Here is a 60,948-nt window from a genome sequence, read left to right as displayed (position 1 = left end):
AATTAAACTCCAGTGTTACATAACGTTTTCTTATCAGTCTCATTGATATCAGACCAATATCAGTAATGAAATCATTTATTGCCAGTCTATTTATGATATTATTTTATACATAACAGCTGTTAGTAGTTGTTATTGGTAATTAACTTTAATCAATTAAGTGATTCATGCAATTGTAGGGGTGTTTGTTTTAATATAATCTGCTTTTAAGCTTGTTCACATTTTTACGAGTTTGAGAGTGCGAGCTGCTGTTTGTCTTCATTTCTGACCTCCAGTGTTGTCAAGTTTCTCCCGAAAAAACAAGTTTGACAACTCCAACCAGAATGTAATGAATGGATTTGTCCAGGTGTCCCACAATACGAAGTAGTCAAATCATTATGACACAAACCCGTACCATCGCAAAAACAGTGCCAATATTTTTTGAGAAACAAGTTACAACAGCTTTTAATACTAACCGATGCTGTCTTTAATCCTATTCAGCCCCTTAAGCATACAATACTTCCCCGGTCTTTTGTAAATGTGCGCAGCCTCTCTCTCTCTCTTTCGCGCTCTCTGTCTCTGGGAATGTAAAGCTGTCTCTTCCTCTCTCTCACTGGATGGTCAGTGGGTCTCTGTCTTTGGCCATTGTGGTCTCCTCTGAAGGTCCAAGTGGGTCCAGAGAGTGGGCTGCAGGTGAATAGTGTTTTTATACCGTTTTTATGGTTTTATGGAACTTTCTGGTCAGTGAGGGAAATTCACTCAGCGTCAGTCATTTGGATGGCATGCTACTGTTTGTTTTTTTGCGTAGCCAGAAAGGGTGCCTTTCTGTTTGTACCCTCCTTTGTTTGATGAGTAGGTTGTTGGGGGTATGTCTACCCAGGAAAACTGTCGCTTTTTACATTATGCTAATATCATTAGCACCTGACTGCTGTGTTTTTATTGTAACTAGTGTGTGAGTTTTTGTGACTTCAGGGTTTTACTTGTCAATGTACCCAGATCCTACTATTTGGCCAAGTTGGCAATCTATCGTGTTCTGAACAAGATTCTGTTGTAATCTGAGGTAACAATCTTCGCTGTCCACTACACCTCCAATTTTGGTGTCATCTGAAAACTTACTAACGATACCTCCTATATTCACATCCAAATCATTTATATAAATGACGAAAACTAGTAGACCCATCACCGATCCTTGTGGCACTCCACTGGTCACAACCCTCCACCACCAGCCTCTGTCTTCTACCTTAGAGCCAGTTCTGCATCCAGGAGACTGCCAAACCAACTATGACCAACCTACCTCACACAGAGTTTATGGGAGAGACACAGGTTGCTTCTGACCAAAGAGCATTAACTTGAAATGTTAACTCAGTTTCTCTTTCCACAGATGGTGCCAGAGTTGTTTAGTGTTGTCAATATAATCTGTTTTTGTTCAGACTAACTGTTCTATGCTTGTGTCTATACTTAGTACAAGCTTCATCTCAGTTGGTAGCATGCATGCCTCTGATCCCACTCCAGAGTCAGAGAGTCACAGAATCATAGAGATATACACCACGGAAATAGACCCTTTGGTCCAACTCATCTGTGCCGACCAGATATCCCAACCCAATCTCATCCCACCTGCCAGCACCTAGCCCACCTCTGTCCAAACCCTTCCTATTCATATACCCATCCAAATGCCTTTTAAATGTTGCAATTGTATTAGCCTCCACCACTTCCTCTGACAGCTCATCCCATACACATACCACCCTCTGCAGGAACACGTTGTCCTTAAGGTCTCTTTTATATCTTTCCCCTCTCGCCCTAAACTATGCCCTCTAAATCTGGACTCCCTTACCCCATGGAAAAGACTTTGTATATTTACCATGCCCCTCATAATTTTGTAAACCTCTATAAGGTTACTTCTCAGCCTCCGACGCTCCAGGGAAAACAGCCCCAGCCTATTTAACCTCTTCCTATAGCACAAATCCTCCAACCCTGGCAACATCCTTGTAAAGCTTTTCTGAACCCTTTCAAGTTTCACCACATCTTTCCGATAGGAAGGAGACCAGAATTGCACGCAGTATTCCAACAGTGGCCTAACCAATGTCCTGTACAGTCGCACTAGAGGTCCCAACTCCTGTACTCAATACTCTGACCAATAAAGGAAAGCATACCAAACGCCTTCTTCATTATCCTATCTACCTGCAACTTCATTTTCAAGGAGGTATGAACCTGCACTCCAAGGTCTCTTTGTTTAGCAATACTCCCTATACCTCTTATGCTCACATCCAGATCATTTATATAAATGATGAAAAGTAGTGGACCCAGCACCAATCCTTGTGGCACTCCACTGGTCACAGGCCTCCAGTCTGAAAAACAACCCTCCACCACCCACCCTCTGTCTTCTACCTTTGAGCCAGTTCTCTAGCCAAATGACTAGTTCTCCCTGTATTCCATGAGATCTAACCTTGCTCACCAGTCTCCCATGGGGAACCTTGTCAAGTGCCTTACTGAAGTCCATATAGATCACATCTACCGCTCTGCCCTCATCAATCTTCTTTGTTACTTCTTCAAAAAACTCAATCAAGTTTGTGAGATATGATCTCCCACACACAAAGCCATGTTGACTATCCCTAATCAATCCTTGCCTTTCCAAATACATGTACATCCTGTCCCTCAGGATTCCCTCCAACAACTTGCCCATCACTGACATCAGCTCACTGGTCTTTAGTTCGCTGGCTTGTCCTTACCATATTTCTTAAACAGTGGCACCACGATAGCCAACCTCCAGTCTTCGGGCACCTCACCTGTGACTATCAATTTTACAAATATCTCAGTAAGAGGCCCAGCAAATCACTTCCCTAGCTTCTCACAGAGTTCAAGGATAGACCTGATCAGGTCCTGGGGATTTATCCACTTTTATGCAGTTCAAGACATCCAACACTTCCTCCTCTGTAACATGGACATTTTTCAAGATGTCACCATCCACTTCCCTACAGTCTATATCTTCCATATCCTTTTCCACAGTAAATACTGATGCAAAATACTCATTTAGTATTTCCCCCATCTCTAGCAGCTCCACACAAAGGTTGCCTTGCTGATCTGTGAGGGGCCCTATTCTCTCTCTCTAGTTACCCTTTTGTCCTTAATGTATTTGTAAAAATCATTTGGATTATCCTAAACTCTACTTGCCAAAGCTATCTCATATCCCCTTTTTGCCCTCCTTATTTCTCTCTTAAGTACATTCCTACTGCCTTTATATTCTTCAAAGGATTTACTCGATCTATCCTGTGTATACCTGACATACGCTTCCTTCTTTTCCTTAACCAAACTCTCAATTTCTTTAGTCATCCAGCATTCCCTATACCTACCAGCCTCTCCTTTCACCCTCACAGGAATATATTTTCTCTGGATTCTCGTTATCTCATTTCTGAAGGCTTCCCATTTTCCAGCCGTCCCTTTACCTGTGAACATCTTCACCCCAATCAGCTTTTGAAAGGTTTTGCCTAATACCGTCAAAATTGTCCTTTCTCCAATTTAGAACTTCAACTTTTAGATCTGGTCTATCCTGTTCCATCACTACTTTAAAATTAATAGGATTATGGTCGCTGGCCCCAAAGTGCTCCCCCACTGACACCTCAGTCACCTGCCCTGCCTTATTTCCCAAGAGTAGGTCAAGTTTTGCACCTTCTTAAGTAGTTACATCCACACACTGAATCAGAAAACTTTCTTGAACACACTTAACAAATTCCTCTCCAACTAAACCCTTAACACTATGGCAGTCCCAGTCTATGTTTGGAAAGTTAAAATCCCCTACCATAACCACCCTATTATTCTTACAGATAACTGGGATCTCCTTACAAATTTGTTCTCAATTTCACTCTGACTATTAGGGAGTCTATAATACAATTATAATACAATATTTCTCACTTCCACCAAAATAACTTCCCTGGATGGATTTCCAGGAATGTCCTCCCCCAGTATAGCTGTAATGTTATCCCTTATCAAAAACGTCACCCCCCCTCCTCTCTTGCCTCCCTTTCTGTCCTTCCTGTAGCATTTGTATCCTGGAACATTAAGCTGTCAGTCCTGTCCATCCCTGAGTCATGTTTGTGTAATTGCTATGATATCCCAGTCCCATGTTCCTAAACATGCCCTGAGTTCATCTGCCTTCCCTGTTAGGCCTCTTGCATTGGAGTAAATGCAGTTTAATTTATCAGTCCTACATTGTTCACTGCTTTGTCCCTACCTGTCCTGACTGTTTGACTCGCCTTTGTTCTCAACTGTACCAGTCTCAGATTGATCTCTTTCCTCACTATCTCCTCACTGTACCTGCCCTTCCTATAACTGCCATCCATCACATTCCCTTACTCTTGTAAATTCCTCATTGCCTCTGTCTCTCCAACTGATCCATTCGATCTGATGGGATTTGCAACCAAAGGCATTTATTGCAGATATAATCCACAGTAACCCATGAACTCTCCCTAAACTCCCACATCCGACAAAAAGAGCATATCACTCTACTAAAGGCCACTTTTGCTTCTTTCAATCTACAGACACAGAAAATAGCAGTCTTATTCCTCTATAAAACACTGCTCCAGGTTAAATTGATACACATGACTTATATTTTAAGTTTAATCAAGAGACAGATCTCAATAAAACTTTTAATCAAGAAAGAACCCACTCTACTCACTACTGCAGACTTACTGTAAGGTCACGCTTGAAACATCCATTTATCTGTTTCTGTGCTGTGACCTCTCCCAAACAGGTTCCTCCAAGATTAGTTGTGAATTTAACTGTTTGTTAATTTTCCCAGACGCACTCCGATGTCCAGTGATGTGAATTCAAACAGCAAAGGCAGTAACTGTGCAAGTTCACTTCATAGAGATGTACAACACAGAAACAGATCCTTAGGTCCACTCTTCCATGCTGACCAGATATCCTAACTTAGTCTAGTCCCATTTGCCAGCACTTGGCCTATTTCCCTCCAAACCCTTCTTATTCATATACCCATCCAGATATCCTACCAGCCTCACTCACTCACTCGCTCTCTCTCACACACACAGGTTGAATTTCACCTTTTGGCAACTGGCTGTGTGGAGTTTACATGTTTTCCCCATATCCACGTGGGTTTCCTCTGGGTGTTCTGGTTTCCTCGCACAGTCCAAAAGATGTGCAGCTTAGGTAGATTGGCGATGTTAAATTGCCCCATAGTGCCCAGGGATGTGTAGTTTAGATGATTTAGTCATGGGAAATGTAGGATTATAGGGAAGAAGGTTGGAGAAGGTGTGTGTGGGGGGCGGGGGGGGGGCGGGAGGGGGGGTAGGGGGAGGGTGGAGTAGTCCTGGGTGAGATGTTCTTTGGAGTGTTGGTGCAGACCTGATGCTTTGCCAGCATAGTTTTTAGAACTTGTACTTATTAGAGTCCTTTATGACAATGAAGGAGGGCATTTGGCTTTTTGAATGCATGTCAGCTGTCCAAAGAGTCATTCATTATCTCCCATCCTATCATTAAATTGCCAGATTTATAAAGTATTATCATGTATTTCCAGCAGATGGATATATATATATATATATATATATATATATATATAAAAAATATGGGAACATAAGTGGGAAGGTGGGGATGGGATGTAGGATCTTGTGGAATACAGACATTGGCATGGACAGTTTCATCAGGATAGATGTTACTTTCCTTTAGTGGTCAGAGCATTGAGTATAGCAGATGGGAGGTCATGTTACGGCTGTACAGGACATTGGTTAGGCCAGCTTTGAAGTATTGTGTGCAATCTGGGTCTCCCTCCTATCGGATGGATGTTGTGAAACTTGAAAGGGTTCAGAAAAGATTTACAATGATGGTGCCAGGTTGGAGGATTTGACCTAATGGGGGAGGCTGAATAGGCTGAGGTTGTTTTCCCTGGAGTGTCGAAGGCTGAGGGGTGACATTATAGAGGTGTATAAAATCAAGAGGGGCATGGATAAGGTAAATAGACAAGGCCTTTTTCCTGGGGTGGGGAAGTCCAGAACTAGAGGGCATAGGTTTAGGATGAAGTGGGAAACATTTAAAAAGGACCTAAGAGGCACTCAGAGGGTGTGCGTGTATGGAATGAGCTGCCAGAGGAAGTGGTGGCGGGCTGGTACGACATTTAAAAAGGACCTGGATGATTATATGAAGGAAGGGTTTAGAGAGATACAGACCAAGTACTGGCAGATGGGATTAGATTAGGTTAGGATATCTGGTCAGCATGGAAAGGTTGGACCAAAAGGTCTGTTCTGTGCTGAACATATCGATGACTCTATTTCTGATTATTTGGCCTTTGTAATTAAATGTGGTGGCATGAACTGAAGGCAAGAGACAGATTAGATTACTTACAGTGTGGAAACAGGTCCTTCAGCCCAACAAGTCCACACCGATCCACTGAAGCACAACCCACCCCCCCCTACATTTACCCTTTCACCTAACACTACGGGCAATTTAGCATGGCCAATTCACCTAACCTGCACATCTTTGGACTGTGGGAAGAAACCGGAACATCCGGTGCAAACCCACGCAGACACGGGGAGAATGTGCAAACTCCACACAGAGAGTCGCCTGAGGCAGGAATTGAACCCAGGTCTCCAGCGCTGTGAGGCAGCAGTGCTAACCACTGTGCCACCCACTGGGGGAATCAAAGACCTTTCATCAGAGCACAAGTGGCAGTCTGAGTTTGTACCCATCCTTCAGAGTCAGTGGTCAGTCTTTCTGCTGATATTTAACTCAAGAGTGAGATTTGAGGGAGCATCATAGAAATTAGCCAGACTGTTATGTGAGAGGACAGGTCATTTTTTCATAGGGAACTGCAAATTCCTACAAATGGGGTGGGAAAAATAATCGCAAGTACTTCATTAACGGCTTTGAAATAACTCTAGTGATTGTGCGATAAACAGATTGAGAAATCTCAGTCAACACAATTTTAAATCCAGTGTAAAGCTGCAATATGCAAAGCAATAGAATGTTCTGCTTCTTATCTAAATTGTATGAAGTCCATGAAACATAGGAACAAACTGTACAATGCACTGGTTTGACCACACCTTGAATACAGTGCATAATCTGAGAGGCCAAATGTTCGGAGAACGATTAAAGTTCTCCTGACAATACACAAAAGAGCTGCAGGCATTATCCTCAGTGTCAAGGGTCTGAACTATGAGATAAGGCTGGAAAATGCTTGGGTTTCTCACTCTGTAGAGGAAACATCCAATTGAAGTAGCTAAGATAATAACTGGTGTACAAAAGTAAATCCAAGATGTTGCGTTGATTTTGAGAGTAGGTCAAAAGGGTCCAGATTCAGTCTAGTAAGTGACAACTTTAGAACTTATATCAGAAAAGGAAAACTTAAAATGGCACAGAATCCTTACTGTACAGAAAGCGGCCATTCAGCCCACTGAGTCTTTACCGAGCCTCCAAGAACATAACACTTATCCCCATGTCCCTGCATTTACCACGCAGCTACGCATTCCTGGATACTGTGGGGCAATTTACCATGGCTAATTGAGTTAACCTGCACATCTTTGAACTGTGCGGAGTGGGGGTGGGTGGAATCAGAGCATCCAGGACAAACCCACACAGACACGGGGAGAACATGAAAATTCCACACAGTCACCCAAGGCTGGAATCAAACCCAGTCCCTGGTGCTGTGAGGCTGTAGTGCTAACCACTGTGCCACCCCTAAGAAACAATCATGTACTATTCATAAGGTGCTGCACATCAGAAATGTTTAAGATACTGTAATGGGGAATGTGCAAATGACTGTAATAGGGAATGTCTAGGAAGCTGTAATGTGGAATGTTTGGGTTGTTTTATGCAATATTTAGGATGCTGTAATGGAGAATGTGTAAGCTGCTCAATAGGAAGGTGTAAGGCTCTGCAATATAGAACGGTTTGGATGCTGTGATGGAAAATGTAGAGATGTCTGTAATTGAGAATGTAAATGAGGCTACAGTTGGAAATGTATGAGTGGGGATTCTATAGAATGATATAGTGGGGTCTGTAAGGGGGTGCTAGGAAATTTGTAGATTGCTACAGTGAGGATTGTGTAGGGTACAGTATACAGGGCAACATGTTGGTACCATAATGGGAATTGTATAGCATGCTATAATGTGGAACATGTAACATAATGGGGAATGTGTGGCAATCTGTAATAGGGAATGTGTACCGTGCTGTAATGGGGAATGTGTGATGGAGAATGAGGTACTGTAAGGAGGTACCCCTTTCTTTCCTACATTTTCTCATCTCGGTCATAACGTCCTTACCACTCCCACCCACCAGTTAACCCATGCCAGCTGCACTATAGTTTAATTATTTGTATACATATGGCAGAGGAGTTGCTGATTTTGGCATTAAGGGGATCAGCTAGAGTAGAGGGAAGATGCTGAACTTGTCGTATATTTTATGTGCCCTCTGTTGAAAGCACACCAGCAGGAGCATGCAATATCCCACCCATTGAAGAAAGTGAGGAAGGTGTGTGGCTTACAGGGGAACTAGCAGCCAGTGGCATTCCCATGCATCTGCTGTCCTTGCTCTTCTAGTTAGTAGAGGTCACAGGTTTTGAAGATGCTGCTGCAGGAGTCTTGTTAAATTACTGTAGATGATAGACAGATTGTAGATGGTACACATGACTGACACGGTGTATCATTTGTGGTTGGGATGTCAAACAAATGAGCTACTTTGTCCCGGATGGAAATCGACCTTCTGTGTTGTTAGAGATGCCCTCATCCAGGCAACTTGAGAGTATTCCGTTACACCCCTGACTTGTGCCTTGTCAATGGTGGACAGGCTTTGGGGAGTCAGGACATGAGCTATTTATATGATGAAATCCATTCTCAGTAAACCGTAAAAACATGTCCTTGAAGATGCATTCAGTTCCAAAGATACGACATTTGAAGATTTCAAAATGTTACTAACATTCAATTGCCTAACAACAGGGAAAGGTCTTATTGCTATGTTTTTAATAGGTCACCCAGGATAGTTCAGAGGTCATTGAAGAAATGTTCAAAGTTTACAGACAGGGAGTGAAAATGACCAGTCTGTGATTGGATTCTGCAGTTAGTTGTATTGCCATGAAAGCAGCAGAACTACACAGATTCTATGTTGGAACTCAGTGAGAAGTCAAGAGCAGGTAGATCACTCTCTACTGCTGGAACTCAGTCAGATATTCTAAGAATTAGTAGGCAGCTAAAGTATTGGAGTGAGGACATAAAAGACATTCTGGGGAGCTGAGAAAGCTGAGTATGTTGGTGGAAACTGTGAAGGGCTTAGAAGAAGCCTGATGGTATTCATATTTCAGTGTAGCTCAGAGGCTGGTAGTGGAAAAGCTCACAGGCAACATCTCCTTAATGCAATAAACAAGGTTGGAGCTTGGGGTGGGGACCAGGGGTAGCCTAGCTTGCTGAGACTAGATGTTGGTGAAAAGCCAGAGCCTTGCTTATTTCGAACACTGGAGTTGAGTTTCAGAACCAAGGTGAGCTGAGAGCCTGGAGAGAGACCGACTGGAACAGGAGCAGTCACTGGGACAGTCCCTGATGGAATGAGTCTTAAGTTGGAGTTCCAAAACCAGACTGGCAAAAGTGTAGAATTCTGATCCCTTGTGAAGGTTAAAAGTTTGGATGACCTAGTGTGTAACTAATGTCTGGGGTGGGGAATTGTTGACAAATCTATGGGATTTAAAGATTGTATGGCTGTTCTAATGTTGTGAAGTCTTTTATTTAAAAAAAACATGCAAACCTTTTTTCCTAATTCACAATGTGGGGAAGTATTTATTTCCCATCCCTAATTGTCCACAGGGCAATTAAGTCATCCACATTGCTGTAGATCTGGATGTACCACAGGTAGGTCAGACCAAGGATAGCAGATTTTCTTCCCTTAAGAACATTAGTGAACCAAATTGTTTTTTTCCTTGACCACAGACATCACTTGACTCTTAATTCCAGATTTTTATTGAATTCAAATTACACTTCTGCAAACTCAGGCCAACAGAAGCTGGATCTCTGGATTAATAGTCTAGCGATAATACCACTGAATCATTGCCTTCTCGTGGTGATTTATTAAGTCCCCTGGATCTCGCTTACTCGTCTTTTCGAAATAGTTTTTCTACTAGTTCCGGGCCAGGTCATTACAAATGGTCTGATCACGCCTGGCTTTCTAGCGTCAAATACTGGATAGTACTCCCGTAAAGCGCCTTAAAAACGCTCATTTTTGTTTACAATTCCTCCGTATTTGTTTTCAGAATTGTTTTTAGGCCGCGCATCTCGGTCACAGACACACAAACAACCTGTTTCCCTTTTCCTCCAGGGGGTTGCATGACCAGAATTTTCCAGGGATAACACAGTCCCGTGAACACTGCAGAAAGGGTGAGGTTGGGGGTTTATCTCATGAAGTAGCGACTATCCTTAAACCCTAGGGGTTTGTTTAAAAACCATTGAGTACATGAACCGTGGGGGAAGAGAATCAGAGGGCCAGAAATGAGACGTGACACTTGTCAAGTTGCGTCTCCCTCCTTCTCTATGCACTTAGCTCATGTTGCAGGAAGTCCCGCCTCGATGATCTTGTGACGGAGGAATGCAGGGGGTTACTATCGGACAAACTGGAACTGGGCCGCCAGCCAAGTACCTTGTAGGACTCAGGCAGCACAATATGGCTTTTGATTACAAAGATCAAAGTGAACGGGAGGACATTTCGCTCCCCGCCTCCCTTCCAGCGTGAGTTGAGCACATTAGAACCAGATGCTGCATATCGGTTGCAATGTAGTGAACGGTTTGGGGATTAAGATTTATTTCTTTAAGTTGATGATGTGCGTTTAGCCACATTAATTCACGTTTGAGGCATCGAACAGCAGTGCTTAGAAATTTATCTCGTTATTAAACGTTAATTTAAATTGTTTCCCCCGATAGTTTACTTGTTATAATCTACCAAATCGCAGATAACTCTTTCCGTTTGTCGTTAGTTGATAATGAATTTGAGGGCTAAGGTGTTTTCTCAAAATAAAATCTCTGAAAATGCGGAATTTTTTAAAAGCATGCTTGACCCGGATGCAACGTGTAGCAAATTAAAAGTAACGTAAGATGTTTTTTAAAATCTTTCAAAAATCATAAATCTTGTTTTCATTTTAGCCCGGGTGTTTGCATAACCTGAATTCGGGGGAGGAGTGGAATGACTTTTAAAAATAATATGGGAGTAGGGTGATTAAAAACGAAAATGCAGCTTAAATTTTAGCACTCTGAAGAGTGAGCACTAGGACCTGCGGGAGATCCTGGCACAATGACCTACATTTTCCTTGGGTTACTACAGGCCATTGACTCCGATAGTTGAGGTACTGTAACGAGATATTACATACCTGAAAGTTCACTTGCCTTACATCAAATGTAAGTGACAGAAAGGGGGCAGCATACATGTATATTGTCCCTCAAAATATCAAACCCCCGTGTTTCTTTACTGGATATAAGCCACTAATGTTTAAAAAAAAGAAATGAGAAGGGACGAACCTTTCCACAGACCCCCCCCTCGTAGGCTGTAGAAATTTCATTGCATTGCGTTGCGCATATATTACAAGTGTAATTGCATGTGTGAGCGTGTTGCAAGCATAACATGCCACCAATGTCGAACCAATCAGAGCTGGAGTATGGTGGCACCAAAGCTAGCCGGACCAATGAATGCAATGCAGATCTGTCTTCCGAAAAGTAGGAGCCAGCTGCTTTATTGATCATCTGCTTTCTTTTTTCCCCCTTCCCTCCCCCTCACCAACACTGACACTTTTCACAGTCAGAGAGCATTGCAGCAACACAACGTGGACGACAACGGCGGCGAGGAGGAGTAGGAGGTGGTGGTGGGCAAACAAATCTCGGGATCTGTAGCTTCCTTCCATCTGCAACATGAGCAGCGCCAGCGTTGAGCCTGCGACTTCGCCGGAGTTCGTGGACGACCGGCCGGTGGATGATTCCTTCGACACCACCTACAGGGAGAAGCAAGGAGCCAAGCCGGCGATGAAGCTGGTGTGGCGGAACATTACCCTGATGGGGGCTCTGCACTTCGCTGCTATCTACTCCTTCGTTCTGGTGCCTTTCGCGAAACCGCTAACCTGGCTATGGGGTAAGATCACTTACATCTCCAATTAACTTGCATTTTGAAAAGAAAACTGCAAGTGCAATTTATCCATTTTTAATCTATTGCAGAATGCAATTTCATTTTTTTTAAAAACAAATGCCATTGCATTTTCAACCACTCGGATCAATGTTAACTGTTTTGAAAGAAATGCGTTAGAATGCGGAAATAACTCTTATTGACTGCAGTAGCATGGAAATTCTCTTTAAAATGAACATGTTTAAAACAGCTGGATTTAATTGGACCCGTCTTGATCAATGGCGCACGTTTTCAGTATTTTTGCTGCGTATTTTCGAGTCTCAACGTGCCTTTTGTTCTCTCTCTCTCTCTCTCTCCTATTTAAAGGGGTGGGAATGGGCTGCAGGCTGTTTATACAAAATGGCTGTTTGCAACCAGATCTTAAATGGCTTTTTTTGTTAAAAAAATGACTTGTGTGTTTTATTCCGGTGTAGCCGCCTTTTGCTTCTTGCTCAGTGCCCTTGGGGTGACAGCGGGTGCTCACCGACTATGGAGTCACCGGTCTTACACAGCCACCACGCCGCTCAGGGTGTTCCTGGCCATTGCAAACTCCATGGCTTTCCAGGTAAAGACAAAACTAAGGTGTGGGGGAGGAAGAGTCCTGTGGTAGTGCGAAAGCAAGGGATGGATCAATCTGCGAGTTATAAGGATCCGGGGAGTGGGTAGAATACGCAAATACCCATTTTTTTTTAAAATTAGAAGGACCAAAACGGGCTGAGCTGGGTCTGCCTCAGTTTGTTTCCCCTGTCCCTCTTATCTGCAGTACTTTGTGAAATAACCGTTCAGACTAATGAAGATGTGTACTTATAGATATAATATAGATATTTATGACAAAATTTTATCTCCAAATTCGTGTCTGCTGTTGTAATAGTCTTAACCCCCCCCCCCCCCCCCGAAGAAAGTATTAAGTGATAGCTAACTGCCATCTAGTGCATGCATTGCAAGGTACGTTGCTAGATAATACATGCAGATTTTCATTCATTGCATTCCATAAATCTCTGAATATTCTGCACAAATACAAGCACTAATTTACTATTGCATAGTAGCTGTTTGATTTCCAAGGGATGTTCCCCATTGTTTCCAAATCCCTCCATGCTCCTAACCTCTACAAATTCCTACAACCTTCTTGGCCCTTAGTGACACTCTAATTCTAACCTTTTTACACTCTGTTATACGTGGTCATGCTATGCAGGCCCCAATGCTCTGCAATTACCTCCCCTTGGTTGGAGTTGTTTCTTTTAAAACTCTTCTTTCCTGAAGTTTTTGGTCAATAAAATATGTTGCTGGACTTGTCATCCAATGATATGGAGTTTTACAATATGCAGTGAGGCCCTTCAGCCCCTCATGTCTGCAGTGGTCATCCAGGACCTGTCCAACACTTGGAACTAAGCATTGTATGCTATGGTATTTCAAGTTGTCTAACAATATTTTAAATGTAGTGATGGTTTCCACCTCTCTCTTTTCAGGCAGTAGTTTTAGATATCCATCACTTTTGGTGAAAATATTGTGCCACCTGCTCTTGACTTTAAAATTCCCCCCCCCCCCCCCCCCAGTTGATGACTCTTCCATTAAGGGGAAACGTTCCTTCTTGTCTATGCCCCACTTCACTTTGTACACCATGTCTTGGGACATTTCCCTGCCTTTAAAAGGTGCTATATGACTGCACGCTGTCCTCCATGAACATAGTGTTAAGTTGCTTGTCTGCCTTAACAGCAGTATTGCCATGTGGACATTCCAACCAGCACACTGTTCTCTTAACTGGGTCCAGTATTCTTTGAGTGCAGGTTTTTGTCCGATTGGCCCATAGCTAGGTTTCTAAAAATGGATGCTAACCGTTTTTCTAAAACGGTTAAAGGCAATACTGATTTGACATCCTGTTTGGTTATCAGCAGGATATGTATGGACCATCCCATCCACCAGTTCTCTCAAAACGAATCCCTCTGAGACCACTATTTTACATACGGTTGTACGTACTCCGTATATCTCAAGTCGGTAATGTATGCATAAAGGAATCTACAAATATTTTCAATCTGGAACAGAACTGTCCTATGTTGGAAACATTAACTTGACCAACTTGAAATTTGTGCTTCAGGTTCTCAGTAGTGGTACAGCTACTAGTAGTACAAACAGTACTAGACCGGTTTCCCTGAAAATATACAAAAGATTGTGTATTGCCTGTACAATATGTACATGTACCATAATAGGACACTTTACAGATGTCTGGGGTCATTTATACAATTTACAGGATACCCCTCTCTTGTACAGTACCCTATATTGTGTGTATAACAGATTACTAGTTACTATAACCTTGTAATAAAAGGTATTGTGTATGCAATATTCTGCATATTTATGCAAACATTTTTGTAATATTTATCATGTTTATATTTTTATCTTTGTTTTATAAAGTAACAATGTCTATGGGGTACTGTTGCATTTACTAGATGGAACCTGCAGGAAGAGTAGTGGATAGGAATACTGGATAAATCTATGCCCTGCTCAGTGTTAACTCCTGCTTAAAACAGGTTTTGATAAACTAGTGCACTTAGAAAACTAAAGCTGGTATAAAGTGACAGCTCACACAAGTAGTGGCGATGAGAAATGGAATGATTCAGAATTCTCTTGGTTAACATGCAGGTTCAGTTGGCAGTTAGGAAGGCAAAGGCAATGTTAGCATTCATTTCAAGAGGGCTACAATACAACAGATGTACTGCTGAGGCTTTGGTCAGACTGTATTTGGAATATTGAGAATAGTTTTGGCCCTGGTTTTTAAAGTAGGGTGTGCTGGCCTTGGAGGGGTTCAGAAGAGGTTCACAAGAATAATCCTGGGGATAAAGGGCAGGTGGGAATTCTGAGACCCTTTGATGGAGTTTAGAAGGATGGGCAGGTGTTGCATCTCATTAAAAACTACAGAATACGGAGGGGCTTCGCGAGAATGGAATGGAGGTGTTTCCACTACTCGGAGTGACTAGGACGCAAGAGGACAGCCTCCGTGAAGGCACAACTGTAAGGAACTGAGATGAGGAATTTCTTCAGCTAGCGAGTGAGGAATCTGGAACTCGTTGCTGTAGAAAGTTGTGGCAGCCAAGTCAAATTGTATTTAAGACAGAGAGGTTCTTGTTTTAAAGGGATCAAAGAGTACAGGGTCAAGGCAGGAGAATGGATTTGAGAAACAGCATGTTTTAAATGGCAGAGTAGTCTCTATGGTCCAACTGACCTAGTTCTGCTTCTATATCTTGTGGCTTATCCAAGGTTAAAGTTGAAGCAGCTTATTGGAGCAGACTGTAGTCCACCCCATGGTGTAAATACCCTGCTGGTATTGATCTCTGGAGCAGTATAGAGCCTGATTCCAATCCATAATGGACCTTACAACTGTGCCCTGTCAAGTTGTGAGCCATGTATGTCCATTAATCTGTGTAAATCTTGAATCGCTAACAGTAACAAATGTGCTGCTTCAAGAAGTAGTTTCTAGTGAGATGAAGATTTTATTTAAAACTAAATCCCTATTCATATCCATTGGCCAAAAATTTAAACAGGGTATTCCAAATTTAAATAAGACAAAAGAACTGCCGACACTGAAAGTTTGAAACAAAAACAGAAATTTGTTAATTTTCAGCAGGTTTGGCAGCATCTTAAGCTAGTTCAGAAGGAGGGTCACTGGACTCTCAACATTAACTCTACTCTTCTCTCTTTACAGGTGCTTCTTGACCAGCTGAGTTTCTCAAGCAATTTCTGTTTTTAATACCAGAAAAATAAATATGAATGGAGCTGGTCTGTGTGCAGAGAGGTAGTTTGACCCCCTCATCTATACCTTTCCCTGAGGTTGCTGAAGCACATCGATGTCCCCTACCCCACCAGAATGTCAGTTGAATTAGCCTGCAGGTTTCTAAAAGTCTTAGAGATCAAGTTAAATCAGAGTGGACTTTGAGCAGTCTCCAACTATGCTCAAAGTCTGAGTTAGATCTGTCCTGCTGGCTGCCTTGGTTTATGTTCAGTTTCTGGCTTTGAAAGACTGCATTTAGAGACAATCTGCACTTTTATCCCACAAATTAATGTACTGTATTTATAACAAGGCTGAGATCAACAAGGTTTTAACCAGAATGGTTATGGGGAAAAGGCTGGGAAGTGGAGTTAAGGATTATCATGTCAGCCATGATCTCATTGAATGGTGCAGCAGACTCGATAGGCTGAATGGCCTACTTCACTTGCATCTTATGGTCTTTTATACCATGTTATCCCCTTCAGCTTCTAAGGGTCAGGAAGAAAGATGTACAGGATGTAGGAATGGTGGGTGGTGTAGTGGGAATAGGGAGGGGTGGGGGTAGGAGACTGAACAACTCGGAGGTTGCAATTACTGACCCTTTGTAACATTGCCTCTTCCTTCTAGAATCATATTTATGAATGGGCTCGGGACCATCGAGTACATCACAAATTCTCAGAAACAGACGCTGACCCTCACAATGCCACGCGTGGCTTTTTCTTCTCGCATGTCGGCTGGCTGATGGTCCGGAAGCATCCAGATGTGATTGAAAAGGGAAGCAAGCTGGACCTCAGTGACTTGAAGGCAGACCCCGTTGTCATGTTTCAGAAAAAGTTAGTACTTTTGACTGTAGGCACTTTGGGATACATTGGGTTCAAGCCCAGCTCAGGATGAGGGTGCAAATCACTTGTTCAGTCCGCTGGATGACTCCAGGCAAAAGATTTGGTCAGATTCAGCCAGGTCCCAAATGAGCGCCCAGCCTACATTGCTATTTACCTCACTAGGCGCATTCAAAGTATGGTGATCATGGAACCAGCAATTAAATCCTTGACTCAAAAGAAGCATAGTGTGGTTAAACGCTAGTTGGAGACCCATGTTTCTCAAGATTGAGTTGAAGGGCTGAATATCCATCAACTTTGACAAAGACCAGATAACTGACTTGTGTTGAGTCAGCATAAGGGTATTGTGGGTTAACCCACAGCAGGTGGATTGCAGCAGTTCAAGAAGACAGCTCACCACCTCCAGGGCAACTAGGGATAAATGCTGTGCTGGCCAGAGACACTCACAAATGAATTTAAAGTAGTTGACCGTAGCCAAGGAATTGCTCCACCTCCACATCCCAACAGGAGAGAGGATGTTCCTAATAGAGATTACTGTCCAGTTGATTGCTATTGGAAGGAAATGTATTTAATAAATACTTGCCATAGAACCATACAAATGATATAGCAAAGGAGGAGGGCATTCTGCCCATCTTGTCCATGCTGACTCAAAGACACTCAGATGCCCTTTCTAATCCCATCTCCTTGCATACAGCCCATGGCCTCGCAGCTTACAGCACATAAAGTGCATGTCCAAATACTCTCTTTAAGATCTAGGGTCTCTGCTTCCACCACCAACTCGAGCAGTGACCTCCAGACAATCACCATTCTGCATCTTTTAAGTGTTTTCTCATATCCTTCTGCCACTTAGGTTAGATCTATGACCTGTGTTTTTGAACTCCCTGCTAAAGGTAACCTGTGTACTCTATTTCTACCCCATAATTTTGAATATCTCCACTATATAAATTAGTCATCAGTTAACCGTTTGCCTGTAGCATATCAATTTGCATATGAATTGGTAAGGTGGGTGCTGGATTTACTTGGCTGGCTGGAGTGTGCTCCTTCCAGAGACAGAATTTGCATTCATATAGCGCCTTGCTTGTAATGTATTACAGCCCTTTGTGACCAATGCATTGCTTCTGAAGAATGGTCACCTATTATAATGCAAGAAGGGAGATTAATTGTGAACAGTAAGTACCCATGAACCATCTCTCAATTTTTTGTGATCGTTTGCTGAGGGACAAATATGTGAAAAGCAATCAGAGGGGTTTTGGTGGTGGGGGGGCATTGGTGTAGTAGAGTGTTGGGAGAGGAGAGAGTATAGGAGAAGGAAACATTTATGAATAAATGCCCAGCCTTTGCTCTCTCAGCTTTGACTATTCTGGGGTGTTTTGAGACAATTTTTTGCGTTCTTCACCATTGAGAATTGGAACGATTAAATACTTAAACCCAGTTTTGGGAGCACTTTGTATTAAAAAGTGGCCTCCCATTTTAAGTGGGAGATGAGGTGAAATTTCTTAAGTTCCATTACTTTGGGGAAGATTTTGCCCAGAAATATGTGAAGGCTTGTGGAATATTTTGGAGACCGAAGTAGATTTGTGATAGCTCAGTGAGTCACATGTCATAAAGTTGAGACAGGAAAGTGGGATTGAGGCCACTGTCAGATCCACCATGATCAGAAATGGTGCAGACTGAGAAAGCTGACTCTGTTTGTATATCAATTTTGAGGTGTGGGAGAATGGGGCGAAGGTGGTATATCATTGGACTTCCAATTCAGTGCCCCCCCCCATTATTGTCATGGTGGTATGGGGCCATATTCCATAATGGCAGCTAGTGGAGTTTGGAATCATTTAACAAAATCTGGAATGTCAAGCTGGTGACTATGACGACAGTAATTGTCATTTACAATTCATCTGGTTCACTAATGCCCTTTTAAGGACGGAAATCTGCTGTCCTTGCCAGACCCACCTTGATGTGGTTGACTTAACTGCCCTCTGATTTGAGCAAGTGAATCACTTGGTTCAAGGACAATTAGAGATGAGCAACAAATGTAGGTCTTTCCAGTGATGTCCATGTTCCATGAAAATGAATTCTAGCTGATAGTCACATTCCAGGCTGCTGTGCCTAATCAAATGTCCTTGGGTTAAGTGTGATCTGAACAGAAACAAAAAAAGCTGCTTGGTGTGAGGGCCAGTCAAACGTTGCTAAGTTAGGTATGGAATTTAAATAAAACAGCATTATTCTCAATAACTGTTTATAGCACGTATTCACTAACTGGGAGGGTTCCTGTACCTATTCCTAATCTCTGTCAGATGAGAATGGAGTTGGATACAATACTTAAAATGTGCTTTCGGAGTCTGCAAGTGTACATCCTCTGATTTGATCCCAGCTTCAGTCTGGTATGCCTCATGATTCTCTCCTTTCTAGGGAGTGAGGAATCTTCTAACGAAAATGGCTTTGTGTGATTTGTAGTATTACAGTCCAGGTTGTAGTCTCTGGGTGAAATGTCTACCCGTTGTTAGTTTATGGGATTGTGCCAGTAATAATGCCTCCTGTCTTAGTCATGTCAGAGGGGACAACTTCATTGCATTAGAGTTGGATTTAAACTCCAGCCATCAACATGGAAGCAAATTCTTGTATCAATATCTCGGGCATAATCCCTTGTCCTGAAGATGGGCACTGCACCTCTCTGTGGCTTATAGAGTGGTCCCTCCTTCAAATTTGGCACCGTTCAGTGCATAGTATCTACACCTGTCAAAAGGTACATTAAGCTGATTGAGAAGGGGTTCAAAGTAGCATATTCAGTGCTGCAGAGTTGCCCCCGATTATTCCTGGTGTTGTGCCTGGCTGCTTTACTGGTTTTTAAGTGGAAGAGAAGAAACACTTTAACCATCTGCTGAAACTGGGGTGCACTGGAGTTAAAATTGAGGTGTTGGAATGACTGCCATTTTCTTTGCTCAGTTGACCTATTTCCCAGCAGTCTTTCTCCCAGGGTGGTCCAGGTGTCTAACTTGAGCCACAGATTATTTTCACCTCTTGGAGTTGATAAATCATGCTCCTCATTTTAGAAATTAGCACAGGCTGTGCTTCACGCCTGTGACTGTGTGCCTCCATTAAACCCAGTGGGGGTGAGGAGACGAAGAGCAAAGTGTTTTTTTTAAAAAAATGCTTCCGTTGAGAGTGTCTGGGTTTCGTGATACTAACTCAGCCAGCTGCTCCCCTGCATGTATGTCAACCAGTCTAGGTCACATGTAGGCTGTTGCCCCAGGGTTTGGTCACGTAGTTATTCCCAGCCACTCTGGTGCATGTGTAAAGGGGGCTGGTAATTCCCTGCCCTGCTCTCTGTTTTACTCTGCCTTGTCCCCAGGGGACGAGATTAGGTTAGGATACCTGGTCAGCATGGACAAGTTGGACCCACGGGTCTGTTTCGGTGCTGTACATCTCTATGCTTCCACTGTCTTGTCAGGTTTCCCTGAGCAAGCTCATTACCTTGGATTTGCGTGGATTCTTAGGCTTCCCTTCTCATTTTCAACTAGATCCCAACTAGACAGTTAGCAATCAGATAATCTGTTTTGAGCAGTTAATCCAGAGATTCAGTATTAACCCTGAGAACAATTGCTTTTCTTTGAAATAATGCCCAGGGAATGTTTGATGTTTGTCTTGATGCAGACAGGATCTCTGTTTAGTGTTTTGTCTTGTCCTATCAACACCTATAACAGTGCAGCGTTCCTTTAGCTGTCCAGTTATAGGCTCGGGTTGCTACAGTGGGACTTGGACCTACATATCTGATTCAAGGGTAAGAGTGTTACCCACTGAATCACTAGAACATCTAGGGTAAAGTTAGAGTCTGTGATTAGGGAGGGGTGATAGGACACCTCTGGGTTTCCCACACTTGCTCAGAGATGGGAGGAACTGGCAATTATGAAGGCATAGGAAAGGGTAAATCAAAGACTATTACGAGTTGGTGAGGTTTTGGAAAACAGAACAGGGAAACTTCTGAACACAGTTGATGTCCAGTCTAATCCACTTTCAGGGTGAGGGCTTGAGGCAGGAATGGTCAATGTTCAAGACTAAATTATGTAATTAACCTGAAGGGATTTGGAAACAGTGTGGGAAATATGATTGGGGTTGTTTACCCATGTAAGGAGTGAATGCTGCTACTTGTGGGCTGAATGGCCTTTCCTTGTTCTCCACGATCTGTGATTTGGCTGAATGGGCAGGGGTCAGCTTTGACTATGGAGAAGTCAGGTCATACCCCACAGCTGTGGCACTGCCAGCTGATAGTTGACTTGGATCTATTAACCTACTTTACCCTTTCTTTGTAACCAGTGGCCCTTCCCCTTTTCTTTCAGATATTATAAGCCCTCGGTGGTGCTAATGTGTTTCTTCATTCCCACGGTGGTTCCCTGGTATTTCTGGGGTGAGTCACTCTGGAACGCGTACTTCATCGCTGCCATCTTGCGGTACACATTGGTATTAAATGCCACCTGGTTGGTGAACAGCGCGGCCCACATGTTCGGGAACCGGCCCTATGACCGATGGATCAACCCCCGTGAGAATCGATTTGTCGCATTCGGTGCGATCGGTGAGCATCTTGATTTTAAGCCTGGCATTGTGTTGACTTTTTTTTGGAGGTAACTCATTGTATTCAGTCAGCTGTGGCTTCGTTGGTGGCACCTATCTCCCCAAATTTGGAGGCTGAGCCCGAGTCCTGCTTCAGCGACTTGGGCACAACCATCTAGGCCAGCCCTTCAGTGAAGTACAGAGGGCATGCCACTGTTGAAGGTGCCAGCTGTTGAATGAGATATTAAACTGAGGCCCTGCCTACCCTTTCAGCTGGGCACTTAAAATCCCATAGTACTGTTTGATAAAGTGTAGGAAAGGTTGTTTTTAATGATTTAGTTCAGCTTGATCAAGATCGTGATGGGGTGATAGTGGCAATGTCACTGGACTGGTAATTGAGGTCCAGACAAATGCCCTGGACTTCAGTTCAAATCTCACTATGGAAGCTAGCGGAATTTCAATTCCACTTATAAAGCCATGAAACATGCTCGATTATTGCTACTGGTTCATTCCTTTCCTTTCAGGAACTAAATCATCTCCCAGCTTCATCCCTGATGAAGGGCTTGTGCCCGAAGCATCAATTTTTCCTGCTCCTCGAATGCTGCTGGACCCTTACTTTTTCAGCATCACGCTCTTGACTCTAATCTCATCTGCAGTATTCCCTTTTCACCTAAACAGTCAGCCGGTCTGACTTGTATGTGACTCGCAGATCCACAGCAATATGATTGAATCTTGCCTTCTGAAATCCCTAGCAAGCTGCACAGATCAAGGGCATTGAAGGGTGAGCAACAAATGTCCTTGCCAGGGGTGCCCCACATCCCAGCTCATGCTTGCCCCTTGCTGGCATCATATGACAGACAACCTTGATATTATTCACCATGGGAACTTGTGTGTAAATTGCCTACTGAGTGTCCTACAGTGATCATCTTTCAAAAGACTCATCGTAAGATGCTTTGGGATGTTAGATGGTTGTAAGAGGTGCTTTAAAAGTGCAAGTCCATCTTCTGTTTCTGTGATATATATTTCCTTTTTGAAAATGCAATGTCAAAGTTTCCAGGTGAAGAGATGGCTTCAGTGCTTTGCAAATACATTCTGCTTTCGTTCAACCATCCCATTTCCAACAGAACCTCTCGTTGCCAGTCCACCAAACACCCATTCTTGTGACATCTTTAATATTAGTAAAAATCCCAAAACACCCCTCAATATTGTTATCTAATCTGGCAACATATGAGCAACCTGTGGGGAGAAGATAGTCACAGAGTTAAGTCTTTGAATGTCGCAAAGTGGAAGGAATTTCAGACCTTGGTGCCCAGGCAGCTGAAGGCACAACTGCCAGGTGTTGGACAAAGAAAATGTGGCATGAGGAAGAGACCAGAATTGGGAAGGATCCAGAGATTTGAATGTGGAAGAGATTAGAGGGGCAAATGAAGTCTTGGAGAGATTTGGAACAGAGAATGAGTACTTTAAAATATAAGTGTTGGTAGATTTGGGAGTCACTGTAGGTCAGTGAGCGTAGGGATGATGGACTTAGTGCAAGTCATTATAGTTAACAATTCGAAATGGGGTTACACAGTGGAAAGCATCATAACAGCAAGCCAATTGCACATTGATTGCGACAGGCTGACTGCCTATTCCTCGGGCTCTTCAGTGTCAGAATGGTTTGTCAACAATCTAAAGAGAGAGAGAGACGCAGCAGGTTCTGCTCTTGTCCTTCACTCTCAATGTGGTCAAGGTCAAAAGTTCAGCATTAATCAGATGAGGAAAAAGCTGTGACTGTTGAAATTTGGTAAAAATGAGAACGCAGAACCTTTTTAGCAGCCCCTGTGGAGAGGGAGGGCGTGAGCTGATGTTTCTAATCTAACCAGAGTCTTTAACCCAAAATTAATTTTCTCTCTCCAGACCTGCTGTGGATTTCCAGAATTTTGTTTATTTTGGACCTGGGATGCTAATGAATCCTTATCTGAGACACTTTTAATCTTGCTGCCATCCCCTTTGAAATGGGGGTGGGGGAAAATCTACTCAAAATGTAGGGAGAACCATTTTGTTTGGCCTCCATTTCCCATTCTGTGAACTTTCCTCAGGGAATTGTGACAGTTGAAGAAGAAAGTATTAGAGTAAATATTCCCTTAGTCCCTGAAGTAACCCAGCAAATTTCCAGCACATTAAATATTCTTGCATCTTGACTCTTTTTTTTTCCCCCTGACTTTGGCTTTTTTTTAAACTTGAATGAGCAAATATTTCTCACACCTACTTAACCTCCAGCTGTTGGTCCTAACCATGGGGTCAAGCTTTTTTTGTTTAAAACAAATACAAAAAGTGTTCAGCAAAGTCGGTAGGTCTTGCAGCATTTGTGGAGAGAGAAATAGTAAGCATTTCAAGTCTGATTTCAGGATTTTGCTTTTTATGTGAAACGTGATTATATTAGGTTTCCTCTATAATTGGTTGTTGCAACCTATGGGCTATGGTCACCCCTCCTGGGGGCGGCATGGTGGCTCAGTGGTTAGCACTGCTGCCTCACAGTGCCAGGGACCTGGGTTCAATTCCTGCCTCAGGCAGTTGTCTATGTGGAGTTTGCATATTCTCCCCATGTCTGCGTGCGTTTGCTCCGGTTTCCTCCCACAGTCCAAAGATGTGCAGGTTAGGTGAATTGACCATGCTAAATTGCCCATAGTGTTAGGTGCAGGGGTAAGGGAATTGGTCCGGGTGGGTTGCTCTTCGGAGGGTCAGTGTGGACTTGGGCTGAAGGGCCCGTTTCCATGCTGTAGGGATTCTAAGAATCCCCATTTCATTAAAAGATAATTTGTATGTATATCACACCCGTTAATCTATATAATGCCCTAAGGTGGTTCACAGGACAGTAATTTCTGTTGAGATAATGAGCCAGGAAATCAAAAGTAATGGCTGTCAATTTTAAAAAGATTTTTTTGAGAGGCAGAGATGGGGTGACTGGAGCGAATTCAGAACCTGGGGCTGAGTTGACCTGTGGGACACCTGGCCATCAGTGGTTAGATGTTAAAACTGGGAGTGCAGAAGAGACCTGTATTGTAACATTATGGGACTCAGTTTATTTATCAAGTAAACATTAAATGTCAAATCATTGGCCTCGTAGGTAGGGAACATAATCCTTAATAGCCCTATTAAAATATTTGAATTAGGAAATTATTAACTGTTGGCCCATTGACCATGAATTTGAAATGAATTGTGGCTCAAGGTTAGGCCAGCATTTAGTCATTTCATTTTGTTGACTCTTCAGTTAGCTGAATCTCATTTTACTATTGTGGGGTGCCAGGCTTTGTTTGCTGACATAACTGACAGGATTTTACACTGTATGAGCAATGAGGAAGATGTTGCCTGAATCTGTCCAAAATGGAATTCCCTGACGAGCTCCAATACTCATGCTATGGAGTAGCTCCTGGCAACCTTGCCAAGCTAGTGTCTGTGCTCAGGTTGCTCATGTTTTCTGGGATCCTGGGGCTCACCCAGCCAAATACTTCCTCCATTTTGAGAGCATCAGGTTGGCAACTTGACCAGAGTTCTGAGTATGAGGACCTATTTCATTTTTAAAGTGTTCATTGGCCATTCAATGTATGTATGTTAAGGTTAAGTTTAAGTTTGCTAGTCACTATCTTCAATTTTTTTTTTCCTCTTTATGGAAGGAACTTATACGTAAAACAAAGTCTGTCCTCCTAGTTCAGACCGACTCGTCCATGCTGACCAGATATCCTTAACTAATCTAGTCCTACTTGCCAGCACTTGGCCCATATCCCTCTAAACCCTTCCTATTCATATACCCATCCAGGGTGCCTTTTCAGTGTTGTAATTGTACCAGCCTCTACCACTTCCTCTGGCAGCTCATTCCATACACACACCACTCACTGCGTTAAAAAAGTTGCCCCTGAGGTCACTTTTTAAATCTTTCTCCTCTCGCTTAAACCTATGCTCTCTAGTTTTGGATTCCCCTACCCAGGTAAAACACCTTGTATATGCCGCTCATGATGATATAAACCTCTATAAGGTCACCCCTCAGCTTCCAATGCTCCAGGGAAAACAGCCGCAGCCCATACACCCTCTCCCTAGACCTCAAAGACCTCCAACACTGGCAACATCCTTTGTAAATTTTTGAACCCTTTAAAGTTTCACAACATTCTTCTGATAGGAGGGAGACCATAACTGCATACTATTCAGTCCACTTTTGGAATAATGTCCTATACAGCTGCAACATGATCTCCCAACTTCTATGTTCAATGCTCCAACCAATAAAAGAAAGCATACCAAATGCTGCTACTTCCAAGGAACTATAAATTTGCACTCCAAGGTCTCTGTTCAGCAACACTCCACGGAACCTTCCCATTCAGTAAGTAAGTCCTTCTCTGATTTGCCTTTCCAAAATGTAGCACCTCTCATTCAGCTAAATTAAACTCCATCAGCTGCTCCTCAACCACTGACCCATCTGATCAAGATCCTGTTGTCCTCTGTGATAAGCTCCTTTGCTGCACACTACACCTTCCACTTAGGCGTTATCTGCAAACCTACTACCTTTACCCCATATATTCACATCCAAATCATTTATATAAATGATGAAAAGCAATGGACCCAGCACCGATCCTTGTGGCACACCACTGGTCACAGGCCTCCAGTCTGAAAAGCAACGTTCCACCTTCCAGCCAGTTCTATATCCAAATGGCTAGTTTTCCCTGTATTCCATGTGATCAAATCTTGCTCGCCAGTCTACCATGAGGGAGCTTGTCAAACACCTTACTGAAGTCCATGTAGATCATGTCCACCGCTCTGCCCTCATCAATCTGCTTTACTTCAAAAAAAAATTCAATCAAGTTAGTGAGATGTGATTTCCCCCCCACACACAGCCATGTTAATTATCCTTAATCAGTTCTTACCATTCCTGATACGTGTAAATTCTGTTTCTCAACAAAGTGTCCACCACTGATGTCAGGCTCACTGGTCTGTAGTTCTCTGGCTTTTCCTTACCACCTTTCTTAAATAATGGCACCACATTAGCCAACCTTAAGTGTTCCAGCACCTCACCTGTGACAATCGATCTGCATATCTCAGCAAGGGGGCCAGCAATCACTTCCCTAGCTTCCCACAGAGTCCAAGGGTACACCTGATCAGGTCCTGGGGATCTATCCACCTTCATGCGTTTTAAAACATCCAGTACCACTTCTGTAATATGGACACTTTTCAAGTTGTCACAAATCTATTTCCCCACATTCTATCTTCCATGTCCTTCTCCACAGTGAACACTGATGCAAAATACTTGTTTAGTATCTTCCCTCACCTCCTGAGGTTCCACACACAGGCTACTTTGCTGACGTTGTTGAGGGGTCCTATTCTCTCCCTAGGTACCCTTTTGTCCTTCATGTATTTATAAAATCCCTTTGGATTCTCCTTAACCCTATCTTTTTTGCCCTGCTGATTTCCCTCTTAAGTATACTCTTACTGCCTTTATACTCTAAGGATTCACTCTTTCTGCTGACTATACCCCCTTTTTCTTGACCAAAATCTCAATTTCTCTAGTCATTCAGCATTTGCTACAACCACCAGCCTTGCCTTTCACCCTAACAGGAACATGCTATCTCTGGACTCTTATCACACTTTTGAAGACCTCCCATTTTCCAGCAGTTCCTTTACCTGTGAATATCTGCTCCCAAACAGCTTCTCAGCACCGCCCTCCTAACCTGCAATCTTCTTCCTGACCTCTCCACCCCCACCCCACTCCGGCCTATCACCCTCACCTTGACCTCCTTCCACCTATCACATCTCCATCGCCCCTCCCCCAAGTCCCTCCTCCCTACCTTTTATCTTAGCCTGCCTGGCACACTCTCCTCATTCCTGATGAAGGGCTCTGGCCTGAAACGTCGAATTTCCTGTTCCTTGGATGCTGCCTAACCTGCTGTGCTTTAACCAGCAACACATTTTCAGCTCATTTCTGAAGTTCTTACCTCATACTGTCAAAATTAGCTTTCCTCCAACTTAAACCTCAACTTTTATATCTGGTTGATCCTTATCTATCACTATTTTAAATATAGTAGAATTATGGTTGATGGCCCCAAAGTACTCCCCCACTGACACCTTAGTCACCTGCCCTGCCTTATTTCCCAAGAGTAAGTCAAGTTTTGCACCTTCTCTAGTATGTACATCCGCACATTGGATCAGAATTTTCTTGTACACACTTGACAAATTCCTCTCTATCTAAACCCTGAACACTACAGCAGTCCCAGTCTGTTTGGAAAGTTAAAACTCCCAACCATAACCACTCTCTTATTTTTACAGGTAACTGAGATTTCCTCACAAATGTTTCTTAATTTTCCTGCTGACTATCGGGGCCCTCTGTAATACAATTTCAATAAGATGATCATCCAGTTCTTATTTCTTGATTTCACCCAAATGTATTCCCAGGAAGATCCTCCCTAAGTAGCGTCGTAATGTTAGTCCTTGTCAAAAACACGAGTCGCACCCTCTTGCCCCCCCTCCCCCAACACCCTCCTTCCAATCTTTCCTATTGCCTTTGTATCCTGGAACATTAAGCTCCAGTCCTGCCCATCCCTGAGCCACATTTTTGTAATTGCTATGATATCTGAGTCCCATGTTCCTAACCATGCCCTGAGTTCATCTGCCTTCCCTGTTAGGCCTCTTGCATTGAAATAAATGTAGTTTAATTTCAGTCCTTGTTCTTTGCCCTGCCATGTTCTTGCCTGTTCCTGCCATGTATCATGGAGACAACACACCGTTCTAATTTCTCTCTGGCTGCAGAAAGACTGTGCCTCTGACTAGACAGTCCCCTATCGCAATCAAGTGCTTAGAATCTGACATACCCTTTGTTACATTAGAGGCTGTCTTGGTACAGGAAACTTGGCTGTTCTCCTGAGAGTCCATCACCACCTATGTTTTCCCAAACAGCATACTTGTTTGAGATGGGGACAGCCACAGGAGATGCCTGCAATACCTGTCTCCCTCTCCTACCTTTCCTGGCAGTAACCATCTACCTATATCTGTGGGTTTTTCTCCCTTTAACTGCCATCCATCTCAGCCCCTAGCTCCTATAAATTCCTCACTGCCTCTAACTGCTGTTTCAACCCATCCATGTGATCTGATGGGATTTGCAACCAAAGACACTTCCTGTAGACATAATCATCAGTATCACAGAAACTTTGCGTAATCTCCCACATCTAATGGGAAGAGCACATTACTGTACTGAAGGCCACCTTTGCAACTTAACCATCTACAGAAAATAAGTCTTACTGTTCTAACCATCTTAGTATTTAGTTTGAAATTTTTAAAATTTGAGACTGATCTCCCTAAAACACAATCAAAAAAATCACCCACTCATTATTCTAGATTTACCGCAAGGTGATGCTAAAACTATGCACCTAGCTGCTCCCATGTTGTAAGCTCTCCTGCACAGGTTCCTTTGAAGGTTAGCTGTGAATTTTGATGTTTGCTAATTTTCCTTAGACGCAGTCTGTTCAGAACAGTAACCCACCCAGACCCATTTCCCTCTAATTAATGCACCTATGGGACAATTTAGCATGACCAATTCACCTACCCTGTACTACTTTGGATTGTGGGAGGAAACCTGAGCACCCAGGGAAAATCCATGCAGATACTGGGAGAATGTGCAAACTCTACACAGTCACCCGAAATGGGAATCAAACCCACTCCCTGGTGCTGTGAGGCAGCAGTGCTAACCCCTGAGCAACCATGCCGCCCATTTTCCTGTATTGCATCTTGGATTACCCAGAATCTTTTAGATTTGGTTTTTAAACTATGTGGTACTGAGGGAGATCTAACCTGTATGAGCTGCCATCTTTCAGTTGAACTGTTAAACTCGACCCCTTGAGTGGATATGGAAGATTCATGGTGTAATGAAGACAAGCAAGGGAGGTTGTCCGAATGTCCTGACCCCTCAAAAAACACCATCATTAAAGCAGGTTATCTGACAGACTACAATGTGATAACAGCGACAATTTCTATATTATAACCAACTGGAATTCACAAAAGGTAGTAACTGTGTAGCATTTTGAGATGTCATGAGGGTGCGAATGGTGCAATAGAAAATGAATAAACGAATGAATGAATGAACAAGTGAATAAATGAATGAATAGCATAGATGTGACCCAGCCTTCATCTTGAGAGATACTGAGTTAATGCAAAACTTTCTCCTCTTTACAAGAGCTTTGGATTTATACAGAATTCTTGTCTTTGTAAGACAAGGCATTACTCAGGAGAGTTGTCTAGAAAGTTTGATACTGAACCCCACGGATGTTAGGGCATGTGACCAAAAACATGGTCACCAGGTGGAAGTTACAGGTCATCGTCAAGGATGAAGTTCTGGAGCCAAGGAGCTGGAGATATGTAAACATAATGGTGAGACAGTGAAAGCCAGGAACGCATAGGCCAGAACTGGGGAGGAGATTTCAAAGGGTTAGAGGGACTGTAAGAGGTTAGAGATTTGATAAAGTAAGACCATCCTTGTATTCGAGGAGAAATTTAAAATGAAGCACTTGCCAGTATAGGCCACTGAGCACAGGACTGAGTGAAAGAGGATTGGAACAAATCCGGATGTGGCACCACAGGATCAGATGAAGTCAAGTCAGAGTGGAAGATTGAAGTGATGACTAAGTGTGTGCTAGAATAATCAGGTAACCAAGCTAATTCAGAGATCTTTATGAGCAGCTGTTTTATGTCCTTTTAATATTTTCATAAGTCCTGTTATTCATTTGTATCTCTTTTTTCTTTTTCTCTTTACCCCTGTGTTTTGCCACAGGTGAAGGGTTCCACAACTACCACCACACGTTCCCGTATGACTATTCAACCAGTGAGTATGGTTGGCGAGGGAATATCACCACCTGCTTCATCGATGCAGTGTGTTGGCTCGGACTGGCCAGTAACTGTAAGAGGGTGTCGAAGGAGGCCATCTTGGCTCGCAGGAGGAGAACTGGCGACGGTAGCATCAGGAGTGGCTGATCGTGTTCGAGTGAGCAGACTGTTGAGTCACTGATGCCCCCTCCCCCCAATGCCAAAGACGCCAGCAGTCATGAAGGTGGTTGTCAGCGGCTAAATTACTTTGTTTTAAGGTGGAATCTCTTTTGCTCTACTCCCTTCATAATCAATCTTGGTTCTGTGTCCCAGTTAAAATAATAGACTGAGGGTAGCAGAACAAGCTTTTCAGTTATAGTGCTAGTGTTTCATTGTTGACAGTAGACATTGTTCACTCTGCATTTGGATTTAGCATCTTGCTGAATGGTATTCTTTGGGGCCATGTGACATAAACCCTCTTTTTTTTTAACCAGTGTTAGGAGTCCATGGAGGATGCACTTGTTCTCAAGTCCCACTCCTCCCATACGTTTCTTTACACAGGTAAAATTCCACCTTAAAACAATTCCATCTTAACTATCGCCTCAGCCACATGGAAGAGAAATACAACACAAACCGTCTTGGCGGAGGGAAGTGCTTTTGCAGATATTTAGCACTTAATCCCGTACCTGATATGCAGAAATGATTTAGATAACGATGGTGTGGCCACTCAAATTCCTGGCTATTTGGTGAATATTTTTTTTTCTTTGTTTGGAGGAAAGGGTCAGTTGATGCCTCGTCGTGCACCCCTGCCTGTGTCTCATTTCAAATCCAAGGTTGGCCACAATAGTTGCACAGTATACTGTACACCCATTGCCTTCACTACACTAATAAGCTGATGGATTTTAGGTTTGCCACTATAAACCATGTGTCCTGAGAAACCAGCCTTTAGTGCCAGCAGCCAGGGGCAGCCCCACGAGCTCTACTCTTCCGCAAATAAACCACAGCCTCGATCCATTCCAAATGCTGACCAGTAACATTCTATTTTCTTCTGCCCAACTGGGTGGGGGGGGGAGGGAAAAGCAAAGGCCCAGAGATTAATTCTGTACATAATTGGTTTAACATTATTATTATTATTGCGTCCCCCATCCTGTCCTCTACTCTCCCCTGTAATCTCTCGCTAACACCACAATCTCTTTAAAACAGCTGAACATTGGAGCTTCCTTTTTTTATCTTTGTGAAAGGGGGTGAGGAGGTGAGTGGTGGCATTAACCATTGGCACACATTGTGCCTCTTCAGACTCTTTATTGAATGACATTACATTTTAAAAAAAACTCAACATTAGTAAGCACGTGAATAAACCTGCACCAAATAAGATCCTTGTTTCTAATATTTCAACGGTTCTATCATTTCTACTGGGTTGCTTATGGAGTTCTTCTGGAATGGGCGTTTTGATGGTTGGGACTGTCCCATGTGGAGCTTGTATTGAGACGTTTTGAAAATTTTCAATCTTATCGTTTGTTTGGTGTACGGTGTGATCATTGTTGTATTGTTGTGTGACTAAATGTTTGTCGTGCTTCAATCATGCAAATTTCATAGTAATATAATTAAAACATTATAAGAGAAAATTGTATTAAATTGTCGCCATCAAGACTATCCTGTACATCAAGAACTGGTTCACCTTGTCCAGAAACAACAAAACAAAACTCAAAACTTCTAAACTGAGACTCCAGGAACAAAACTAAATTAGTTCTTGCTACTTGTCCAAATCAACCCTTGTTTAACCCCACCACCAGCTTCCTTGCCCCAACCCACTTAAATACCTCTCTGCACTCTGGTGAACTCGAGTTGGTTAAAAAAAGACCATATCCCTTGACAGGATAGTGATCTCAAATAAGCAGTTAATGCCAGCATTTAATTGGTGGCAAGTTTCACCTTCAGAACCTGCTGGGATCTTTTTCATTACCCTTCCCATGAGGAAAGAGCTGTAACCTTCAGCCTCTATTCCCACTCCCACTATTATACAGCCTTTGAAAACAACCTTGGTTCAAATTCTGACTCCTTCAGGCTCTGATAATTGTACAGTTATCAATGTTGGAGAGAAGCAGTGGCTTGAGGCCTATCAGCCCTAAAGCCAATATGGCTTCACTGATGTTGGACTTCAAATTTAGTGAGGGGAGGTCGGAAGTGAAAGATTCCAGTAGATTATGCACCACTACATTGTCACCTGTTTCTTGTTTCGAGCAATGTTTTGCCTCCCTCCCTCCCTTTCCCCCCATGAGTGTTCTCTCACTCTCTCACTCTCTCACTCTCTCACTCTCTCACTCTCTCACTCTCTCACTCTCTCACTCTCTCACTCTCTCACTCTCTCACTCTCTCACTCTCTCACTCTCTCACTCTCTCACTCTCTCACTCTCTCACTCTCTCACTCTCTCACTCTCTCACTCTCTCACTCTCTCACTCTCTCACTCTCTCACTCTCTCACTCTCTCACTCTCTCACTCTCTCACTCTCTCACTCTCTCACTCTCTCACTCTCTCACTCTCTCACTCTCTCACTCTCTCACTCTCTCACTCTCTCACTCTCTCACTCTCTCACTCACATTTGTCTGTCTCACACACACTCCCTCTTTTTTTTTCTCTCACTCCTCCTCCTCCTCCTCCTCCTCCACTCAATGGAACAAATCATGTTGGACACAAGTTGCAGGTTCCTCTATGCTAACTGCAGAGTGCAACCATTTTAGTTGCAAAGGGAATTATCCCCTCTAAGTGGACGTCTTGCTCTGTAATCTTGGGGAAATGCTGTTTACTAACTGATCTGAAACTGGTCAGCTGTGCTCTTGTACACCGATCCTTGGTGCAGCTATAGTATTGTCCCTTGCCAATTTTAACAGGCTAAAAATAGTTAATGTTGTTTTCCCCTGTCCTCCACTCACTGCTAATGTCTAGATTAGGTTGATTGGATGCAGAGAAAAGATGTGGCATTAGTCCATGAATAAACTCTGGTCTGTTCGCGCATTGTGCAGGAACTGGGAGTGAAGGCAATGCAGCAAATGGTGTTTAATCTGTCCAGGATTTGTGGGGTGGGGGGGGAGGGGTTTGAAGATACCTTTCCACTTGAGTGAAACAAACTAGGATCATTTCACTGGACTTTGTTCTCGTGGCAAGGTGCTTGTCAGGCATTCCTGTGGGCTTTGTTTAATTGCACATCAATTTTTTTTATCCTTTTCTCTTATAAATCCCAAGATCTTGTAAGTCAGTTAGGAAGCAGCAAATTTTGATGACTTGAAGTAAATTGTGTGATTAGGATGTTTTTAAAACTGCTGTGCCTTTGAGCAGTGTCATCTGTGACAGAGATGCAACAAGTCTAATTGTCACACATTCACTTTTTAGTTTCAAATGTTGCCACTCTTCACTACTTCAGTCTTTCTTGCAGTACAGGTCACATACTATCCTGAATGCTTTAGGAAGGAGTTCCTTAATAATTCCATTGATTCTTGGTGCTTAGTGTGACCTGAACACTAGAAATTTCAGCAAGTAGGAATTTTTTTTTGAATTCTTTGAATGAAAAGCAGTGTGACAAATCCTTTCAGCTGCTAGGCAAGAATTGCTGTTTTGAGAACTGTTTCCCTTTCAGGGCTAGCTTCTAGGTTACCTTTTGTGGGTGGTAGAGTTGCCCCAGGGTAAGAGATGTGCCACCTGAACTCTTTCAGATGAAAGACCGAATCAGGGTGATTCGGCAGGTTTATTAGTGTGTGTGAAGGGGCTTGGGAGTGTCTGCATTTCCCTCGGTGAGAGCTGCTGGTGCTCAGTTAGGCCAATTCGACCAAGTGGGGGTGAAGAAGCCAATCTTGTCCTTGTGGAACAGCCTGCAACGTGTCAGGGTTCAATAGTCGGTCTACTGCCTGAGGTGATCCTGAAGCTCATGGCACACCACTAAAGACAAGGAGTTAATTTATTTTCTGTCCTAGTTCCATCCATATCGTACAAACTGTTTGTTTGAAAATTATGCTTTCGTTAGTAGAATTCTAGTTCATCAGCTGATAATCTGAAGGGGTGTGCTATGAGCTTGACTTCTCAATATTAGGAACAGTACAGACAAAGACTGAGAGCCCTAACTAGTCCACATAAGCCACCTCCTATCCTCCATCTTGTCCCATTGATATATTCTTCCTTCTATTCCTTTCTTCCTCGTGCTACTTAAATACAAAATATAAGCATCTTTTTTCTGATTTGTTCAGTTCTATTTACAATGGTACAGTAGTGCATTGGTTTTTAGTCTCACCAACCAGTCACTGCCCATCCTTTCATAACAATGGGAGTTTTGGCATGCTTTGTTTTGTGGTTTTTAACAATGTACCCTATGGCTCAACCTGTTTAGAGGAAGCTGTGGTCTATTTTATCAAAAGGCTTTTTTTTTGTTTCTAGGATGTAAATATTATTTGCCAGCTAAATATTTATTCTTGCTGTCGGTAGTACCAGGATTTTGACCCGGTGACACTGAAGGAATGGTTTTATATTTTCAAGTCAGAGATGTGTGGCCTGGAGGGCAACTTAGAGGTGGTGGTATTCCCATGTATTTGTTGCACTTGTCTTTCTAAACTGTAGTAGTCATGGATTTGGGAGGTTTGTCTAAGGAACTTCGTTTTTGTTGCTACAGTGTGTCATGCAGGTGGCACCCATTGCCATAATGCATTGATGGTGAGGGGTGAATGTTGAAAGTGGATATGGTGCTAATCAAGTGGACTGCTGGGCATGCTTGAATATGATTGGAGCTGCAATCTTTTAGGCAAATGTGCAGTATTGCAACAGACTCTAGACTAGTGCTTTGCAGATGGTGAACAGGCTTCAGAGAGTCAGGATAAATAATCATACAGCATGGGAACAGACCCTTCAGTCCAACCAGTATCTGCTGACCCTAATCCCAAACTAAACTAGTTCAATCTGCCTGCACTTGGCCATATTCCTCCCAACATTTTTTTTATTCATGTACTCATCCAAATTACTTCTAAATGTTGTAACTGTACTTGCATCCACCACTTCCTCTGGACATTCATTCCACACACAAACCACTTTTTTGAAAAATGAAATTGCCCCTCAGTCTTTTTTTTTAAATCTCTTTCCACTGATCTTTAAAAATATGCCCCCCAGTCTTGAAATCCCCCCCCCACCTAGGGAAAAGACACCTGCCAATCACCTTATCTCTACCCCTCGTGATTTTATAAATCTCTATAAGGTCACCCCTTAATCTCCTATGCTTCAGTAAAAAAAAATCCCAGTTTCTCATAAATCAAACCATCCATTCCCAGCAACATCCGAGTAAATCTCTCTTCTGAACCTGCTCCAGCTTAATATCCTTCCTATAACACAGCGATCAGAACTGAACGTACTCCAGAAGAGGCCTCCCCAATGTCCTGTACAACCTCGACATTACTTGTCAACTCTGATACACACAGGTCTGAGCAACAAATGAGTATACTAAACACTTTCTTAACCACCCTGTATATGTGTGACACAAACTTCAAAGAATCGTGTACCTGTTCTCCTAGGAATCTGTTCTGCATCACCACGTGAGACCCAACTTCTAATTGTATAAGTCTTGTCCTTGTTTGTTTTACCAAAATGCAATACTTTGCATTTATCCAAATTAAACTCCATTTATCACTCCTCACCCCAACTGATCAAGATCTTTGTAATCTTAGACATCCTCTTTCACTGTCCACTATACCACCAATCTTGATGCCATCTGCAGACTTATTAACCATGCTGTCTACATTCTCCTCTAAATTTGTTTAGGTAAATGATGCAAATGGACACAGCATTGATCCCTGTGGAACACTGCTGGTAACAGGCCTCAAGTCTGAAAAATAACCCCCTACATCACTGTCTCCTCCTGTTAAAGCAGTTTTGTATCGAGTTGGCAAGCACACGCTGAAACTCCTGTGATCTGTTTTTACTAATGGGTTTATCATGTAGAAGCTTGTCAAAAACTTTAAAGTCCAAATAAACAATGTCTACTAGTCTACCCACAATTGGTTACTTCCTCAAAAGACTTCAGTTTGAGGCACATTATCTCACTTGCACAAAATAATTCTGACTACCTCCAATCGTTCAGAGGGTCGTTGAGATATGCAGCATGGAAACAGTCCCTTTGGTCCAACTTGTCCATGTTGACGAGCTGGACCAAGTCTAGTCCCACCTGCCAGCACCCGGCCCATATCCTTCCAAACCCTTCCTAGTCATAAACCCATCCAAATGCCTTTTTAAATGTTGCAATTGTACTAGCCTCTACCATTTCCTCTGGCAGCTTATTCCATACACTCACCGTCCTCTGTGTGAAAATGTTGCCCCTTGGGTCCCTTTTATATCTTTCCCTTCTTACCCAAAACCTATGTCCTCTAGTTTTGGACTCACCCCACCGCAGGGAAAAGATTTTGTCTATTTATCCTATCCATGCCCCTCATTCCTTGCCTGTCCAAATGCAAATAAATCCTATCTTTCAGAATCCCCTCCGAAACTTACCCATCACTAAAGTCAACCTCGGGTTTATGGCTCCCAGGCTTCTCCCTACATCCCTCCTTTAAAGGCACAGCATTCACCACTCTGCAATCACCTGGCACCTCACCTGTAGTTAGGTTATACAAATATTTCTGTATGGGGCCCTGCAATTTCCTCCCTAACTTCCTACAAATGCTGGGATACACTCTAAGATCTTGGAGATATATCCACCTTCATATTTTTAAGACCTCCAGCACTTCCTCTTCTGTAATGTAAACTGTTTTCACAACAACAATATTTCCCCAAGTTCTCTAGCCGATGTTTCTTTCTCCACAGTAAAAACTGATGTGAAATATTCATTCAATATCTCTTCCATCTCCTCGGGGTTCAACCCAAAGATGACCTCTTTGATCTTCCAGGGGCCTAACTCTCTCCAGTTGTTCTTTAAGTACTTGTAGAATCTCTTTTGGATTATCCTTAACTTTATTTACCAAGGCTATCTCTTATCCATCTTTGCCTTCCTGATCTCCCTCTTAAGAATGCTGCTATACTCTTTATACTATTCAAGAGATTCATTTGAACTCAGTTGTCTGCATCTAATAAGGTTTTCTTTTTCCCCTGACTAGAAATGGATCTTTATTCATCCATTGTTCTCTAATTCTACCAGGCTTGCTTTTTACTAACAGGAACATAATGACTCTGAATTCTTGTTTTCACACTTTTGAGAAGTGGGAGACTTTCAAATGTCCCTTTAACTTGCAAACAGTATACTCTAGTCAATGTTTGAAAGTTCTTCTCTCATATCATTAGAATTTGCCGTACTCCAATTAAAAATCTTTTTATGGAAGGCTTATCCTTTTCCATAACTAGTTTTAAAACAAATAGAATTATGAACACTCAATCTAAATTGTCCCCCAACTATCACTTCAGTTGCTTGCCTTGTATTATTACCCAAACTAAGGTTGTTTTGCTCCTCTCCTAGTAGGAACATTTACATATGGATAAAGAAAATTTTCTTGAATGCTTAAACTCTTTACCATCCAAACCTTTACCACCTTGGTAGTTCCAGTCAATGTTTGGAAAATGAAAATCACCTTATTTAAACCTTATTATCCTTACACAGGTAATGGAAGGATATTGTACAATAAATGCACAAATTGATTGAAGGCAGATGGTATGTGGTATTGGAAAAAGTCCTGGATATTGTAAGGATGTTTCCCACCTCCCCGACCCCCTCATTTTGACAGTCTGGTGGTTCACCTCTAACTTTGAACATGCAGTTAGGTTTGGTCTACAGCTATTCACATTGTGGAACAGCAAGGATAGGTTACTGCTTTGCAATGATTTGAGGAATAGGATAAATTTAATCTAAATCTGTCCTCCCCACCCACCCACCCTAAGACTACTTGAAGCTTAGAAGTGGAAAACCTCTGCAGAATCTCTCACTGCAGGAATTAGCTGCAGTAGTTGGTGAGCTGCTAAGATAAATAGCTTCAAATGTGCAACCCCATCCGATCTTGTGCTCCAGATGGTTGTCTGGCTTTTGAACAGAAGTGAAGGGATGTAGAAGAATAAGTAATGTCTAAGAAAAGCAGAGCAGGCTTAATGTAAAAGAAAAATGAATCATTAGCACTCAATGAAAACACTAAAATGAAAATCCATGCTGTGGTGTAGGAGCAGTTTAAATGGAAACCCTGAATCACAAGCCTCTGTTGGCATTTAGATGGCCCTCCTCACATTGTATGTGACAGTGTTCCTATGGCATACCAGGGGTGCAATCTCAGTTACTGGCACTTGATTGTTGTGATATCCTTAGCTGAGGTTCTTGAATATGCCTAAATTTCACTTTGGTGCATCCTTGGCTGAAGACATGGCTAGCTCTAAACTCCCCACACCCTGGGTTTTGATGTGCCAGCACTCAGTCTGTGCTACTTGTATGAAGAGGAAGGCAAAAGTCCATGAGCACAAAGGGGCTGGTACAGTGGGTACAGCTGAACTTGGTCTGGCAGGTTGAGCTGCCAACTTTAGAAAACATCAGGGAGAGCGCTATGGAATGATGGGGCAAGGTAAACTGTAGGGGGGCATCACAAGGGGTTCTGTTCTGTACTGCAGCATAGTGCCGATTTTGGTTCTAGAGAAGTTGATTGAGCAGATTATTGGGTAAAGGGCAATACATACAACCAATGCCATCCTACCCTTTCATTTATAATTAGACATTAAAAAAAGTCCTCGTGCATGCCTTTGTTGCAGCGTGACCATCTAGTTTTGTAGAGGGGCTCTGAAAGTACCAAAATGCAGCAGCAAAAAGTTTCAAAAAATCAATTTAAGATGAGAAGCTTGTTAATATAATGCAAGTAAAAAGACCAATACACAGTCCAACTAGCTGAAGCCTTTCATGTACATGAGCTTGGCTCTGGGGTGTAAAGACCCATTGAAGTAGTGACCGTTTCTGTTTTACAGACTGTTCTAATAACTGCATCCAATGCTTTGAGTTGGGATCGCGATTGAAATTAGATCAAGAATCATGCTGTTTGCCCTCTTCTAACTGGTTTTTGCCATTTTGTGTGTAATATGAACTGAAAATAAAATTATAGAGGGAAAAAAATCAAGAGTGTGTATTTACTATAATCTCCAGTCCAGTGCACCACCTAACTTACCTACTGGTTTCTTTATGGAACTTGCTCACATTTCAAATCTGGTTGTTGGGAGAGGGTTCATCAGTTTGAGCACCAAGGAAGTCCTAAGCTCGGTCTTTTCAAAACTGCTGCACTATTTCAGTGCAGTTCCTAAAAGGTGCCAACATCAAGCAATCCCATGTCACAGAGTATCAGCTATGGGTGTAGGGCTAGGGCTCGTACCTTTTTCTTAAGGGACTGCCTCTTGTGGAGTTGGGATTCACTCCAAAGACTTGCACACAAAATCCAGGCTACTGCATCAGTGCAGCACTGCCAGAGGTAATGTCTGTTAGGAGAGGTACTTATTCCAGGCTTAAATGCCTCCTCACGTGTGGAAGGATTCCTTGGCAGTACTTCAAAGAAGAGCAGAAGAGGATTTTTTCCCTCATTGAGGGATATTCACCAGGACAATTGACAGCACTAAAGCAATCTACGTTTGGTCTGAGAAGAGGCCCCCAGTTTTTGAGTTCTGTTCCCATGTTCCAACAGCGGTAACAACTCTTTCACTGTTTAAGTCGCTGTAAAGTGTTTTGGGACAGTGTGAAAGATTTTTTTAAAAATAAACTGTTCATTCATGCTTTAGGAAAAGGCCATATTGGTGAACTTTGTTATACTTTGCTGATGTTTCCATTCTTGATACAGCCTACCATGTCCCTCTAACAGCACTTGCTGACTTAAGGGCAGAGTTCAGTCACATCTACTATCAGTAGACTTGGACTGTGCTAATTCACAGATCAACCAGATAAAGGAATACATGCACATAATTTTAAAGCATACTTTTCGAAAGTCTTTGGTAGCACAGTGGCTCAGTGGTTAGCACTGCTGCCTCAGGGACTCAGTTACCCAAGGCTGGAATCAAACCTATGTGGAGTTTGCACGTTCTCCCCATGTCTGCATGGGTTTCTGTCGAGTGCTCCAGTCTCTTCTCTCAGTCCAAGGATGTGCAGGTTAGGTGGATTGGCCATGCTAAATTGTGTGGTGTCCAGGGATGTGCAGGCTAGGTGGGTTAGCCATGGTTAATACAAGGGTGGAGGTCTCATCTGGGTGGGATGCTGTTTGGTGGGTTAGTTCAGATGTGATGGATTGAATGGCCTCTATCTGCACTGTAGGGATTCTGAGATTTCATAGATTTCCTCCACTCTTCATAAATAGTATGTAGCCCAGTCAGTAAGGAGTAACTCCCCGCTGGCAGCTCTTGACATTGACCTGATGCCATGAGACTTAAGAGACAAACATAACCAAATACTATGGATACAAGAACAGTTCAGAAGCAGCAAATAACTCCTCTGCTTCCTCCCCAACATCATCATCATGGCAGAAGAGTATATTGGAATACTCCTCACTTGTCTGGATGACTAGTTCCAATGGCACTTCAGAAGCTCAATACCATCCAGGACGATGCAACCCATTTGACTGGCACCATGCCCACAATTTCAGTATTCATTCCTTCCATCACCAACACTCAGCAGCCGCACATACCATCCATGACATGTGCTGTAGCAACATAGTTCCTCTGACAGCAACTTCCAATTCCCAGAGTCTCTACCACATAGAAGGTAAGGGCAATAGTTGATAGGTATTGCATCATCAGCAAGCTCCCTCCACACCATGCTGACTTGGAAGTATATCATCATTCCTTCACTGGTTGGGTCAAACTCCCGCAACACTTTTTTGTTCCCCCCACCAACAGCACTGTTTATCTACACTACGTGGACTGCAGTAGGTTCAGGAAGGTGACTACCATCATCATTTCAGGGGCAATTACAGATGGACGTAGCCAGGCATAGCCGTACTTCCTGAAAGATTATTTTAAAGTTTAAACATGTCAATTCTAAACTGGACATTTTTCTTCATTCAATGAGACATTGCTGGCTAGGAATGCCCCCAGAGGGAATTATCTGGCTGCTTCTACCATTTAAAATAAATAAAACTGTTGACCCACTTTAATCAAATTAGAAATGACTGTTCCTGAGAGGATTCCTGGTTGTGTCCCCTTAAATTCATCCATAAGTTTTAAGCCCCTCAATTAGATAACTCCTCAGACCTTAAGAAATAAAAAGCTTATGTATTTAAACCTAGAAAGCTCTGATTCTAAGACAAAAGGGATGAAGTAAAGCAAACTCATTACTGTACATTAAATTATTTTTCAAAAAACTTCCCACACACTAAGGCTAATAAAAGTGATGTGAAGAAAAGTGCATACAAAAAATGCCCTTTTGAAATTAGTCAAAAAGCTCTGTTCCAATACTAAGAGAGGGAGGCTGAGTCATCAGTGAGCAAGCTGGATGTTAGGATTAATTATAGTGTATTTACACCACAGAGACAGACCATTCTGCCCAAGTGGCCTGTGCTCTTATTTATCAAAATAAGCCTCCCACTCTGTCTTCCTCTAATTTTAATCAAAGCTTCCTCAGTTCCACCCAAGAGAGGCATATTGAAAGGTTTTATGGATTGATAACCAACCTGTTCAGCTATATTACAATGTTATCTCCCCTTAATTATCAAGTCCTGGGGTAGGACACAACCCAGGGCCTTTGGCTCATTAAGTAGGAACATTAATGATTGCACCACAAAACTTTCATTATAAGTTTAATATATGACACAAGGTTAAAAGGTTGTGGTTGCAATATTTGTGGCTGTTGAACAAACTCCTGCAACTGGAAAGCTGTGAACACAGTCTTTGAAACAGTCTGATAAGCACCATTAAACATAGATATTGACTGTCGCCTGTCAAGACTTTAGTAAAGAGATAGCTTGCATTGTATAGTGCCTTTAATCTGAGGAAAGAGACCTGAGTGAAATAGGCACAAAAAAAGGACAGATTAAGAAGTTGATGAAAAAAATGCTAAAAGAGGGGGTTTTAATGAGTGACTTACTGGCGGAGATGTGGAATACTGGAAAATTTGTCCAAGGTAGTAGGAGGCAAAGCCACCAATGGAAAGGAATTATCCAAGATGCCAGTGAGACATGGGAAGGTTGGCAGAAGCAGCAGAAATCTGAACCAACAAGGGCCCTGGAAATGGGCCAAATCTGAGCAAGGCATATGGAATCCCAGGAATGACTATAAATATGGCAATACATGTTTTAAATCAGTGGCAAGATTTTCTTTATTTCCTTGGAGCAGTTTATGAGATTAGTTATATCATTAATCTGTTATATCACAGCACTCATTTCTCTATGAGTGTCTGAATCAACCAATGCAACTTGTAGGAACAACAACTTTACTGATGTGTCATTTCTGGTCCAGCCTACTTTATGATGTTAATTAATATCAATCCTGTAATACTATGTCATCAGTGTGAGCAGCTCTCACTCTGGGTCTGGGTTTCTGGCCTTGCACCTGAATCTTGATCTGGGAATAATTAAGCTCCCTTCTGGTGTGTTGGTGAGGTTCTGGATGTGGATCTGCTTCTGGATGTGATTCTGATTGTGGATTCAGAACTTTGCTATAGTCTGCCTCTCCTGTGGGGGTCCTGCTCATGCTGAAGAATAGGACCATGAGTGTCATTGGGCTCACTTAGGCAGTAATTTTTCTGATACCATCCAAGGTGCCAACATTGCTCAGTTCTGCCCTTAGGTAATCTGCAACACAGTGAGTTATTAACAAACATTCTAGAGCAAGAACATCGGTTGGCTACTTCTCCTCTGGTTAAGATTAACTACCCATCTGCATCAATAATGGATCACCGTTATCACCAGGTAATGTGTACATTATCAGAAGCATTAATAGGAATGCAGTCAATTTTGACAAATGGAACATTTTGATTATATGGTTTTGACACAGGTTGAACAATACAATGAATCAGAAACACAGAAAATCGAAGTAGGCCATTTGGGTCCTCAAGCCTCCTCTGCTATTTATTATGATCATGACTGTTCCTCCAACTCAACAGTCTGTTCCCACATTACCCCATTTTCTTTGATCTCTTTAGCCAATAGTGCTGTATTCAATTCCTTGAAATCATCAAACGTCTTGGCTTTGACTGCTTTCTGTGATAGCGAATTCCACAGGTTCACCACTCTCTGGGTGAAAAAAACTTCTCATCTCAGTTTTAAATGGTTTACCCTGTGCCCTTCAACTATGACCCCTGGTTCTGGGCTCTCTCGTTATCAGGAACATCCTGTTTCAACTCTGTTTAGTCCTGTTAGAAATTTATAGATTAATATCATATACCTCCTCATTCTTCTGAACTCCAGTGAATATAGTCCTCACCAATTCAACCATTCCTCATACGTCAGTTCTACCATCCCAGGAATCAATCTGTAAGCAATCCTTTGCTTCACTCTCTATAGCAAGAACATCCTTCCTTAGATAAGGGTACCAAAATTGCACACACTATTCCAGGTGTGGTCTCACCCAGGTCCTGTACAATTGCAGCAAAACATCCCTGCTCTCACACGATGAAGGGTGACAAATCATTTGCCTTCTTTACTGCCTGCTACACCTGCATGGTTACCTTCAGTGACTGATGTACAAAGACACCAAGGTATCATTAAACATTCCTCTCTCAGTTTCTAGCTATTCTGATAATAATCTGCCTTCCTGTTTTTGCTACTAAGATGGATAACCTCACATTTATCTATATCCTACTTCATACTTAGGGGACTAATATACTGGTAGGGAGATTTGCTAGAGTTGCTTGGGCGGATTTAAACTAGCAAGGTGGAGGGTGGGACCCAAGGAAATAGTTAGGAAAAAGATCAATCTGAGACTGGACCAGCTGGGAAAAGGATGGAGTCAAACAGTCAGGGCAGGCAAAACAAACCGAGAACAAGATAGGACTGATAAGTTAAACTGCATTTACTGCAATGCAAGAGGCCTAAGAGGAAGACAGATGAACTCAGGGCATGGTAGGGAACATGGGACTGGGATATCACAGCAATTACAGAGGCGTGTCTCAGGAATGGTCAGGACTGGCAGGATACAAACATTCCAGGATACAAATGCTGTAGGAAGGATAGAAAGAGGGCAAGAGAAAGGAGGCCGAGTGGCATTTTTGAAAAAGGACATCATTATGGAAGATATTCCTGGGAATACATCCAGGGAAGTTATTTGGGTGGAACTGAGAATGGGATGATCACCTTATTGGGATAGTATTATAGACCCCCTAATAGAGGGAAATTGAGAAACAAATTTGTAAGGAGGTTTCAGTTATCTGTAAAAAAAAAATAGGGTGGTTATGGTGGGGGATTTTAACTTTGCAAACATAGACTAGGACTACTATAGTGTTAAGGGTTTAGATGGAGAGGGATTTGTGAAGTATGTACAAGACAATTTTCTGATTCAGTGTGTGGATATTCCCACTAGAGAAGGTGCAAAACCTGACCTACTCTTGGGAAATAAGGCAGGGCAGGTGACTGAGGTGTCAATGGGGGAGCACTTTGGGGCCAACAACCATAATCCTATTGATTTTAAAATAGTGATGGAAAAGGATAGACCAGATCTAAAAGTTGAAGTTCTAAATTGGACAAAGGCCAATTTTGATGGTATTAGGCAAGAGCTTTCAAAAGTTGATTGGGGGCAGATATTTGCAGGTAAAGAGTCAGCTGGAAAATGGGAAGCCTTTAAAAATGAGATCACAAGTGTCCAGACACAGTATGTTCCTGTTAGCGTGAAAGGTAAGGCTGGTAGGTGTACTGAATGCTGAATGACTAGAGAAATTGAGGTTTTGGTAAAGAAAATGAAGGAAACATTTGTCAGATATAGACAGCAGAGATCGAGTGAATCCTTTGAAGTGTACAAAAGCAAACTAGGGAGAGAATAGGGTTCCTCAAAGGTCAGCAAGGCAGCCTATGTGTAGAACTGCAGGAGATGGAGAGATACTAAACAAGTATTTTGCATCAGTGTTCACTGTGGAGAAGGACATGGAAGGTATAGAATGTGGGAAAATAGATGGTGACATCTTGAAAAATGTCCATATTACAGAGGAGAGGTGCTGGATGTCTTAAAAAAGCATTAAGGTGGATAAATCCCCAGGACTTGATCAGGTGTACCCTCAAACTCTGTGGGAAGCTAGGGAAGTGATTGCTGGGGCCCTTGCCGAGATGTTTGTATAATTGATTGTCACAAGTGAGGTGCTGGAAAACTTAAGCTTTGCTGGAGTGGTGCCACTATTTCAGAAAGATGGTAAGGAAAAGCCAAGGAATGATAGACCCGTGACATTGATGGTGGGCAAGTTGTTGTAGGGAAACCTGAGAGACAGATCTTTACATGTATTTGGAAAGGCAAGGATTAGGGATAGACAACATGGCTTTGTGTGTGGGAAATCATGGCACAAACTTGATAGCGTTTTTTGAAGAAGTAACAAAGAGGATTAATGAGGGCAGAGTGATGTACGTGATCTTATGGACTTCATTAAGGCGTTCGACAAGATTCTTCATGGTAGACTGGTGAGCAAGGTTAGTTCTCATGGAATACAGGGAAATCGAGCTATTTGGATATAGAACTGGCGCAAAGGTGGAAGGCAGAGGGTGGTGGTGGAGGAGGGTTGCCTTTGAGACTGGAGGTCTGTGACCAGTGGTGCACCACAGGAATAGGTGGTGGATCCACTGCTTTTCATCATTTATATAAAAGATTTGGATGTGAACATAGGAGGTAGAGTTAGTGTGTTTAGAATGACACCAAAATTGGAGATGCAGTACACAGCGAAGGTTACCTCAGAGTACGACAGGATCTTGATTAGATGGGCCAATGTGCTGAGGAGTGGCAGATGGAGTTCAATTTAGATAAATGTCAGTTGCTGCATTTTGTAAATGCAAATCAGAGCAGGCCTGGTGAGTGTTGCTGAGCAAGGAGACCTTGGAGTGCAGGTTCTTTTTTCCTTGAAAGTGGAGTCGCAGGTAGATAGGATAGTGAAGAAGACATTTTGTATGCTTTCCTTTATTGGTCAGAGCATTGAGTATAGGAGTTGGGAGGTCATACAGCTGTACAGAACATTAGTTAGGCTATTTTGGAATACTGTGTGCAATTCTGGTCTCCCTCCTATTGGAAAAATATTGTGAAACTCGAAAGGGTTCAGAAAAGATTCACAAGGATGATGCCAGGGTTGGAGGATATGAGCTGTAAGGAGAGGCTGAATCGGCTGGTGCTGTTTTCCCTGGAGCGTCCAAGGCTGAGGGGTGACCTTACAGAGGTTTATAAAATTATAAGGAGCATGGATAGGATAAATAGATAAGTCTTTAGGGTGAGAGGGGAAAAATTTTAAAAGGACCTAACGGGCAACATTTTCACGCTGAGGGTGGTGCATGTATGGAATTAGCTGCCAGAAGATGTGGTGGACACTGGAACAATTACAACATTTAAAAGGCTTCTGGATAAGTATATGAATGGGAAATGTTTAGAGGGATACGGGCAAAGTGCTGCAAATGGGACTAGATTAGGTTAGGATATCCAGTTGGCATAGAGTAGTTGGACCGAAGGGTCTGTTTCCCTGCTGTACATCTCTATGACTCTATCTACCATGCATTTATCAACTCTCACAATTTGTCCAAATCACACTGAAGTAATTCTGCATCCTCCTTTCAGTGAACCTTCCCATGATGACTTGTGTCATCTAAAAACTTGGAGGTATTACATTTACAGGCAGTCCACTGGTCGCAAATGGGTTCAATTCTGGAGTCAGTTTGCAAATCGATATGTATGCAAGTCGGAACACAATTCCGGACAATGTAAAGTAGCCATTTGTAAATACAGGAAATGTTTGTATGTCAGATCTTTAAAATTACGCCCCTGTTTAGGATCACATTTGTAAGTACAAGCGTTCATAAGTCAGCCATTCATAAATCAGGGACTCCATTTCGTTCCCTAAACCAAATCACTAGAATTATAGAATCCCTACAGTGTGAAAGAAGGCAATTCAGCCCAAGTCCACACTGACCTCTGCAAAGCATGCCACCAAGACCCAAAACCCCTACCACATTTGTGTAACCTTCCATTTCCCATGGCTATTTCATCTAACCTACACACTCCTAAACACAATTTAGCATCACCAATCCACCTGATCTGCACATCTTTGTGACTGTGGGAGGAAATCAGAGCATCCAGAGGAAACCCACGCAGACATGGGGAGAATGTGCAAACTCCACAATCACCAGGAGCTGGAATCGAACCCAAGTCCCTGGCACAGTGAGGCAGCAGTGTTAACCACTGAGCCAACATGAATAGCTGGTGTCCTAGCACTGATCCCTGAGGTATCCCACTAGTCACTGTCTGCCATTTAGAAAAAGACCTCTTCATTCCTACACCTTTTTTCTGTCTGCCAATCAGATTTCTATCTATTTCAATACACTACCCCCACTCCCATGTACTTTAATTTTACACACTATGTCTTATTGTGTCGAAACCTTCCTGAAAGCATTCACTGGCTCCCCTTCTTCGGCTCTACTTGTTACATCTTCAAAGGATTCCAGTAGATTTATCAAACATGATTTCCCATGCTGACTTTGTCATCTTGTCACCATTTTTTAAATGATCAACTATTTATAATTTATAACTGTTATAATGGACTCTATGATTTTCCACGTCTCCACGTTTGTTGCAGAATTGCCATACAAACATATTAGCCACAAATTCTTTGATGTTGAACTGTTTGATTGTTTTCTGTTTGCACATTCAGATTCCTCATTTGTGCATTGGTTCAATTCCTATTGGGCAGTGTCTGTAATTGTGATTATTTAAATAGGGCAAGACTGCAGAAAACTGCAGCAGCAAGGGATCTGGGAGGGTCCTGGAGCATGAACCACACAAAATTACAATATAAGTTGTGCAAGTGATAGGTAAATCAAACAGATGTTGGCATTTACTTCAAAGCGGATGGAGTATTAACAATAGCTCAGTCTTGCCAACACTTCACAAGAAACTCGTCAGACCACATCAAGGAAACAGTGAATAACCTTGTCTAAAGAACAATATACTAGTTTTGGAAGCAGTCAGAAAAGGTTTAGAAGGATGAAGCATGTAATACTCTTAGGGAGATTAGATGAGATTCTCTTCAGTGTGGAAACAGGCCCTTCGGCCCAACAAGTCCACACCGACCCTCTGAAGAGTAACCCACCCAGACCCATTTCCCTCTGACTTATGCACCTAACACTATGGGCAATTTTGCATGGTCAATTCACCTGACCACATGTTTGGACTGTGGGAGGAAACCCATGCAGACACAGGGAGAATGTACAAACTCCACACAGACAGTCACATGAGGCTAGAATCGAACCTGAAACCCTGGTGCTGTGAGGTAGCAGTACTAACCACTGAGCCACCATGCTGCCAGGTTGACAGTATAGATGCAAAAGGTTATTTCCCCTGTGAGAGAGTCTAGGAACCGAGGCCATACTATCAGAGTGAAGAGTTGCCCATTTTTGACAGAAATGAGGAGGAATGTCTTCTATCAGATGGTAATAAATCTGTGGATTTCTTTACTACAGAGGGCAGTCAGGGCTGTGGTGTTAAGTATATTGAAGGCTGAAACGGACACTTCTAAACATTTAGGGAAGCAAAGGGAAAAGGCAGAAAGGTGGAGTTGAGGATTATTAGATCAGCCATGACCTCATTAAATAGCAAAGCAAACTCGATGGGCTGAATGGCTGAACTATGCTCTTACTTTTCATGGTCTTATGTTTCCACATTGCTGTGGCTGTCGAAATGGATTGGAAATGGGTTGGAGTTAGGGACAACAGATGGGAGTTTGCACCAGTCTACCTCTCCAACATATTGCTATGCTACTGAGTCTTTTGGGGGTTATTGCTATGGTATTGAGTCAATAGGGGATTGTTGCTATGGTAGTGAGTCCCGAGTGTAAAGTCACAGTGTGTCTGTATTTGTTGTGTTACCAAATCCCTTGTTTGTTTGACTGTGCAGCTGAGTGCATGGAGCTAAACCTGTGCTTCTTCCAAATCAAGGGACAGACCCCTTTGGAAAAACAAAAATTTTCTTTAATAATATTCAAAGCTTTCACTCCAGTAAGGATGGATCTGACATGTCACCTCTGCGGCACCTTGTCTGAAGGTTGAGTTTTAGATATAAGCTCAGGAACCCAAGTGCCTGATGAAGAGTACCCAAGTCAAAAGTAGCAAAGTGTTAGTGTTCCTGTGAACCAGGATGTCAGGGATCAACTTCCACCTGCTTCAGAGGTGTGTAATTACATCAATAAACAGGTAGATTAAATATATCAAAGTCAAACTTAAGATCATCTTGATCCAAACAAACCAAGACTTGCATAAATCCCAATTAAAGCTGATAAAACTCTCTCAATAAAATCTTTGGAGAGTGTATTTATGATTGTCCCAATCGTTACCAGGCTGTCACACACATTTATTCTGTTTAAACCAATCTGTTCAGAGATGTTAATGACCCACCTCTGGAGGAGATGAAACTTAAACCCAGGCCTCCTGGCTCAGAGCTAAGAACACTACCACTGCACCATAAGAACCTCCAAACATTACCAGAGGTTAGTTAGTTCAGTTGGCTGGATAGCTGGTTTATGCTGCAGATTAATACCCACACAAAAGGGTCAATTTCTGCACTGCCTGAAGTTACCACAACCTCATGGACGTGTCTTCTCAACCACTGCCCTCACCTTGACGCATGTGAACCTCAGGGTTAAACTCACCATCAGTCATTTCTCTCCAGTGTAGACTTTGGTGACTTTACCTTTTACCTAGAATATTGAACCATCACCAAACATTAGCAACTGCACCATGTTTCAGTTGAAAAATGAGGTCTGCAGATGCTGGAGATCACAGCTGAAAATGTGTTGCTGGTTAAAGCACAGCAGGTCAGGCAGCATGAGCCCACAAAGGTAAACTTGAACAGGAGAAAGCGAGGTAGGTGGAAAACACCAGCTTATAACTACACAACACCATTTTTTTGTTGTTGAAAATCAGATATTGGAAACCTGAAATAATCTTCTCAAAACTCACTAACCTGAAATAAAAACAGAAAGTGTTTTTTGGACATACCCAGCAACACTGGAGAGGGAAATAGAGTAAACATTTCAGGTGAATTTCAGAACAGGGAATGTTTTGAATGTAAATGTAGCTATGTTCTTGTATTTGAGGTGTGGACAAGATGTGAATGATAGTAATTATAGCCCATTCCTCTTTGCCTTGGGGACATTAAGCATCAGTGTGGAGTTGGATTTAGACATTGGACTAGTTACAATTGGGGGGAAAAAATTGATCTCTATGGTAATTTGTAATACATCATCAATCACAGACTACCAAATTAATTGAAATTAATTTTCTAACTTGTTCCTAGAGAGATTCGGTCACCATTTGATTAGTAGGACCATAACTGCTTGTCACCGTGGTACAAAATAACAGTTATTCTGACAGGCTTATAAAAAGACCATGCAGTTACTGGTGTGACCCTGTACAAATAACTGCTGCATTTGACGGCCTATCTAATGACTTCTGTAACTGCAAAGTGAAACTCCCTGAGGCCCAGTTGAACCCCAAGATCCAGTATGGTGTTGCATCATACAGTTGAATAGTTACCAACGCTCCAGATCCAGACCCATACATTAGAAGAGCCACATAGGTGTGACACCATCAATTGGCGGTTGGCATCCATGAAACTCGAACCACCAGTGTGACCACGCATTCAAACAATGCCCAAATACGGACATGACTTTAAGGTGCTTTGTAAATCTAGGTTGTTATCACTTGCTATGGAGAGTATGCTCCTCCTGACCATGTCTTTTTTTTTCACAGTCAGCCTCTGCAAACTGAAACCAACATCGCAGAGGTGTAAAAACATGCATGAGATTCATATGCTGGCAATGATAGAGGAGGTAGCATTCTGGCCTTGGGGTCAGATTGTTAAGGGATCAAGCCCTACTCCAGGGACCTAAATCTAAGTCTGGGATGGCACACTGGAATGCTGCAGTGTCAGAGACATCATCCATAAAGCAAAGCCACATCTTCCTTCTTGTGTGAACTAAAGAGTCACATGACATTGTGAAGAAAATCAAGATGGACCCCCTCAGTCTCCTGACCAACATTTAGTCCTTTGAGAATGATCACAAACTGGTGTTTACAACAATGATTGTTCTTCAAAAAAATCACTTTGTTAACTGTAGAGTACTTTTGGATTCAGCAAGGTTGTGAAAGTGCTATACTGAGATGCAGGGCCTAGTACAGGGCTGGGGGCTCTAGGTGACTTGCCATGTTCAGGTCAAGGGTAGGGGGAATGGGATCTACAGCAACACATGGGTATACACTTTCCATCCACGTCAAAATCCAGGTTGATTGTTTCTTGCTGGCATGTCTCCCAGAGGAAGGCCTTGCCTTTAACTAATTGACAAACAGTGATGCTGTACTAATGTCTCTGCACTTATTAGAGGCTGATATATTGAGTGGTGGAAAAATAAAGCTGGTTTAAAAATAACTAAATGTATAAAGCATTCTGAAATTTTTTTTTTCTTAAAAAGCCTCAGGTTCTATAGAGAAGGAAATCTGCTGTCCATACGCGGCCTGTCTTCCACGTGACTCCAGACCCATGGCAAGGTGGTCGTCACTTTAATGGCTAAGTAAACCACTCAGTTCAAAGGGCAGTCAGGGATAGACAACAAATGCTGATCTGGCCTGCAATGCCCATAGCCCCTAAATGAACGAAGAGGAAAATAAGCTGTCCGTGACTTTCTTCCACGTCAAAGCTGAAACTCATCAACTTGTGGCCTGGGGATACACCACAACTTGGATTTATATAGCACCTTAATGTGGCAAATGTCCCCATTAGGTGTTTTACAAACTTTGACACCAAAGTCACATTGAAGCAGGTGACCAAAAGAAAATACAATCATCCATTTTGACAGGGATGGAAAGTATAGAGCTCTGTGCTGCTGCAGGTCCCATTCCCTGATCTGAACACGGCAAGTCTTGTAGAGGCCCCAGTCCCTGCATTTTGATATGTCACCTTTCACACCCTTAGGGTTCCAATATACTCACAATAAACAAAAGGAAGAAAGAGGCATAGTGGTTTAGGGAAGGGAGATCCAGAATTTACAGCCAGGCAACTGGAGGTTTGGCCATCAGTTGTGCAGGGAAGGGAGTTGTGAATTGACAAGTGAAAGGGCTGTATGTTCTGAGGAGGTTACAAAGAAAGGGAGGGGATTTAGACACAAGGATGAGAATACAGGTTCACACTGCACAAGACTCTGAAAGTATCTGACAAGACAACGGTTAAAGTCAGGAAAAAGTTAAAATGTTAAACACTGGCCAAAAAGGCTTGTTCAGCATGTATTGTGTCATAGTGATATTACTATGTAGAGTTAATGGTGGTGTCAAGGAAGGAGCCACATTTGCTTGCAGTCTTCATTAATGCAGCCTTTGCTCAGGACAGAGCTGTGCAGACGAGTGTTGTCATTTATCTTGGCCCTGAGTTAATCGCTTCAGAATCTGTGACTGCTCTCTGTGAGAGGGACCTTCCCGCTGTGTTGCTTTCACCAAAGGTTACTCAAAGTCGTTGCACCTCGGCTCAGTACAGTAATTGCTCAGGAATGAACAGCGGGCCCTGTCAAGGCAGGAGTTGGGGAGGAGGAGGATTGACAAACCGGCTGGATTAACCGCCTGATGTTTCAGAGAACACCACGCCCTACACTGGTGAGCTGCCTGTCCTCTCCAGTCATTCACTTAGAACACTGAAACAGGCCATTCAGCCCATTGGATCCATGTTTACTCACATGGGCACCTCACCATTTTAACTTTTTTGTTTTATTCCTATGACCCTCGTGAAGTTTCACCTCTTGAATGCTATTTGCGTCAACCACCAATGAATGGTCATTGACCTGAGATGTTAGCTCTTTCGCTCTCCATAGATGCTGCTTGATCTTTTAAGATTTAAAAAAATTATGATCTGCTATGTTTCACCAGCATTCTCTGTATTTGATATTTATGACCCCATCCTTTTTCCCCAGTTCGGATCAAATGGCCAAATTGTGCTCTACGTAACCTACCTTTTTTCTTTTGGGACAGCTTTGGGCTTGTAAATGGATGGTGTATGTGTCCGCAGCCCCTAAGTGTGGAATCATGGCCTCGCTAGATGTGGTCAGACTCAGGAGAAAATGGACGTGGCCGAGTAGGGGGGGTTCATAGCATCAGCTGCAGGTCCTAACTTATGAATTAATCCTTCCAGGCCCACCCCAAACATAGCCAGCTCGTCCAGGGGCCACAGATTCTCATCAAATGGTCAAAAAATGATTATCTTTGTCAGGAAGGTGGCGGTAGGGGCTGACTCTCAGTGACATTTCTCGCTGCACCTCTCATCAACAAGGCGGCCATTTTGTCAGCTTCCCCTCGCCGGTAACCATGGCAACGCCGTGGCTTCTCATCATTACTTCACTGTTAAAATGTTCACTTCTTGTTATTTAAAAAAAAGGTCCTGGCTACAGGGAGAGGCTGATTAGGCTGGGGCTACTTTCCCTAGAGTGTTGGAGGCTGAGGGGTGACCTTATAAAATCATGAGGGGCATGGATAGTGTAAATAGATAAAGTCTTTTCTCTCGGATGGGGGAGTCCAGAACTAGAGAGCATAGGTTTAGGATGAGAGGGGAAAAAATTTTAAAGGGCCCTAAGGGGCAACATTTTCACACAGAGGATGGTGCGTGTATGGAATGAGAGGAAATGGTGGAGGCTGGTACAATTACAATATTTAAATCACATCTGGATGGGTATATGAATAGGAAGGGTTTAGAGGGGTTTGGGCCAAGTGCTGGCGAATGGGACTAGATTAGATTAGGACATCTGGTCAGCATGGACGTGTCGGACCAAAGGGTTCGTTTCAGTGCTGACTCTATAAACCTAAACACATCTGGGGGTGCCTCAGCCAATACTCCAATGGTGAAATTCTCTCAAGGCCTGACTGAAAAGGTTAATGTTGTGTTGTTTCTCTCTCACAGGGGTAAGGGGTGGGGGGGGTGTTTGATCACAGGTTGTGCTTCTCGATGGAGACCAGAAGGACACTACCAGCTACTACTAGAGACAGGAGGATGAGCTGGCCTGCTTTCTCTCCTGGGTGTATGCCACCCAAGCTCTAGATCTCCAGCTGAGAGTCTGAGTCATCCTGAGCCCTGCTCACCATGCCAACCCACTGATAGAAGTAGATGCCAGGACCCTAAACATAATCTAATTATTCCTTGAGGGTAAATTCACTGGTATCAGAAGGAAGCAACTCATCACCACCTTCTCAAGGGTAATAAATGCTGGCCCAGAAAGTGATGCCCAAGTCCTACAAGTAAATAAAAAAAAATTTTGGTTAGGCCATAGCTGAAATGTGCAATTCTGGTCACTGCTGTATAGAAAGAATATGATTGCATTGAAGGGAGTGCAGAGGAGATTCACCAGGATGTTGTTTCGGGATGGAGTGTTTCAGCGAAGAGAGGCTGGATACATTTGGGTTGTTCTCTTAAGAGCAAAGACGATTGAGGGAGGACCTGATAGAGGTTTATAAGATTATGAGGAGCATGGACAGGGTGGATAGAAAGCAGCTGTTCCCCTTAGTTGAAGAGTCAATAACAAACACATCATTTTAAAGTGAAAGATTTAGAGGGGATTCACGGAAAGACTGAGGTGGGTATTTGGAATGCACAGTTGGGGAGGAGATAGTTAAGGCAAGAAACTTCACGATCTGTAAAAAAGTACTTGGAATACTTGAAAGTGTTATAACAATGGGCCCAGTGCTGGAAAGTGGGACTAGAGTAGGTATTTGAGTATTTTTGGCAGTTGAGAATTGATGGTCGAAGGTCCTCTCAGTATGGTATGATTCTAAGATTCTATCAGTTTCAGCATCTCCAAACAAATTGTACTAAGGCAGTCACTATTAGAACCAAAATTGCAGAGTAAAAGCAGATTTTCAACAATGTTGGTGCCTAAGCACCTTGCCAGTGATGGGCAAAGTCCAAGCAGCCCTCCCACTCAAAGACTAATTGTGCCACTTAAGTGGCTAAATGCCAATTGAGGTTCTCCTCCTTATACCATTGGCACTTTACCAGGGGTTGGTGGGCCCTCTGCCATACGAACAGACTACCAGGTAAACACTGGCAGCCTGTCAGTGGGCTTGTTTGGGGGCAGGGTCTTCTTTCAGGGTTCTCCTTAGCCAATGGAGGTGGCTGAATGTTTATTACTGCACCAGGCGGTAAACTCTAAACTTCCCTCCTCCTTTCACTTGCTGACAAATTTTGTCTCACAACATTCGTATGGAACCCCTGAGGTCCTTTTTTCAAGCTAAAACAGATGATATAAGTGTGAGGTGCTGTCAAAGATCGGCACAATTAATGATATGACACAACACTCATCAAGAAATGTCGGAAGCTAAACTAATCCACTTAGAAAAATGATTCATAGGTTTGCTTTTCAAATAGAATTAGGTGGAGGATGACACTGTGACTTATTTAACAGATAGTCAGTATAGCATGGAGATCGATCACTGCTACACAACATTCATCTTCGATTAGATTGACTGGGTGTTAAATAAGTTGCCTAAACATTTCTGGTTGGCAGAGGCCTCACTGAACTGAGATTTTCAACTTGGGAGAAAAAGAGGAAAATCATGTATACGCTTACTTACTCACAGCCGTACACAATTCCCCTGTATGGATATATATACTCACATCCGTACACATTATCTCGTATCCAAATGCATGTTCCACCTTGTACCCCACACAGATATATATACATATCACTCTCACACCCATACACAGACTCATATGTGCAGAATTACTGATTCACACCATAAACACATATCAAGTCACACCCCACATACACATGCCAACTCACACCCAGATTCCTGATGAAGGGCTTATGCCCGAAACGTCGAATTTCCTGTTCTTTGGGTGCTGCCTGACCTGCTGCTCTTTTCCAGCAACACATTTTCAGCTCACACCCATATGCACCAGTTCTCATTCACATGCATGTGTTTGTATATGTGTGCATGTGTTTGTGTGCATAAATATGCATGTATGTGTGTAAGGGTGTATGTTGTATATTGGTGTGCTTTGATATGTGTGTGTAGTTGTATGTCAGGAATAAGTGGGGATAGACACCAACATAAATATGAAAATATGCACATATACACTCATCCCCACACACATATGGAATCTCACTCACAAACAGACTGGCATGCTCTCAAAAATATACTAGACACATGTGCAAATAAGCTGACACATGTACATTTGGACACACAAATACAAACATATTTGGCTTCTATTGTTCAGTGTCATTATTGACTGCTTTTCTGTGTCTAAGCCAGGACTGATGATGAGTGTTAAACTTATCACTGCTCTGCCCCAGAAGGCAGTGAAGGCCAAGTCTCTGGATACTTTCAAGAAAGAGATGGATAGAGCTCTTAGAGATAGTGGAATCAAGGGTTATGGGGATAAGGCAGGAACAGGATACTGATTGTGGGTGATCAGCCATGATCATAATGAATGATGGTGCTGGCTCGAAGGGCTGAATGGCCTAGTCCTGCACCTATTGTCTATCACCACTACATGTGGAAGCTGGAAACTCCCACCAAGTATAAAAACAAAACCTTTCATTTTCATTTCCCCTTCATGCACACCCACTTTGAATGAGTTTGGAGTTTTTAAATGAATAATTTGCAGCTGTGGTTTCACACTCCCAGGTTCTGACTATAAATTCACCAAATCCTGGAAGTGGGGTAAATATGTTTAATCAACCTGTTCAGAGATTTTATGACACACTAAAATGAAACAAAGAATGCAGATGATGGAAATCTGAAGTAAAAACATAAGTTGCTAGATAAACTCAGGTTTGGCAGCAACTGTGGAGAGAGAGAGAGAGCAGAGTTAACATTTTGAATCCAATGATCTTTCTTACGAATAGCTGGGTAAAAGGGAGTAGGTGGGTAGGGAGTGAGCAGATCAGTGGAGTTAGAGGCCGGAGAGAGAGAAAACAACAGTCAGGAAGCTAAAGGAATGCATGATAGTGTGCATGGGAGAAAGGAAAGCTGATAATGGGGACCCATTAGTAGGTGAAAATGGGTTGGCTGTGCTGAAAGCAGCCCATGTGATGATGGGGCATAGAGTGAGGAGATGGGTACTCCTAGGTTCAAAACAGCATGCGAGCCCCAGAAGGACAGAAGAAGCACTTCAGTGATACCTTCAAGGTCTCACTGGTGAACTGCAGCATTCCTGCAGTACCTGGGAATCACTGGTCTGAGACCATCCAATGTGGAGGAGAAGCATCCAGACAGGTGTTGAGTGCTTCAAGACTTTGCCATCTGCAAAAAATGGAAACCAGGCAAAAACAGTAAAAGAAGTGCGCCACTACACCTGCCCCTTCCCCTGACCTCCATCTGCACCAAGTGTAACAGAGCCTGGGGTAGCCCCATCAGTCTGTACAGCCACCTATGGTCTCACACTGAGAGTGGAAGAGTCTTCCTCGACTGTGAGGTCATGAAAGGATACAGAGGAATGTGTTCAGGTTCTAAAATTATTAAACTCATTGTCTGTTTAGGCTCCATCTCTGCTCACTTCCCCGTGTCCCCACCCAGTCTTCAGCACATATGCCTTTTTTTTTCTAATTACTACCCGTTCTGAACAAGGGTGACTGGACTTACTCTCCACAACTCCAGTAATTTATCTTCACATTATGTTACATCTGGAGCAGGCAGGACCAGAGGGAGGGTCACTGGATCCGAAAACATTAACTTCACAGATGCTGCCAGATCTGCTGAGCTTTTCCAGCAACTTCTGTTTTTGTTTCTGATTTACAGTATCCACAGTTCTTCTGATTTTTCTTCTAGCCAAGAGGCTACACTCTTGTCACAAGAGCCCTCTTCTGTGGGAGTACAAAGTTAAAAACCGGGTAGCTGATGAAGCAGCAGCGCTCCGAAAGCTAATGCTTCCAGATAAACCTGTTGGACCATAACCTGGTGTTGTGTGATTTTTAACTTTGTCCACCTCAGTCCTACACCGGCTCTTCAACTTCAACGGGAGTGGGATAGGTAGGCTGTGTGGAAAACGCCTTGCATGAAGTGCTGTGACAGGCCAAGTCGGTTTCTGTTTCTGTCACGGTTTTGAGTGGGACAGATTCGAGTTGAAGTGCAGCAGGGGTTGCTGAGTCTGTGCCCCCTCTCCTTTCACCACCCCTTGCTTTGCCAGGTTGCCCTGGCGCTGTCGGTGGAAGTGTTGCATCAGCCAGCGAGGTTACTCGAGGTCACTGACATTCACCACCCTGACAGAAAGCATGAGAGCTCCTGATGGAACTGTATCCAATAAGATAGAGACAGGGCTTGTATGATTCAGAGTGAACCAATTGGAAGGAGCTGGCACACACCGACAGGAACTTATTCATTTCACTCGCTGATGGTAATATGGTCGGGTGTTGCTGGGGTGATAAAGGGTCGGCCTGATTTGGTCGAGAGCAACAGTCGACGTCTGGCCAGAGGTGATTGTTTCAGGAGAAACGATCAGTCTCGCACGTAGAGGGTGAACTAAACGTTAACTAATGGTTTCGGAGGGAGCTGCTATCAGCTTACATTTCACAAGAATCAGCGTCCCTGCAGATCTTTCCGCGTGGATATGCAAAACTATTTTAAAACACGGTGGTGTTGGTTATTTTCAGGGCTGCAGACTTTTTTTTTAATAAACACCCACGCTCTGTGTGCCTGACAACAGCAACCACATTTATTTATTTAACGTTTCATATAAGACTGAAATTGCATTTCGCTATTTTTTGTTTAAGCCTCACCCCTGCCTTTTCACTTCTGTGTCTGTCAATGACTCGCCTCCCGCAATATTGACAAATCGAGCTTCTTACTGCTGGCCCCTCAGTGTATGTGAGCACACCCTGTGGGTCCACCCAGTGTGTACAGGCAAGCGCTGTGGACCTGCTCTGTGTACAGACACAGACCCTAGAACCCCAGAGACAGACTCTGGACCCCCACATTTACACAGAGACAGACCCAAGAACCCCCAGTGTATACTAACATGGTTTCTAGACCCCCAGTGTACACAGACCCAGGATCCCCCAGTGTATGCTAACAAACATTCTAGATCCCTGGTATATGCAGAGACAGACCCCCATGATATATAGACTAGATTCCCTACAGTATGGAAACAGGCCATTTGGCCCAACAAGTCCATACCGATCCTCCAAAGAGCAACTCACCCAGACCCATTCTCCTACCGTATATTTACCCCTTACTAATGTGCCTAACACACGGGCAATTTAGCATAGCCGGTTCACCTGACCTGCACATCTTTGGATTGTGGAAGGAAACCAGAGCACCCGGAGGAAACCCACGCAGACCCGAGGCTGGAATCAAATCCGGATCCCTGGCGCTGTGAGGCAGCAGTGCTAACCACTGATCCACCATGCTGCCCCAGATGCACACCCTGGACACCCAATGCGTATCAACAGAGACCCAGGACCCCCATTGTATACTAACGGATTCTAGATCCCCAGCGTACACAGAGATAGATCCATGTCACCCACTACATACAAATGCAGACCCTGGATTCACAGTGTATACCGACACAGACCCAAGACCACAGTGTATACAGAGACAGACCCAGGACCCCCAGTGATAACATAAACTTCTTTAACATAGGCTGGGACTGCCATACAGTTCAGGGCTTGGATGGAGAGGAATTTGTTAAGTGTGCACAAGAAAATTTTCTTATTCAGTATATGGATGTACCCACTAGACAAGGAGCAAAACCTGACCTTCTCTTGGGAAATAAAGCAGGACAAATGACTGAGGTGTCAGAGGGGCAACACTTTGGGGCAAGTGATCATAATTCTATTAGTTTTAAAATAGTTATGGAAAGGGATTGACCTGATCTAAAAGTTAAAATTCTGAATTGGAGTTAGGCCAATTTTGACAATATTAGGCAAGAACTTTCAAAAGCTGTTTGAGGAGGCTATTCACAGTAAAGGTTTGGCTGGAATGTGGGAGGTTTTTAAAAATGAGATAAAAGAGACAATATGTTCCTGTTAGTGTGAAGGGCAAAATTGGTAGGTATAAGGAATGCTGGGTGACTACAGAAACTGAGTCTCTGGTCAAGAAAAAGGAGGGATCAATGAATCCCTAGAAGAGTATAAGGGCAATAGGAATATACTCAAGAGGGAAATCAGGAGGGCAAAAAGAGGACATAAGATAGCTTTGACAAATAGAGTTATGGATTCTACAAATTATGGACGAAAGAGTAACTAGGGAGAGAATAGAGCCTGTTAAAGATCAACAAGGCCATCTATGTGCAGAACCACAGGAGATGGTGAGATACTAAATGAGTATTTCACGACAGTTTTTGCTATGGAGAAGGATATGGAAGCTAGAGAACTTGGAGAAATGAAAAGTGATATCTTGAAAAGTGTCCATATTGCAGAGAAGGGGATGCTGGACATCTTAAAACTCTATGACTCTAAAACACATAAAGGTGGATAAATCCCCAGGATCTGATCAGGTATATCCCAGAACTTTGTGGGAAGCTAGGAAAGTGGTTACTGGACCCCTTGCTGAGATATTCATATCATCAATAGCCATGGATTAGGAGCCAGAAGACTAAAGGTTGGCTAATGTGGTGCCATTATTTAGGAAAGGTAGTAAGGAAAAGCCAGGGAGCTATAGACCATTGAGCCTGATGTCAGTGGAGTGTATGTTGTTGGAGGGAATTTACATGTATTTGGAAAGGCAAGGACTGATTAGGGATAGTTAACATGGCTTTGTGCGTGAGAAATTGTGTCTCCCTAACTTGACTGAGTT

General features: G+C 42.9%; 1 protein-coding gene and 1 long non-coding RNA gene across 4 annotated transcripts; one reads left to right on the top strand and one right to left on the bottom strand.

Moving 5' to 3' along the window:
- The first annotated feature begins 572 nt into the window (after positions 1-572).
- On the top strand, positions 573-31,682 carry LOC132835075 (acyl-CoA desaturase-like). 3 transcript variants are annotated; one of them, XM_060854357.1, is made up of 6 exons: positions 573-669; positions 11,746-12,072; positions 12,537-12,667; positions 16,487-16,692; positions 21,030-21,262; positions 30,026-31,682. In XM_060854357.1, the coding sequence occupies exons 2-6, from the start codon at positions 11,856-11,858 to the stop codon at positions 30,223-30,225; spliced, it is 987 nt and encodes a 328-aa protein (XP_060710340.1). In that variant the 5' UTR covers positions 573-669; positions 11,746-11,855; the 3' UTR covers positions 30,226-31,682. The 3 variants fall into 3 exon arrangements, with proteins under 3 accessions (XP_060710340.1, XP_060710339.1, XP_060710338.1); XM_060854356.1 differs by lacking the exon at positions 573-669 and adding an exon at positions 10,600-10,685; XM_060854355.1 differs by lacking the exon at positions 573-669 and having other exon boundaries at positions 11,602-12,072.
- Positions 31,683-56,822: 25,140 nt separating this feature from the next.
- Positions 56,823-58,408, bottom strand: LOC132835052 (uncharacterized). Its single transcript, XR_009647271.1, has 2 exons — positions 57,799-58,408; positions 56,823-57,459 (listed from the first exon to the last, which is right to left on the bottom strand). It is a non-coding gene; the product is annotated as an uncharacterized LOC132835052 (long non-coding RNA).
- Positions 58,409-60,948: the final 2,540 nt, after the last annotated feature.

The sequence above is a fragment of the Hemiscyllium ocellatum genome, chromosome 43 (genome assembly GCF_020745735.1).
Source record: "Hemiscyllium ocellatum isolate sHemOce1 chromosome 43, sHemOce1.pat.X.cur, whole genome shotgun sequence".
NCBI classification, from domain to species: domain Eukaryota; kingdom Metazoa; phylum Chordata; class Chondrichthyes; order Orectolobiformes; family Hemiscylliidae; genus Hemiscyllium; species Hemiscyllium ocellatum.
Note: the sequence above shows the minus strand (reverse complement) of the source record. Positions and strands in the feature narration are given on the sequence as shown.

Excerpts from the sequence above, each read along its gene's own strand:
- LOC132835075 (XM_060854357.1), top strand. The coding sequence starts at position 11,856 with ATGAGCAGCGCCAGCGTTGAGCCTGCGACTTCGCCGGAGTTCGTGGAC. Across the intron at positions 12,073-12,536 it reads ACCGCTAACCTGGCTATGGG|CCGCCTTTTGCTTCTTGCTC; the intron begins GTAAGATCACTT and ends ATTCCGGTGTAG. Across the intron at positions 21,263-30,025 it reads TGTCGCATTCGGTGCGATCG|GTGAAGGGTTCCACAACTAC; the intron begins GTGAGCATCTTG and ends GTTTTGCCACAG.